Source organism: Mya arenaria, chromosome 10 (assembly GCF_026914265.1).
Source record: "Mya arenaria isolate MELC-2E11 chromosome 10, ASM2691426v1".
Classification (NCBI taxonomy): Eukaryota; Metazoa; Mollusca; class Bivalvia; order Myida; family Myidae; genus Mya; species Mya arenaria.
Genome location: NC_069131.1, coordinates 67716904 through 67788992, shown reverse-complemented (window position 1 = coordinate 67788992; position 72089 = coordinate 67716904). Strand labels below are relative to the sequence as shown.

At 33.7% G+C, this 72089-nt stretch overlaps 4 protein-coding genes across 4 annotated transcripts in view; 2 read left to right on the top strand and 2 right to left on the bottom strand.

The window, feature by feature from the left end:
* Positions 1 to 33294: 33294 nt before the first annotated feature.
* On the bottom strand, positions 33295 to 42644 carry LOC128204498 (uncharacterized). Its single transcript, XM_052905912.1, has 4 exons — positions 42298 to 42644; positions 41458 to 41585; positions 39880 to 40032; positions 33295 to 38238 (listed from the first exon to the last, which is right to left on the bottom strand). Exons 1-4 carry the CDS (start codon positions 42432 to 42434, stop codon positions 37976 to 37978), a joined length of 681 nt encoding a protein of 226 aa, XP_052761872.1. The 5' UTR covers positions 42435 to 42644; the 3' UTR covers positions 33295 to 37975.
* Positions 42645 to 42766: 122 nt separating this feature from the next.
* Positions 42767 to 47098, top strand: LOC128206172 (uncharacterized). Its single transcript, XM_052908476.1, has 3 exons — positions 42767 to 43058; positions 43825 to 43977; positions 45084 to 47098. Exons 1-3 carry the CDS (start codon positions 42812 to 42814, stop codon positions 45269 to 45271), a joined length of 588 nt encoding a protein of 195 aa, XP_052764436.1. The 5' UTR covers positions 42767 to 42811; the 3' UTR covers positions 45272 to 47098.
* Positions 47099 to 48669: 1571 nt separating this feature from the next.
* Positions 48670 to 57776, bottom strand: LOC128206171 (uncharacterized). The gene is made up of 6 exons (XM_052908475.1): positions 57569 to 57776; positions 53545 to 53612; positions 53091 to 53270; positions 51303 to 51515; positions 50296 to 50388; positions 48670 to 49784 (listed from the first exon to the last, which is right to left on the bottom strand). The coding sequence occupies exons 1-6, from the start codon at positions 57669 to 57671 to the stop codon at positions 49596 to 49598; spliced, it is 846 nt and encodes a 281-aa protein (XP_052764435.1). The 5' UTR covers positions 57672 to 57776; the 3' UTR covers positions 48670 to 49595.
* An 8875-nt stretch (positions 57777 to 66651) lies between these two features.
* The window catches only part of LOC128206655 (uncharacterized), a 14304-nt gene continuing 8866 nt past the window's right edge, over positions 66652 to 72089 (top strand). The window contains exon 1 of the mRNA XM_052909258.1: positions 66652 to 67779. Within this exon, the coding sequence (XP_052765218.1) occupies positions 67639 to 67779 (141 nt within the window). The 5' untranslated portion in view covers positions 66652 to 67638. The remainder of the gene's footprint in view (positions 67780 to 72089) is intronic.

Here is a 72089-nt window from a genome sequence, read left to right as displayed (position 1 = left end):
GTCCTATGTAGTATTATATCACGTTTAGATGCCTGAGGGTCCCATGTTATGCTAGTATTAATGTAAAACAATATACATTATAAATCCATAAAACGATATTAAGAAAAACCAAAAATGAACTTAAATGTCAACACATATGATCTGCCAATGGTTTTAAAGAAGTGTTTTGAAATATGAACATTTAAATACATATAATAAAGTGTAATGGCAAAAAGCTCCTACAGATCCTAATTCTTTAAAATGACCACAATATTTAATCCACATGAAACATTCAACACACTATATGAGCACTATTTGTATTTTAACAAAGCTTTAAGTAAATTTCCACGACAAGTTCAAATGTAATCATAAAATAATCTTTTAATCATTTCCAATATTTTATAAATGATCTCGCAATGGTGAAACTTGAATATTTTTAAATTATACCAAAGACACAATATTAGAGAAGTATGCTCTTATAAACCAAACAGGAATGTATGTTCAAGATCGTATTTCAAAAATACTGAAACAACAGTCTCCCAAATTAAAAATATTGTTTCTTTTAACATGTTCATAAATGTAATTCACTCTTTTGGTCTTGAACATGATCAACTAATCCTGACAATTAATTTCTCATATTTTGATTGGAATTCATGTTTTCACGCCGACATCAACATCTATCTATATCAAACTTGTACACTAAAACGGGACTTGAACCTCTTAAAGACAGATGGCGGAAACATAAACTAACATTATTTTACAAGAATTTTCTTTTATATTTACATACGTATCTTTCAACACTTATTTCATCCAGAGTTGGAGATACATACAGTCTTACAAACGCCATTAACCTTCGGAATATTGCATGCTAATTTACAATTACTTTCGACTTATGTTTTTGCGATCATCTGTATCTTATTGGAATGTCAGATGATGTTCATTCTTCTCCATCGTTGATTTCTCTCAAGCAGAACCTAAACAAGAATAGAACTACGGTACCGATGTATATAATGATGATGCTTGCAAATCTAGTGTTGCTCACGAAAATGCCAAATGTGGAGAAATTGAAAGATATATATCATTTCTTCTTCACCTTTACACTTTATCATGCTTAAAGAAATAATCGTATTGACCAGTTATCCAATATCAGGCCATTGTGCCTCCAAATTATACAGATTGGATCAAAGGAAGCCGTTGTTCAGCCAAGCAGAATGATATTCCAACATGTTTAGCTCTATATTCGACAAACTAAACGTTTCTGATCTCCTACATAAATAAGAACAAACCTAAATCCACCGTTGACCTGATCTGTCTACATCCCCACGGTCACCGTTTTCCCTTTCTCGTCCTTGTTATTATTTATATATCATCGCGTACACCACTTTACCATTTTTTGGCCTCATATACCCCATCTTATTTTTCATATCTCATTTTGATAATATTCGATTAGACATAAAATTATTTACACCATTAAAAGCAGCTTTACGGAATGACAGGAGCAAGTCATAGTTTAAGTTTTTTATCGTTCTTCTCTATTCTGTTTTTTTTGTTGTGTGCATATATCATTGTCATGACCTACTGTACAACCAATAAGGCACGTGCCAGTGTCAGAACTACACTGCATGTTCCTACAGTTGCTTTTGCATCTAATGCAACTTCCATTTTCATCTGGATAAAATCCGTCGTTAAATTTTAGACACTTCCCACTAATCTGGCTACACTTAGAACATTTAACATTTAACGTTGTACATGTTAGATAACATTCCATGCTATAAAATCCATCTTCACATCCATCTGTACATTGTGGGCTTGTAAAGCATAAACCACCTTTACAGTTTGGAGGACACTCACAACATGCTGGCACGCTACTCGTTACAAAGTATGTATTGTTTAGACATTCGTTGCAACCATTGCCATGACAATACTTCGTATGGCATTTACATTGATAATCAGGACTTGTCCATGGTTTATAACAAGAAGTGCATTTATCACTGTTTCCACTACAGTAACAGTTCGGAGGACAACTGCATGTAGGTCCAGTGTTCTCATTAACACATGAAAGGCAAATTGATTCATTGGACTGATCACATGTCGCGCAACGCAAATCACAAACGGTCGTACAATTGTTACCCGAATATCCATCAACACATGATGTGCATTTCCCATCATATCGCGAACATGTCATTCCTTTGCAATTATCCGAGCAGTGCAAAGCACATGACTGTCCGTAAATGCCTGCACTGCATTGATCACATTAACTACCTGTAAAATTAGGTAAACAAGCACAGAAACCGTTGCTTCTGTCACACGTCGAGGTTAAACAACCCATACTACAAATATGCTGACAATCGGTTCCGTATTGTCCTTCTCTACACGTTTCACAGTTTGCATCATTAAAGTTTTCTTTGCAGGTACATGAACCATCTTGTATGCAAACTTCACCCTTGCAACATACAGAACAAGTCAAGTTGCAGTATGTCCCATAATAGTTGTCAATGCATTGATCGCATGTTCCGTCATTCGTGCAATTTCCATTACTACATCCGCTAGGGCATTGTTTGCAGTCGGCTCCATAGTAACCAGTAGTACATGCGGTGCAAAATGTTCCAGTAAACCCTTGCTTGCAAGTTTCGCATTTATTTCCTTCAAAGTATGCTGTACACGGACTACAATTCCCATCATCATCACATTTTCCACCATCACAGCCGACAGAACAGCTATTATTACACATACTGTTTGTATAATAAAATGTAGGTCTGCAGGTGTGACATGGTTTGCGTCACTGAAAGGGATTTGTTTGCGAAGTAAATTTAACAATTAAAAATAAGTTACTTTGGTCCAATAACGTTGTATAGGAATAACTTTATATACATGTCACCAAATATTAAGTGTTTAATAACCTTATTCTTACCTGTCATACATGATCGTGCGACGAAAAGTAGACCAAATATCCCAAATATCATCTTGGCAGTGTTTTCTGTTTTGCAACTTTCAAAACGAACACTACTGAAAGTTAATTATTAATATAACTAAAACACTTTCGATTTTGATTATTTGTAGTACGTTTACTCATGCAGGATAATCCACTATTTATCCGCACTCAAGAAGCATCATTTATATGTATGTGTATACCGTTTTAATATATATTTAAGAAAATAAAAGAAATCGTCCTTTTAATTTGATTATTGTTTTCATGATGAAAAATAAGTTTGTAGTAGATTAACATTAATCGAATATGAACTAACTTTAAATGAATTAAAAAAAATTAAATTTGTTTTATTTCCCAACAAATAGGATCTTTTATCAGTCAACCTCACACGACTTCCACCTCACTCCCAATCAAGACAATCTTCAGTCACGGCTGTAATATCATATTTCTCAAACAGGAAGACATATCACAACCATTGTATGTCTACCCACCTTACACTATCAAGACGCTTTCAATGTGTTGAATAAGGCTTGTTATATGATATGACAGTTTTAACATTTTCAAAAGCGTATTTTGAGTGTTGGTATTTACGTTGATTTTAAATGTGCCTTTTTATGCATCATAGGGAAAATAATATACCTGAAATAAGTTGCTACTATATTTAATACTTAATAAATAAGAAGAGTTATATGTTATAATAGATTTATTAGTAATTTGTATGTACAGTCAATACCTATGTAATTTTATAATACGTCGATTTTAATATGAAATAATAAAACTATCCGCTTCAAATAATCGGTGATAATTTATTTTCCTTCAAGCTTTACTGTAAAAATAATGTCGTTTATATCTTTTTCCTATGGATATTTGGACAAGTTGACTAATAAGAACAAATACTAGTTACGAACATTTGCAAAGCAAATGAACTGATGAAAAACATATAAGTTCGGCCAATACGTATATTTAGTTGTAGACGAACATGCTAGAATAGTTTTGTCAATGTGTGAAGTATCGAAAAACACTGATTGTTGTTATACTTTATAAAATAACTAAAAGGCTGCGTAGCATAAATATTGACAATAAACTTTACTTAGTGTAATCTCAAATAATTTCGCTAGACTTAATAATTGCATATCATAAGGACTTGCATTGTAAACCATTTTCCTAATTTGTACAACATTCAATTGCCTACAACGAACATACACATATCACTAATTGTTTTAAGGTTTGTCCTAAAGTTTTATTTGGTTCTATTAACACACGGCCACCTTATTGTTATGCATTTCATGCAAAACAATAAAAGTAATTCAGTTCCTAGACGAGTATTGCTTTTGTATGATTGATCAATCCTGGTTTTTATAAAAAATCAAATCAACTATCATTGTACATGATTAAACAAAAAGGATTTTTCGATAAACATTATTCTAATTTACAACTACATTGATTGTTATAATGGTGAGTACTATAATGACAAATGACGTCGCTGACACGAATGGTTTTGAAGCCTTATTTTCAACGTATTTGTAGGATTATTCAAGATAATGTTTTGCAAATTTACAAATTAAATATACATACAGTGATTATGAATAAAAACATATTTCAGCTTCCTTGTATTGGAGTATTAGAGATCATTGTTTCGGGCTATAACAAGTAGAGCTGAACAATGCGAAGGATTAAAATATACTCTTGAATTAGAACATTTTAATGTGTTATCAATAATTTACAATTAATATTGATTGTCGCGTTAATGTTTAAATAAGTCACTATATGAGTGAATACATGTTTGCTCAATCGTATTCATAAGTAATAACGTATATTTTAGAATTGTATGTTCAAGTATTGCGTTGATTCGGTGAATGAAATAAGTTGATCCGTGCATTAATAGTGAAGTTCGAATGTATAGCTTCACTCTGAAAAAACACGACACTGCTTGAACAATAGTGAACGACATTCCGAAATTCCGCGATTACGTTTTATACCGGTAAAAACAAAACAAAATAAAACAAATAAAGGATGTAAGTGCAGTATTTGGTCAGTAGTTTGGTGCTTTCATGCAGCACGCGATATTGCATATTTCATGTAAAGCACTAACGCGGTTCATGGAATTACGAAAATGAACCTGAACGTTTATGCAACAAGAACAAAAAAATCTTAACTCTCATATGTCATTTCATTTACTTTTTAAAGTAGGCGTTGAAATGTATGTCAAAATCAACCTCGAAAAGTTCACTTTAAATAAGATTATGATCAACCTGCACGGTTCAAAAATCATCCTCTACTTTACTCTGACCTGTTTAGGAATTCAAATAGTATATGATTTGAGCATTTCAGCCAATGTAAATATTAAAAACAAAATGCACCCTGCCTTGAACGTGCATACATCTTATTAAATTCATTATTAGATCGATTGTTTTTTTTCTTCAAACTTTCATTACTTCTACTAGAATTTAATTTCAAAAAGGGATCCTCTTGTGATCATCTCTATTAATTGATGCCTTAGAATTTTAGGAAATTATTTAGATAGTTTTCTTAAATATGTATAAAGGTGAAAAATGTAATAGTGTTTTTTTATTTCTTCAACCTTCATATTTGTTAACACACAAAAGAATGAAACTTTGGTTTTAAGATAGTTTTATTTTACGACTAAAAACGAATTTGATTTTTATTGAACGCCATCCTGGACTATACTTGGGATTTTCCTGCTCGATCCATAGTTGCCGAAGATCGAATTAATACTTATTTCTCTATCACCGTTACGTCCAATGACATCCGACCTACCTTTACAGCTTCATTTAAATGTCAATTGTGTTGCTTTTTTGACCCAGCATTCGATTAAATGCAGATTCATGACATACCCGTCAAATTATTATATGCTGTAATAAGTGCCTCATACTTAGCTTCTAGCATTGTTCTAGTAAGTTTCTATGTGTTGGAAATGTTTTTAGAAAATCCTCGAAACTTTAACGGTAAGTTTAAGCAAATCGTTTATTTTATATTTTCAAATAAATGATGCAAAAGTATTCATTCAATAATGAAGAGATGCATTATGGTAACTTTTCTGCAAACAACATGCCAATTCATTCAGAGTTTTACTCACGAACCTTGTTTTCAGTCATTTTGGACATTGAAAACAACTGTTCCATTCAATGACTGAGTTTGAACCAAGGGCAAACTTAAATTCGTACTCAGATAAAGTATTCGTATTCTTGAAGGAAAAATGGCGCTTATATATTCTGAATAGCATAATACGTTTAAAACCTTTCAAACTCGCTTAAACATTCCTGATGTTAATATCTTATCGCTACTGAATAAAATATAAGCAATGCTATGTTTGTCAAAGAGGGTAATGGGCTTATTCACAATAAACGATAAATTATTCAAGTATTAATAAAAAAACATTGACATTCCTGAAAAAGGACATAAACACATAAACTTGCCTCTGAACTAAGAACTTTTTGGAACGCAATTTCATGAAAATAGTTTGCTATACGTGTACGAAATTTATCGTTGAAAATGGGCATTAGTTTATTCATTGTGAGTGTTTACATACAACTTATACAACTGTGTGTTGGTACTATAGAACAAAGCTTTAAAGTAAATGAAGCCGGTCGGATAGGATTTAATGGCAAAATTAATATCCCGATTCCAACAGTTTGGATAAAAGATGTAAGTTTTGTCGGCTGCGTGGGTGCATGTAAACTTCGCTTATCTTGCACGGCCGTGAACTACCACAGAAACTACAACCTATGCGAACTGGACCTAGAGCCTAGTCCTGATGTTGTTTCGACCATAGAAAGCGCTGTATCATACTGGATAAAACCTACGCAAGAGGTATTGGGCTTTATTGTTTTAAACGTGTTTAAACCCTAACGGTAACTTCACGAGAACGTTGGGTCTTTTTAAGAAATAAAAGTCCCTGCTCGTTCTTATAAGGAGTCAGTTATGTAAAGAAGGGTCAATGTTCGTGTATGTTTACATTATAATATGACTTTAAAAACATGCACTAGCTCTCTGTGTTGATGAAATGAGAAAAGCTGATGTTGAAAGTGTTTAAAAATCACCCTGTTATGGCTCCTTAAAAATTAAAATGCTGTCTTTGCGATTCAGTTCCTAATGGATGTTTCGAATATTATAAATCAATGTTTTGGGATATTTTTTATCATGTCAATATCAAATTTTGTCAAAGTACGTATTATATGTTCATGCCAAAAAGTGAAATATATTAAATTAATATGGTTAAGTACCGCGACCAATGGTCAATTTCTCGACCACACACTGAAAGCGTTATGATGCAAGAGTGCCAGTGTTTTCAATATCTATTAGTCATCGTTTGGATGAGCTTAAGCTTCTCTTGCTCTCGTCATCAACCAGAAGGTGTATTCGAACTACCACTTTAGTCATGGTCTGTAAGTTTTCTGTTTGATGTGTATAAGGCCGGATGTATCTGGATATATTATTTATCAAATTGACGGAAGTCCAAACAAAGAATGATTTCTCGAATGAGTTATGTCGTTTTTGGCTAATGAGTGTATTAGTTTGTATAAAATGAGACCATTGCACGGTCAATTTGGCCCAGTTACCATTTCCGGCTGGTCCAAATCCGCGTATATGTTATCATCAACTTTTGTTTGAATCGTATAAAAGCGGCATGGAACTTGATTCATATCACTTGAATGTAAGTATGACACGACTTGTCGTGTTTTGGGTATTAACTCATGTCAAGTAATGCTCTTAATATATTCCAAAATGCGTACTCACTTCTAAGTAAAAAAATGAACGTTTATAAATTGTATGCTTCTAGTTATTGTTGAAACAAAATACCTTAATGAATATACATATAGAAAGTAGGTTGAAAGGAACAAGGTTAAGTTTGTCACTAGGTCGAAATGTTAACAGGACCAAAATTATCCTAATTTAAAAACATCTGGGTTTCTCGTGCAATGTTTTGCGAAATCTCGATTGCGAAGTTGTGAGTCAAATAGTTTAAAGCACTTTTTATTGATTTTACGTTAGAAATGAACCTGGAACGTTACTCTCCAAATCATTTCATTTTGTCGTTAAAGTATAAACAGTAGATTGTTGTTATTTGATAAGACCACAAAATGTTCACATGTTGAAATGCTACTACAAACAATAATCTTCCTCGTTGTAATGGTGTACTTAGTTTTATTTAGTTCAAAAATATCATTATCTTTGATATGCAAAATAAGTAAAAAATAACAAACTTATTTTTGACTTATGAAGACATGTTTTTGTCTTGTAGGACGCTGTAGTGTGCGGCACACAATCGTGTGGCCATGGCTATGTATGCAATATTCAGGAGAACATGTGTGAAGTTAAAGGTAAGCTAATGGACAACAACAGCAAGAAAATAGAGTTCAATTAAAGATTATAGATAAATTAATATTACGTTTTGAAATAAAATGGCAGTAATTTTGGAAATAAAGTACAATAATTTGTATATGTCACACTTAATATTTCCGCTTTATAAATTTAGTTCATGATCTATTAAGTTTTCTTGTAAATTAAGGTTCTAATTAACTTCTATTAAATATGATTGTTTTTTTATTTCATCGAGTTTATAAAGGCATCTAATTACAGTACAAGGGGCTTTACTCGAGTTAGAAAGTGCATCTTTTTAAAACTCCAAACACGGTATTAATGCTTCCATATGCTTAAAGATTAATTCTTATGTACGTTTGTAAGGATTCAAGGATTTGAAAAATTGTCAAATGCAATAAAAATGATATGTTCCTGCAAAACAATTTGCGCTGGGTTTTTTGGAAAAAAAACACACACTAAAAAACATACAATTAATTTTCAGAATGCCCCCCTTTATCAGTTTCCAATACCACATTGGTCGTCGGCAACATAAATGCTGTCAAAGGCACGGTAAACATGCGGTGTTATGAAGGATTTGTGGCACCAGGACTGGAAGCCATTGATTTAACATGTGGAACGGACGGACTTTGGACTCCAGGCCTTATTTGCACGCCAGGTATTTTTAATCACGCATATTGTTTAACTCAAAACTTATTGCTGCTTTATATAAATCACAACAAGGGATTTGGTCTTACAGTCATCGTTTTTGAATTGTCAAATGTTTCGTTCACCCATATAAAGTATTCTGTAAAAGTGTCTTCAAACTCAGAACGTGTAAATCTTTTGTCAAACAAGACACTACACTCTTTGCGTATACTTAAAACAACAATACTTATCGCATCAGCCTCCAGATATGTGATTATACCGGAAGGATCGAGCGGTGACGTCACATGTCCCACTGACCTGAAGATATCTGTGTACTATGCCTACTACGGAAACGACGAAACTGGAACCAACCAAAACTGCATTGCAGCCAACTCCTCCACAGAGATAAAGAATGCTTGCCACAATAAACAGGTGTATAAGTTAATGAATTTGTACGTTCTATTTGCCACTAATGTGAACGCCTGACACACCATATTGTCAGAGGTTGTGCATTGCAAAAAAACATTTTATTCTTACTTTATTTTTTCAAACTGATTTTAAAAATAAAGGCCATTTGGAAAATGGTTGTGAGTGCGGGCATTTAAAATTATTAATAATATGTTTTCCGGTTATTTTTTTGTAAAGGCTGCGCAAGGTTTAGGAACTGAATAGTGCAAAAGTGTATGCAGTTTTTAAAGATCTTAGTAATGGCAACCATGTCCGCCAAATTTAAGAAATAATACACAACAAGGACGGTCAAATGACAGTATAATGACAGGCCAGTCAGACATAAAACATGTTTGGATTGGAGCGTAATATACCGGATTGTTATTAAAATACAGTGATATATTGACCGATCGATTTGGAGTATATAAATAATATAAATACCTCAAAGAAAGGAATAGGAACATAATCCAATTCGAAATTAAATAACTTAGACTATTTAATGTTTGGCTCACTCAAATTATCGCCCACGAAAGTTCGCAATTTAGCATATATAGGTCCTAGGGTAGTTATGTTTTCGCTCGGCAAGTTATATAGAGGAAAGAGCACGCTCTGCATATGAGGATGAACGCTTAATTTTGCATTATGATGAAAACTATACATTTTAACTAACGTTCGCAAGTTTAAGAAGTTGGAATATTTATGCATATGTTGATATATTGATACAACCTTATTTTACTTCTTTTATTAATAATATCTTCTTTTTCTTTCAACAGCAATGCTCCTTGATGGCAGACAATGCCGTGTATGGTGATCCTTGCAGTGGAAAGGCCAAACATATTGAAATGAAATTCTACTGTGTTTGGGCATAAATGTTACTCGGGTCCCTTGAATAAAGCATACTACGGTTTGTTTCAACCAGGTGAGGAGAGCTACTACCATTATTTGCTATGGCTTTTAAGCTTATCCTATGTAAGCTTCAAATTGATCGGTGTGTCTTGAAAAAGGATCGTTCTTAGTTGGTTGACTTGTAAACTTGTCCCTGAAGTTTTCCATTGTTTTATAGGTGTAAGGCCCAACACGTTTCTTTCCTGCATGCTGTATGACTTGCTTGCAAGTTATTGCATACAATGTACTGACTTTCGTTCAGGAAAATAGAACAATAGTATATAATTAAATACAAAGAAGATAAGTGTTTGTTTCAATGTAAGAGTATTGAATTAATGAAATCGCAAAACATCGTCTTAACAAGAACTCTAAGAATTTTTATGATACATAATATGATTTATACGATATAAGCCTCCCAGATCCCTAGTATCATGTTATTTCAGATATTTACCACGTACCTTTTTTATTAAGATATTTATCATTTGTATTTTTTAAAACGTTTTTCTTCTATGTTATATTTTGTTTTGTCTATAGTGTTTCAAGTCAAACTCAAAGTCAAGTCAACACATTTATTCACTCAAATTCATGCACAACATGAAAAATTGAGGTAATTGATAAAGACAATACAATTCAGAGACTCAAATTGAGTATTCAAAGACATAACAAACAGTGTTTCCCATGTAATATGCCATGTGGCATTGTGACCATATTAATTATTTCTTATGTCTATCATGCTTTGTAAAGAAACTGTTATTAACATTATACGACAATAAACAATAATATCTGTTTGTCGTAATATTTTTCACCGAGATAGCAACAAAAGCTATATTTCACGAGTCACGTAACGAAACTATTAAAAAAGGGATATTAAATGTCAACATATTGTTGTTATTCAGAAAAATGCGCAAAATTGTATGCGAACGTAACCTAATTTCTGAAATGACGTCGTTGAAATTGTTGCTCAGCCCTGTACGCGGTGGCGTTTGAATTGGAATTAAGAGCAGGATTCTATTTCAAAACAGTTAAACTTATTTCATTCTTTGGTGACTGTCAAAGCTTAACATAATGCATTGTCCTTAATAGGCTATAGTTTGCATAAGTGCTTAGTCTTATGTTGCACACTTGTTCACAGCCCCTTAAAATACCAGACTTAAATAAGCGCGTCATGATATCTAGGCAAAATATTGCTTATTTGGTCTAAGGGTAAACTTTGACCGTACCGTCAATTTTAAAATGGTTCCAGATTTTGTCCAGTATCCACCTTTGCGCTGTTCTGTTGACATTCGACGCCTCGTATTCAAAAAACAAGTTGTGTGCTTTTTTCGACAAGAACATAAAGTGCTTTATTTTTAAACGGACAGGGTTTTAGTGTATTGAAGCTGTAACACATATCTTTTTCGACTAGTTTTATGAGATGCATTTAAAGTAGCATTGTCTTCCTTGATTTTTACCATAAAAAGTGTTGGAGTAAAACTTATTTATTATTATTTACTTTAAAACGTTATTCTACAAATAAAATCTGCGTTGCAAACACACATCGTCGTATTGTTCAGGTAAATTCCTGTTTTGCCGGATAATATAGAATAGACACGCACGTCGCAGTCCACAATATGGGACTATAACGCAACAAATTTTAAACAACGGAAGAGCTACAAAATATAATAGAAATTTGCCTACCAATTTTACAAAAATCATCTAAAGTCTACACCGGATCAAATCAAAATGGCACTCCCAGAAATCCAACAGGATGTAGAGCGTGCAAAACCGCCCTCAAAAGCCTGCTGTGAGGTAAGGCCAAATGAACGTAATAACAAATGATCATCCGACACGGTACGATCCCTTGACAACAACCAAAGTGCGGAACATATCTCAATTATCTTAATTATGCGAACTCATAAATGAAAATATCTCTATAATAATACTGAGTATCATTCACCCTATTTTCTTCTTTATATAATAATAATAATTGATATACATTTGTACACTTATCTTATTACCTATTAAACAATATATTGGGAGCAGCATTTGCTTTCAATCATGTTTCATTGATATCTCTATTGAATATACAAGGGCTCCTTTTGGCAGTAAGGCATAAAAGAAAACTAATGTGTTTCAAGCAATGTGACTGCGCTAACTGCATCATTTCCAGTCCTGTTCTGCTAACTGTATTTATGACGTTATTTATGTCATTGTAATGTTGACGAGATATTCGTGAGACTTCGCTTATAATGATAACGGCAAAAACATATGTACTCTCTAAACATTCAAAATTGGACTCCTGGCTTAACACTAATTTATAAATATGCAAAGATGTAAGCGAAGGTAAAAAAATATTTTTGTTGGAACTCTTTTTATCTTTCCCCTTTAACAAAATAAGAATTTTTCAGAATTGCAAAATATTTGGATCTACTTATCTGAGGTGTGAGAAAATTATAAGAAACGATAGAAAGAAGGCAACGGTGTATATATAATGACATGTTTTAATGAAGTATCAAAACATACAATGTTAGCATTTTGCCGATACAATACTTATGTGAAAAGCTACAGAAACAAGCTCAGTAGCCCCAGTTTAGTGGCACACAGTAAATGCCAAAGACATAGAACACAAAAACAAAAAAAACACAAACAAGAAACATGAAACAATAGCACAAAACTCCACAAACAACATAGGCATACATGCTATATAAAAAACTAGGTATGTTTGTCAAGAAGTTTAAGTACCGCCTTGGAACGGTCAGTAAAATGTAAATTTGCTACTTGTTTCTGTAGTTTTTTTTCATAAGTATTTAAACCAGTTTACGTGCACACACCTCACTCTTATCCGAACAATCCTGAATATAGAAAAAAACGTAAAATGTAAATCTCTTCAAAGTATGCATTAACTTTAGGAAACTTAATGATAAAACAAATAACAATAAACTTATAGGTAAACCCCAAATACTTCAATGATTAGAGATCCCAACTCAAACAAACCCAGCTATTTATTCCAAAAGGTCACAACATTTAATTCTCATAGCGCGACTCATCACTGTAGCAACACTTGAACTGGATTTATTGAGCACGAGATTGAATTGGATACTGATATATTGTGTGAACTCTTAAATGAGATTTGACTCGATATGATTAATGTCAATCATTCAGAATGAGTAATGCTAAGGTTCTTATGTAATACCGGGGCCAGGGGCAGGGATACTAACAATCTCAGGTCTGCGTTAAGACTGCAAAACTGTCTTCAATTCATTGTAACTTTCCTAGTTCAGTATTGATGATGAAAGTTGCTTCATTCTTCGAAATGGTAGCATTATTCACTTTCATTTTGTAATGGAATAAAAAGTTCTTTTTAATTTAATTAATGCGCTTTTTAGAGTCTGAGTCTAGACTTGGACTTGAGAATGTTCGTAACCATGGCCCAAAGGCCCTAAAACACCATCCTCTTGCGTCCGAGTTTCAGACTCAGGGTCTATATTCAGTATCGTCTTCAAATTGAGGTTTTACATTAGGTTAACATATTTTTGATGAAAATACTTTGCTGATCCGTACTTATTTTACATCAGCACAAAGATTAACAGTTTCAAGACGTACTTGTAAAACTCATACTCAAAATTAATATGAAGAACTACAGAAACAAGTCCAGAAGTCAAACACTTAAACAGAAACCCCGTTTAATTGCACATAGTGAACGCCATGACACAAAACAGAAAAACTAACTATTTAAACCGTTAATGAATGTCGGCCTAGTCAGATTTTTTTTCCTGTGTAAAAGCGGAGGCAGATTGCATTTTCTTGACTTTCCTAGGATATTCAAGAAAACATGAGTCTACACCAAAATCAGTGTCCATCTGTATCTGTTTTGTACAATAGATTGTGTTAATTACATATCATATAAATAACATCTAAAACATCAGTTTGCAAGTACGTTTTATTAGTTTCAAAGATATTCTCCATCTTGTACAACAATTCAATCTTTCTGAAATACACTTCTAACGTGTCATTTATCACGAAATAAAAGCAAGGCAATACTACACTATTCCATGTTATATTGGTAAATGTCGTAAAGTTGACAAGGGATTTGAAGCCTTAGTCATTCGCTTCTCTTTAACGTTCAAGGCTGGCGATTCATATTGCCCCACTGTAAAAAATAAAAATGCAAAAACATTGTGAAGTCAATGCACGTTCAAAATAAAATGTTGAGCAAATACCGTCGTGCAAAATTCATGCAAACATCTTCTAATACTTCTATACGTATGAACAAAATGGCGTAAAACCACTTTTCAATTGTATTTAAATCGAGTGTCGAAAATGAAATTGATTTTTTTAATCTTAACTAGCCAAGAAAAGTACTTCCAGTCAAACTTTTTGTCTCAAAACTAGCTCATCTTAGCCATGAATAATGGATACAAAAAATCGATCGTATGATACGAGCATTGATCAGGTGAGACCTTAGGGCCGTACGATCAATTAAACAAATGTTTGTGCCGCAATATTAAGTAAAGTTTCACGTGATCGACACAATATAAAAAAATCAATCATATAAAACAACACAATAAAATATATTATACGATATGATATGGACAGTTTACAGAAAAAAAAAATATTATCATAAATTTTAACACAGAATTTTTAACGAATAATTATGCCATCTAGCATTTGAGTGAACTAAGTTAATAATATTTATGTCTGGTTTTGATGTTTATACAACTTCAAATGTTCGTAGAAGAAAAACAAATATTTGTAAATTATTTTGACAAAATGTATAAAGGTATACTCTGAAAAATCGAATGAAGCAATTTATAAATAAAATATTTTTAATAAATTATAATTATTCTAATAAATTATGTAAAGGAACTCATAAGAGCGATTATTGATAGAGAGTGTATATACATGTACATGTATGAAGTAAGTAAATATTATTTCAACCAAAACAAACTGCATTTATTACAAATTTTGTGCGGACTTTAAAACAACATAAGTCGTATTAAAGTAAAAAATAATCAACATCTAGAACATCTAAATTATTGCATACTTTTATTGTTCTTTTCATATACATGTATATAAAGAAAAGTCGGAAGAAACGCAATATTCTTACCAATCAAAGGTCTCATGCATTTGCGTTGGCGACCACAGCCGTTACTGCAGCACTTCTTACTTCCGGGACAAGAGAAATCTCCGGTGCACTCGTACATAAGGAGACATACTCCCACAGTGAGTCGTCTGAGTGGACACCGACCAGGTTTTCCACCACCTGTTGACATTGTGTTACAAAAGCAATTAAGCATGAGCTACCGGCTGGAGAAATATGTCAGTCTTATGGTCATACATAAATGGCTTTATTCGGTCTGTTACTATTTATCTTGTAGTACTTTAAACTACATTGTTCTTCAATCAAATTAAGATAAAACTTATATAATGAATCTAACTAGCTATACCATTGCTTTATTAAATCAAGACTTATATTGAACAACACCCCTGGGCACTTTAGTGAAAACTCGTCAGAAAAAAAATAAAGTAAAACATATAACTCTTTTTACACACTGTAAAACTAAAACAAACAAAATGCAGTAAAAACAAATTGATAAAAATGGGTACTTAGTTAACTGAAAATGTCATTTTTTTATTTACCTTTTGATAGACAGACTTTTATGCGAAAAGGTAATTGTCTTAAGACTGTTCTCATTTAAGTTCATTCTAAGACATCCTGAACGTTTCAAGACATTCAATTCATTTTGGAGATGCAGTATTTCTTATAGTAATCATTTAAAGACGGCATTTACCAATGAAGAGTTTTATTTACTTGGAGGGCATATTGGGCAACATTGTCCCGGGTAGACCACTGGCTGCGCCCCGCCAGGACATGGTTGCCTAGCACACGTTCTCCGGTTGCAGCCTGGTACACCTGCAGGAAACGAGAAACAACATTAGTTGATATTATACTTATTTATTTATCACGATCGTGAAGACGCCATAAATAGCTAAAACCGCAGCAATCTTTATATTAAAATGATAAACAAAGAAATCAATCATCCAATTTCAAACACCTGAGTTGGTGACGTAGATAGAGGTTTCAGAGAAGACCGTTTAATATCTTTTAAATACGTATAAACATATAAATGAAGTAAATTGCATGGCAAATGACGCATTTACAAATAGTGTTAATTTGCACGTACGTTTAAGTTTAAAACCGTGCGTCAATGATCTTAGCCGAAAATGCGCGTTTTTGTTTGACATTTGTACAATTTTGATTAAAAAGCAGTTTTCATAAAACCGCGACAAGAATGTAATCATCGGCAATGTAATAGGTTTCATTATCAATGCGATTGATAAAAACGACAGTAGTAGTGCAAAGAGTGGTGATGGTAGGTCTAATAACGGCGACAGGCTAGTGGGAGGGGTAACAGCGGCGGCAGGTGTGTGAATAACGCCTAGTGTAATGTACCTAAGAGAGTTTTCTGATTCAAACAAATATAGTCTGCATGTTTTAATTGCAATAAAATTGCTTTGTATATGGCATGTGACGAGTATAGTATTAGCATGAGCTTTATCATAGTCAACGGTTTAATTTTGAATGAACAATAAATCGACCGTGAACGATCCAAGAGCTACTTTACAACTTCTGATCATAGGCGAAATTGTTTTAAATTTGATAACCTCTTTGTGTTAACCATTAAAACTTAGCTATTTTAATTTCATCTACTTAATTGTTAGCTATTTAAATGAAAGCTTTTCAATCCATTAGTTAGGTAGACGTGAGCTATTTTAATATGAGGTATTTTAACGTACAATATTTAAATGTTAGCTATTCAAATATGAGCTATTAAAACGTTATCAATTTAAATGGTTGCAACAATCAAATCTTACCTCCATCCATAGTATTAAGAAATCGTTGGCAATTAACTCCTAGCACTGTTAGAACAGTAACAAGGAAAACAACCCTCATTTTTTTTTTTTTTTTTTTTCAAATAAACAAGTATACTTTTTAGGGGAACAGTGAAAATACACTGCATGATATTGTTGCTGTTGCCTTTTTATAATCAAACCATAAAAATGCATGGCTTAACCGAAATTGATGATATCATTAATTAAGTAATAAATGTGTCAATCATGCAACCTACGTTAACAAACGTATTTTGATGGATATGATGTCACAACCTTTAGTTCAACAAAACAAGCTCTGCAATCCATTATTAAATGTTTGCATAATTATACCAGCGTTAGAAGTTAATGTGACAATATCTCAACCACATGTGCGGTTGTCATGTTTCCTTTCATGGTGTTTGTTTTTAAGACATAAATTAAGTTAACATTACATTTTAAACACGATAAACTTTAACAATTCGGAGAAGATTACCCCTTATTCATTAGAAAATGGTCGCCTTGCAAAATGTGTTTTTTTCTAAATAATTTCATGTACATGTTTTGTGATAGCTAAAATGATATACGAAACAGATAGGTGTACAGATGGGGTTATATAAAGGTATTTCGATAAGTGGTCTGTTTATAGCTTTTGTTTTTGTGTATGTGGTGTTTATACGTTTGTATCGGCTACCGGGCTTGTCCCTGTAGTTTTCATCATATTTTTGAGTACAAGTATAGTGTATATACGATTGTGCTATTCACGTGGTATGTAAAGCGACCGTAATTCAGCGTACAATCCACAGCAGAGTAGAACACCATTTAATAGTAAAAGCATTGCTTGATCTTCAAATGTTACCTCTTTGAATTCCAAGAGCATGGGAAGATGTTCGGAAATCAATATATTCATGTCCAGATATAGAAAGCTTAAACATAACATTTTACGTGTACATGTATTTCTAATTTCGTTTTTCATTGTTTATTGTCTTGTTTCAGTGTTCGATGACCTAGATTCATTAAAAAAACTATTTTTTTCCTTGTGCTATTTGTAGGAATGTAATTATCAGGCTTTGTTTAGAATGTTCTGAAATTCATCTATTCAATAAAAAGAAGTTTTAAAAGAAGTAGGTTTATTCGGTAAAAAGACATGAACATTACATGGCACGTCATAATGCAGACAAATTATAACATATCATTATCAATGCATAGACAATAGAAACCATGAAATGCACACACAATACCAAGGATGACACAAAAAAGAGAAAAATGATTTTCACTTATTTGCATTGTGGTCCTTGAAAAATTGGTGGCAGTAACCATGGAATAGTCATGTAGTTTAGCAAAATTGTTAAGTACAAGGATAATAAATCTAGACAAGTTATAATCTTATATCACAGATAATTAATTGCATAAATTATATCACAGAACTCATTAACATTATTACTCTGCATTCATAGCCTATTACACTGCATTCATGGCCTATGTATTGTAACAGAAGACTTGAGATCATAGTGTATGGAATAAAAAAATGCCATTCAAAATGGCAATACTGTAAAGCAATATTAATATCACAATAAAAAATGATAAGATATAAGGAAATACGTGTGAATAAGAACCTACATGCTAATAAAAATGAAAATTATTATGATAGCTAAAAATAAAAATTTATTCTATTAATATCACAATGAGATATGATAAGATATAAAGAAATACGTATGAATAAGAACCCTACATGCTAATAAAAATGAAATTATTATGATAGCTAAATATAAAAATTTAAAATGATCTTTAAGACTGTAATAGGTACTGTTTGATGGCAGACTTGAAATGGTTAGGTTTTGAAATATTCCTTATATTTTGAGGAAGACTATTCCACAAATTTATGCCATTATTTGTGAATGTCTTTGCCCCAAAACTGCCAACCTTAGGCTTGGAGAAACGACCAGTGTTAACAAAGGTAAAACTATCCGCAAAATGATCAGACACTGGCTGAGCTACCTTATTAGACCTTGTACAGCAACCGTGCACATCACTTAGCGGTTTAAAATGTTCACCAAGATACTCAGGGGCAAGGCCATTCTTTATCTTATGGACATGACAAAGCATAATTTGCTCTACCCTTTTTGACACGGGTAGCCAACCTAAACTTAGAAATTGCTCTTGACCAACATGAGACATGTTATCCATCTTTAAAACAAACCTGATCATCTTATTTTGGGTAGTCTGGAGTTTATTTTTAAGTGACTGGGTAAGACCTGGATACCAAAAGGAACAAGCATAGTCATAGTGGCACTGTATAAGGGACATAACCAAGAGTTTTCTAGTGTGCATATTTAAGAATTTACTTTTTCTGTATAAGAACTTCAACCTGGAGTTTGCCTTACTAATAACTGACTTGGCTATAGACTCACCAGCCAGACTCTGATCTATTTTAGCACCAAGGTACTTGACAAAACTTGATGGAGTAATTGGCACCCCATTACAAGACACATTAAGCTGGGGATTAGACTTAAGTTTGGGCTTTGAACCAAACAATACTGATTCTGTCTTACCAAGGTGTAGGGACAGTTTGTTGTCCACTAGCCACTCACTAATTAGTTCCAGGTCACTTGAAAGAATGGATTGAATTTCTGATATGCTTTTACCAGCTACTAAGATGCCCGTATCATCAGCATAGAGTAATATTTTATTGTTAACCACAGCGGCCATATCATTAACATAAATTAGAAATAGAAGAGGGCCAAGGATGGAACCCTGAGGGACACCACATGTGACAGAGGCCTCGGAGGACAATGTGCCAGATACGCCGACAATCTGATGGCGATCTGAGAGATAGGATTGAAACCATCTAACAGCGTCAGCATGGAGACCTATAGCCTCAAGTTTCATCAGTAAAATACCATGATTGACCGTATCGAAGGCCTTCTGAAGGTCAAGTAGAACCATTCCAACCATTTTACCTTCATCCATCTTAAAACGAATGTAATCAGATAAATGGGTAAGACATGTGTCTGTGGAGAAGCCACGCCTAAAACCGGATTGGTAGCTGTAGAGAAGTTGTTTATCATTTAAATAACCTTCTACCTGATCATATATAACCCTTTCAAATATCTTTGAAACAATACTTAAAACTGAAACAGGCCTGTAGTTCCCAACCTCAGTCTTGTCACTTTTCTTATAAAGGGGAATAACCCTGGCAGACTTGAGGTCATCAGGTACAGACCCCTGGATAATGGACAAGTTCACAACATGAGTGAGGGGACAAGATATGATAGAAGCACTATCCCTAACAAACCTAGCAGGAATGCCATCTAAACCTGTAGCCTTATTTGCACTCAGTTTATCTAAATGTTTTAAAACTTTATTTTAAGACATAATAGCAAATGAGAAGCTATTATGAGTAACACCTTTATCAATATAATATTTGCTAACAAAACTTTTACCATACTTATTCAAGCTTATTGGAAGTTTTTCAACAAGTTTAGAAGCGACTGTAGAATAAAATAAGTTAAACGTTTCAGCAACTGTAAGCTTATTAAAAGAAATCTGTCCATCAATTTTAAGACCTATGCTACTTGATGAAGAGTTACATTTCTTGGAAGGAAGACCTAATTGTTTAAGTGTGCTCCAGAGAGATTTAGACTGGTTTTTGTACTGTTCAAGTTTTTTGGCCTTATGAATGAGAAACTGAGTTTTATTACGCAATTCCTTAAAAACATTAAAATTATCTTCAGTTCTATTTTTCTTAAAAACATAAAAAGCTTTGTCTCTAGCTTCAATACTATGTAAAATGCCAGGGGATATCCAAGGCTGTGTGCGTTGCTTACATCTAACTTCCTTAACATGTGCAATACCATCAAGAACAGATATAAAAATAGATTTAAAATTTGTCCAGGCTTCTAACACATTGTCACTGAGTAGAACACTACTCCAGTCTGTAGATAAAATACATTGTTCAAAATTTTCCTTACTGTAGTTTTTTAAGGATCTGATGTGAACATTGTTATGTTTACCAATAGATATAGTAGTTTTAGAGTAAAAAGAATTCTAATAGAATTTAAGATAATGTTTTGGGATCGTTTTAGTATGTTCTGGAAGATTCTGGTCTTGAATAAAGGTAAAAGTAACGTTTCTATGGAAGTAAAGGATCAGTTGATGCATGGTGTTGTTTATTGTTTGTTGATTGTTTCTCTTCTTCTGTTGCGTTCGATTGTCTTACAGAATATACTATGTATTATACATATCTATAGACATCACTGTTATATTCCTTGGGATGGGTGTGAAATGTATATATAAAGACATGATGCTTTGGTAACGTGTTTACTTTGTGAAGTCCGATTAACAAGTGCTATTAAAGAGTACAAGATCAGTATATAATAAACACTAGATGCAATATTGTTTATGATTACAGGGAGGTAATGCAATTTAACTGATTGTCTATTGTAGTGTTTGAGTAGTGTATATAATACAACAATCACTAGCGCAGTAATGTTTCTTGTACAGACCATAGCTTTCTAGATCATGCAAACAGGCAATATAGAGAACAAACGTAAACCAACACCTCTCTCTACCTATTGACAAATTGCGTTACAAACAAATGGCTGATAGGTCAGGGCTTTGTTAAGGTAAACAAGCTTGTAAATGTTAGCGTTGTAAAAGTTTAAATCTTTACTGTCGATACACTTGTGGTCTGCAGTATTACCAAGAAGATTGGAAAATTTCGATTTAACTCGTGTCATTTTAATATTTTAGCATATCATATCATATCTCGCATTTGAAACTAACGACAAGTTGCTAATCAAGTTTCAGCTTAATAACATTGTTCTGAACAGTTGGCCCCTTGTATTAGAACGAATAGCTTAGCTCTTCAAAACATACTAGTCGAACACCCTACTTTTAAGATACAAACTAATACGAACGTTATCTACCAATGTACTATTTAACGGATATCGAGCTGTTCGGGGTGCATCAGTAAGGGGTTCCCTCAATTTTTTAGTATATTGTTCATCGATGATTCATTTTGACATATGTTTTAAAATAAGTTTAGGTGATAAAATGTAATTACGTTTGCACTCAAAAAGATATGTAAACACAATGAATGCTAAGTAAATACAATTTAAATACTTTTAATTATAGTTTTATAGTTAGACAATTATTAATAACATGGAGATATACTTGTACAGCTGAAACAAAGTCAATACATCATCAGTAAACACATGTCATGGTTAAATAGAAAGTCAACGATTCTTGCCTTGAGCCCATCGCCATAGCCGTATGTTTCCACGTTAGCACACTCAATGGTGACCATCAAGTGAGAGTTCAAGGTATCGTTGCATTAGGAGACTCCTCTGTGGAACGTCTTTACCCGCTTCTACGTCAAGAAGCCGTCTTCACAGTCTGCAGTATACTCCGGGATCAGAAAGCCGACGGTAGCGTTGACAACAAGGCCCTCCTTTCCCACATTGAACGGACCAACACGTTTTAAACGTGGTCGGGAGTATAAGATAGGTTCATCCAAACTCGAGCGTAGGTTTTTTTGCGAAAACCAGTTTTACCTAGGGATCGAGGGGTCTTACATGAACGGCCTGGGTAGATGCTTTTTGCTCACCTCAGTTAATGATCAAAATATAGTAAAAATATATCTTGTCGCTAAAACTATTTTGTGCGAGTAAAAATAGTAGTTCATTCGAGTACATGTTTTTATATTTTTTTTGTGAGCAATTAAACTTATATCAGTAATTCAACACAGTAAAAAGGATTGGTGTAGCAATGAAGTCCATTCTCGTACTCCAGAGCGATGATGTTATGCTTATAAATTTATTATTATCAAACCTTTGAGGATTGAAAGTCAAATAGAAAATAATACTCAAACAAAATACCATAGTAACAGGCTATGTTAATTAATTTACTGATGTGAGAATAAACAAATGAAATAATAAGATATAATACTAATAAAATAGGTCTAAGGGCGCAGTAATGATTGTGGAAAACGAGTTTACAAAATCAATGAACCATTTTGATGGTTATAATAATAATGCGGTACAAAGTAAGTTCTTATATCATGAAAAGGATAACATTCTATTAGGTAGTGGTATTCATCGCCAATGACTTTTTATCACAAAGAGTTTTAAGTGTTAAGGTTTTGTACACTATTTAAATGTCTTCCCTATGGGTAAAGTGGGGTTTGTAGGTCTTAGCATACAAAGTATTTTACAAAGACTACACGGAATTATATCTAGGTATTTTATCAAAAGTGAATATTCGTTCGATTTCTTAAACGATCATTATTCATTATATGCAGAACTTATGGAAGTTTGCGAGTCATTTGCTATTACGCGAATTATGAAAAAGAAAAAAAAGAACGTGAATTTGCTTTCTTTTATGTACTGGCGGGCTGCTCACGTTTATTATTATGTTACAAGATATGATTTTCGATTTGGCACGGACATATTAACCAGGACATATGAACCAGTTTATAGGTCCGTGGAATTTGCAACCAACTTTTGTCCAGATACATCGGAAGTGTTATCTGCTTCTTGCTTATCCTCATGTTCCTTTGTATTCTATGTTCCTTAATGCTACTGGCGGCGCGAGAAAAATAAGTTTATGTTATGTATCTAAAATTTATCAGGTTTTACCAGTTATTTTTGTCAAGCTATTTTTAGCGTCGCGAAAGTATTTACTAGACTACTCAACGTACAGGCATGATACGGAATCAGAAAACGACAGTATGGTAATTTTCCAATACGGCGTGCTGTATTTTCACTGTTGGATATGGAAAAGGAAATTGCATTGAAAGGCATTTAATAAACCTCAATATTATTGGTTGTTAAAAACATGTGTATCTAAAAAAATTCTGAAAACGAGGGTTAATTCACTATATACATACAAATAACGTAGCACTTATTCCGACATTGCTAAATTGTCTATATGCATTGCCTATCAACGTAATGTATTTAATTTTAATGTCAATAGACTGTATGACGTAAGACAAACGTGACCAAGAGGTCACAAAGTCGTCATCATAACAAAGAACACTTTATCGTCGAGAGAAAAAAGCTGACATGTGTACAAATTGATGTTATTACCAAAAAAAAATTTTTTTTTTTTAATTTCTGACACAATAATACAATGAAATCGACAAGGACCATCGCAGTAGCCGAAATTACATGAACCCAGTTTAGAAGCACAATGCAAATAAGGGCCGAAGCCAAAATGGACAAGAGTCTAAAACGACTAAACATTGCATACACAAATGAAAACTCCACAAACAGACCATACACCGATAAATAATGGAATTACCGACTTGAAACGGCCAGTGAAACACCAATTTAGTGGAGCACGAATCTTCTGCCGGCCTTGGTTGAGCAAAAAGCTTTAATGACTTATTATTTTAATGACTTAACTCGCGTATCTTGCGATTTTGTTCTTTAATTATGTGTGTACTTTTATAGGGATCTAAAAGAATTCATTAGTCTAGTGCGGTTATACAATTTATGAACATGAAACATCCTACCAAAAATATGGATAGTATGTTTCATATTTTGCAAGTGTTGCATTTTCATTGACAGTCAGTATAATGTGTACAATCTAAATGGTTATGATGGGCTAGCTTGTATCGTTTGCTTCGCCCTATAAAACCTGTTTTACTATTACTTAGCCTTATGATTTAAAATTAAGTAGTTGATGTCTAATTGGGAGTGGTCATGAAGAATTTAACGAAAGTGTTCTTCGATTTAAAGGGACCCTCGTTAGATGAAATGATACATACAAATATTCAAATTGTAAGTTTTGGGAAAGTAAATATTCATCGACCAGATGTTAATAATACCATTTCTAATAAGATATGTATTGTGATCAGTGAAAAAAAATTCTAAAGCGAAAGTACTTACGTGAAAAAATATGTATATATAGGCTATTTTATTCATGGCGAAGATTCCAATAACAACCTGCGCTCAGGGAATGTTAAGCTCGGGATTAAAACATATCCCTGTTTCATAAATGTCCCACTTTCGCGCTAATCTAAACAGTCAACAAGACTAATTTTGATGCAAAACATCAAAGACGTCGCAAATGGAAGGAAGCAGATGCATTAAATCTTGATAACAAGTTTAAAGTACGTGGATAAATGCATTATTCAGTTATTGAACGAAATTGGATTTTCAGCTTAAGATCACCATGGCCTTGACCTTTGACCAACTGACATAACAATATTTATTAACAGTAAATTATTTTTACTGGCTGTTCCAATGCGGTACCTGACAATCCTTGATAAACGCACCTAGTTTTTATATAGTTTATATGCACTGTGTTGTTTGTGGAGTTTTGTGCTGTTGTTCCGTGTTTCTTGTTTGTGATTTTTAGATTTTGTGTTCTATGTCTTTGGCTTTTACCTGTTTACCCTGTGCCATTAAACGGGGTTTATGTTTAAACCTTTGGCTACTGAGCATATTCCTGTAGCTTTTCATATAAATAATCGAATTGGAAAAATGCGCAACATCTGCAAAAGATGCATGTGTCGTAAGCGAAGTGATACATCAGTTAGTAAGTTTCAATGCGTTGTATACAACGATGTTAATTTTATGTAATTTTTTGACAGTTTTTTTTTTACTTGCAACTGTATCATTTTGAGTCTAGCCCCTTTAGGGGTTTTATAGTTGAGGAATATATATATGGAACCTGTATTATCTATGTGACGTTTAGAAGGCTCATTCATCATTTGCACAATAAAATAACTCACAATAATTTCCGTCACCAGGAATATAAAACAAATGATGGCACTCACATCCACAATTACAATCGAGTCAACAAAAAGAACAGCATACGAAACTTACCTACACAGTCAAAGAGTGGCATTATTTGTTTTATAACTGGTGATTTTTTTCAAGACTACAGTATTTTTCATTAACAAAATTTAAATAATTCAAGTACTAATATTTACGTATAAAACATGGTTTTATACGTAAATTAAAATTTGGTGTTTCTGTTATCTATCCAGTATGACTTTGCATGGTTTTGGCCTCATTATCAAATGTGTTCCACATTTCGCCAAACTAGTGTTTAAACAAAATGGCAGGGCTTGGTGTTTTACGTTTATCCTTAATTATTTGCATAGCTTCGACCAATATTGGTGAGTTCTTAAATCATCTAATGAATTAATCAACTGCTAAAAAATAAGTGTCAAAATAATGTAAAATACTTATATGTAGAGGCATTAAGGAAATCAGATATTCCAATTGTATTGTAGAACGTCAGAAAAGCATTATAAAGACATTCTTATAGACCTCTTTATTCAATTAGTGCAAAACACGTACATGTATTCATAATTTGTTTTATAACTGATTGAATAACACACAATATAAATTGAACATTAATGTGTATACAGGTTATTGCTTCTAAGACTGCTACAACTACTTTTGTTGCTACTGTCACCATTACTAATAATAAAACTAATATAATACTAATATGTGTTAGCATGATTTTAAAATGTACTGTTTGCTTATCTGAAATCATCTCTAATTGGATCTTTGGTTTGACGTACAGTAAGTCTTACGATATCTAACCTTCATTGTATTAAAGCCTCTATAGAGATTTGTCCAGATGGATGGGTGAGGTTTCAGGGATCCTGCTACTTCCTTCATCATGACCCTAAACCATTCACAGAGGCTGAGGTAATGTACGAGGTGTAAAATTCGGTTGTGCGGTATACTAATGAGTGCCGTCCGGACAATATCAGGATGCAGTAAATAACTTGTCGTTTTCTCCAGGTCACAGGATCTAAATTTTGGCCTCTGTTTAAAAAACAACAACATGTCTATCTCTAGCTACAATGCCGGTTTTGTCCCTTACTAAATACATAGAGGATATTTGTTTATTTCAGTGTAAGATCGTATTATATTTCACGACATGTCATAGAAAAACATGTTTTCACGAGTGAAGAAGCCACGAGTAAAAATATTATTTTTTTATGATCACGATCTTACACTGAAATAAACAAATTTTCTGTTTCTTTTATGCTTATTTTCGGAGTTTTATCAGTTTTTTTTTTAAATTTATTTCTTAATTACCCCCTTATTTGAAAAGGGTGTTATAAAGCCGCTACCCGTGGGGCGCCCCTCGCGCAAAATTATAGCTATCAACTTTTTTATTTCCGGTTTGTTGAGAAATAGTTCCCTGCTTTTCATTCTTATTGTTTATTATTCGCTCGTTTTTTAGTGCAAAGCTTTTATGATCAGTAATCAATGAAGTTTTATAAGTGCACATATGTTCCAAAAAATAACGAAAACACTTTAGTTGTAAGTGTGGCATGAATACATAACCAAATTACTACGCCGCCATTTAATGAATGACAATTTAGAAGGTCAAATGTGTTAGCAAAACAAATGCGGATACTCATTCATAATAAATGAATATTCAGTCATTTTACTGTCAGAGACCAGTCTGTTTCGCTTGAAAACAGGTTAGTTTTCCAGGTAGAGAGTGAATGCCACGCAAGTTTGTTGACAAATTTTGAGGCGTGAGTGGGGTAAAAAATATCGGATTATCTGTAAATTGTTGTGTGAATTTTCCGGGAAGCTCGTTTCACGTATTACAACGGCTACAGTTAAAAAATCATTTGAACGATGATATAAAGTTATGTTTGTGTTCGAACACTTGTTTTCGTCTGTAATTTGTTTGGTATGAAAGCAAATGTTCGAACGTTCAGCTTCAAGATCAAGAAAATGTTTGAAAAACGGGATAACCGGTAATAAACGGTGAGTTGTTAATTTCCAAATATATATTTATTTAAATTTATAAAACATTTCTTTAAATTTTAAACATTTTTTTGCAAACATTTACTGGTTCAAGGTGAAGTGTTCTGTTTTGATCAAGGTAAGTAGCTACAAAGGAATTTAAAAGTAGTTCTGAAAGTTGATATTTTCACTCCTTATTTTGCAGTGAAAATATCACTGTTGTTACTTCACTGTTAAAACCTCATATTTCATTGGAAAGCATGAAAGAAATACATAAAGTTGCATTGAAGAATATGTAACTAAACACATTAATATAGTTTATTTTTTTATTTCTAGCACTATTGCATCCAGCATGGCAGCCATCTTGTCCATATTGACAACATCTTCGAAAACAAGTTCTTGAAAGACAGATTGACTCACCAAAGTAGGTATTCTGTTTCTAGTTGTTGGTGACTTACTGAATTTATTAGTTGATATGAATTACTTATTTCGAACCACACACGTATCAAAATAGTTTAACCGATACAAGAAAGGATGACCACCTTGGAAAGGTCAGTGAATCCCGAGCTCACTTGAACAGGGTATTGGTCATTCGGAACACCTCGGCCATGTTCCATCGAAAACAACCACGGATGTATATGGACGGTTTACAATGTCAGAACTCTTTACATTTAACAACGCTGAAAGCAGATCTCGTAGTAATTTCAATTTACCAGTTGATCTTAATTCTTCGGAATCTTGATTACATATACGCAATAAAACACTTCACTAAATCAATTTAAACTTAGTTATAATAATACACGTTAAAAGATTACAATTAATTAAAACTATTACATAAAGTTAACGTTATACTTCACCTGATTTACCTCGTAGACTGGTTACCATGCATATTCTCTTTTCTCCAATTGTTAGATTTTTACCAAAAAGTAACGTATGGTTCCAGTCTAGATGTACCGCCATAAATCCGAGGCTTTTTTGATGGAACATGGCCGTGGTGTTCCGAATGTGTATTTGTCAAATTGTTGACTACTTGGTTAGCCCCCTTGTATGGTTTATTGTAAGTTTAATTTTGCACGTATTGATTTAATCATGAAATCGTAAACCGGCGTAAATCGTCAGTAAGTTTTTATTTGGTTTTCACTCACCGTCTAAAAGCAATTACCTGACGGTATGTTTATATACTTTGCCCTGTAGTGTTGCTTTACATGTATGGTTGTTTGGCGTTGATTCATGTGACATAAACACGGTCTAAGTTAAATATAAGGAATAATGTTTTATTTCCTGTATATTCTACTGTCTTTATTCATGTTTTATGTATATCTAATATATTAAAATTCTGAATAAGTGAAACTTACAGGTACTTTTAGTAATGTTCAATAAAGTTTTGATGTTTATTAATTGAAGTCCATTTGGTAGATATCTGACGTCACCGTAGCAATGTCGTGTGTTGTTCTTTTAGGTCCCCATACGAGTTGGTGGATAGGTCTCAGTGATGAAGAGATAGAAGGGATTTTTAAATGGACGGACACGGATGAGATACTGGACAGCGGGGCATATACAGGTCTTATCCGCAAAAGTTTAAAAATTGCATATTAAGAAATGCTGTTATACTCATATGAAAGAATTCCTTACCGGTTCTTAGACTTTAAACATGCGTCGACCCCATTTAAGTCTTATTTTACTAAGGTGTATTGCACTAAACCAGCTGTGAAGATCACACCTATTGTATTTTTAATTAAATCTCTTACAACCAAGGAATGAATAACGAAACAAACTGGTCATATACGCTTTTCGTTATAGTAGAATTAATGCACTTTCCGTAAAAACAGTAAATAAAAATTGTCTTGCATCTCTGGTTAAATATTTTATAGAGTTTAACTTCTCGAGAAACAGATAAATAAAGTTGTTGTTTTTTAAAACACATTCAGCCCCACCACACCCCCACACCCCAACAACACTCTCACAAAAGGAAAACAATACACATCAGTAAGGTTTTTAATACTTCACAAGTGTATTCCTTTTCAATATAGACTGGTATCCAGGACAACCAAACGACTATTTGCACTCTGAAGATTGTGCACAACTTTACGGACCAATGGAGTTTGCATGGAACGACGAAAATTGCAATCACCTATATGCAATCATATGTGAAAAAAGGTGTGTGTTTTTACTATTACTCTTTTTCGCAAGACCCAACTCACCTGCTTGACCTATACCTCCAGCACCGCAAAACGCACATTGCCCAAACAGTGTTGGAGATGTGCATCTAGCAGGTATGACTAGCAAAACTTTAAATGAAATCATAGTAGCTGCAGATTTTCCATTCTGTTCAAATGTTTGGAAACTAAAAAACAAGATGAATCATTTACAAATTCCTGCCTGTCCATTAGTGTGCCAATATGTTTTTTTTTGCTAAGAAGCATAGAAAACAATAAAATGAGATGCGTTCCAAATAGTTCAGATGCATGCATGTTTTCCTAGTTGTATATTATATATGTTCGTATCGTTTCGTAATAATTTGAATCGTTTTTTTCTTTTTAGACCTAAAGAAATCGAAAATTGCAATAGTGGATCGAGCGGTATTGTTGGGTAAAAAAGAACTGTACTGGAAGTACTTGGATCGCGTATTTTAACGTATTCGAAGAATATTTAATAAATAAGTGCAAAATTGTGCTTGTGTTTTCATATACCAATTGAGTATACCTATGTAAATTAATCATCAACATAACTGTATTTCATGTAAAACCAGTGGTATAATTGACATCACAAGCCATGTGGATGTAAGAAATGTTTTGAACCATATTGTAAGGGAATCGTTCAATAAGTAAGATATGATTAGGTGAATATCATTATTGTTGTTAATTTCGCCTACTTTTACCGTTCCGATTATGGAGTTAATGTATAAACTAAAACGAAGAAAACACTCTCAACCATGGTACAACCAGCAACATTTTTGTGTAAAATATATTTTACTGTATGCTCGAAACTGCCCATTTATAACTACAAAATGCAGTGGAGGTGTTCGGCTTTTAGTGTTTCCCTTATACTCGTTCGGGTTGTTTATAGCTCACTTGGTGAAGTCCACCATAATTTCTTAATAATCCGATGGAATTGGGCGGAGATTAATATTAAGGCGCTCGCAATTTATCTTGACACTATTCAATGCCCCGTCAAAATTAGATTGAAATGTACAGGTGCATTGGGTAAGTGGTAACAACGGTACTTGGTACCTTTATTATTATTTATATTATTGTATATTTGTTTTTCGCCATCTCTGAGTCTGATATTGCAACCACCCCTTGTGCCTACGATGGATTATTATGGCAGGCATTTTTCCTTCGTCAACAATTGCTTCAAGCATCATCTCCTCCTAATCCCTAAGTATTATCAGCCAAACTTTACAGAAAGTCCGTTCCCATTTAGTATTGTCTATTGGTCCCCTTCCAAATTCGTTCAAAGTTTGCACCTAAGATCAGCAGGGGCTCCACATCAGAAATGGCTTGTTTTTCATTGGCTCTTTCAACAAAATGCTATGAACTGTATTTCTTGTTGAAGCTACTATATTGAAGTTTGATAAATATATACAGTTTCGTGAATACATGTGAATAGCTAAATTGCGTTCTAAGGTGGCTTTCTGGTCGATATCTGATATTTGAAGCTACAATATTGACGGTTATGGGCTATTTTTACAGTTTTGCACTTGTCTGGCATTCATCTGTTGACATATTTCCTACAATGTTAAGCTCAGCAATGTAATTTGGATCCTGATTACGATTAGACAAACATATGTCATTATTGTTATTGTATGGCCTAATCCAAGTCCTAATGACCGTCGTTCTCAGTTCTAATGCTGAAGCTTTAAAATTTAGACGATTGTATCGTCTTGCAAACAAACTTAGAAGATGTCCATGGATTACCTTGACCGTAACCTGTAGACCTACTGTCTATTTTTTGACGGTTCAGCTTAGAAATTTGGAAAAAGAAAAAGTCCAAAAGTGTTATTAAGCGACCTTCGCCATGACATAAAATCATCTACTTTCATATTGTTTAAGCTTAGGCATTAAATAGTGGACCAATATTGCAATCATCCTTCTTGTACTGATATTCAATATTGCTATTAGTTGGATCTAAGAAAGATGTAGCTAATCAGATTACTTGTTATTTATAAATGACAAAAAGAATGAATGGCCATAAGATTGATTTAAGCCGCATATTAAATACAACCCCGGGGTTGACCTAAACCTGGATCTTTTACGTCTTTTTTAATCTTCATCAATTCAAACCAATATTATTATTGTCCTTTTTGGTCAAAACGTTTCCCCTTAGTTCTGCATAAAAATAATGATCGTCAAAATATCCCACGAACATTCACTCTTATTTTCCTCAATAAAGTGAATTATTCAACTTCTGACTTGTTTCGCTAGAGTAGCCTCCCTTGACTTCAATACACAAAAGTACGTCACATATTCATACGCGCAACCTACTTCATATTAGGACATTTGACATAAAGCGGTAAATTTAAATCAATTTGAAGAAAAATAAAAAGGAATAAATAGTCAGGTATGTAATAAATGGAATGTTACGATCAGACGCTTTTCTGGAGACCTGTATCAAGTCTCGTTCGGTGTGAAAACACGTATCCGTCTCGATCTGAGGTATCGACGGATACGTTGTAACACACCGAACTCGACGTCACCAAGAAGAGTCCTATCATAATATCCCCTATTATTCTGTGGAACAGGTTTGTAAAAAAGGCAAAATCAGGTTTGCTGTGCCTACAGCCTTTCAGCGCTTTCAGTGTTCTAATTTAGGTATGGCAAAGGTTAACTTTTTGCACGCCGCCAACGAAGCCGAAATGGACGCCAATGCTTTAAAAATACTTCGATTGTTTTCTTCGAATAACAGACAAACTAAAAGTATCCTCAAAGCAGGATGCATGATTTTAGCCCCACGAAATGTAATTGCAGAACTTTTAGGACAAAAAATGAAATTGGTGAAAATACTCAGGTTAGCGATATGTGTGTAATCAAGCAAGATCATACAATATTTATCGTAGAGTTTTGGCCATTGTGACTGCTCCTCACTTCTCGTATATTCCACACGATATCTCGAAGCCCTATCGCAAAAAGGACTTAACTCAAAATATATACAGAAATGACGCCAGTATTGCACTGAGCCCTAAATCACCAGCTTCGTTTATGTGATCTATTGGTAAAATATCATTCAAATATTAATATATATATATACAGAACGAACGCACTTTGCCGGTGAGAATTTTCACATTCATGACATTAATAAATAAGGTGTAAAGCAATATCCAAGATAGTTTTGGCTCGAGCCTCCTAGGGAACCCTCCTAGGGAACGTTGTGTTAGACTATCAAAAAGACAACAATACTTGTTTCTACAGCGGACTCGAGGTTGATTAACATCATCATTTAACTGTCAATCGAATGAATTAGTATTAACCTACAGTTGGTTTTGGGGAGTTATAAAAAGCAGCACAATTTACAAAAAACCAGTTTTATTATAAATGTTAATTAATAATAGCATTACAAAAACACATGTTCTTTTCATAACTTGTACATGCTTTATGTGATAAAAAAAATTTTGAACAATAAAATATTTAGAAACTATGTATAAGTATATGAACATTTATATAATTACACACTTTAATTCACAATGAAAATGCACCACAAACTGCTAAACAGTGTTACCTTGAAACCATGATTATTTTTATCCCATTATCACTTTTATTACAGGTGCCGTTTTTTAACTATATCTATTAACTTCTATCTAAATATTTATTCAAGGAAATAATAAACGTTTTTAATTTACATATACAATATGTAACCATTTTTATTTGGTTATACACATACACATAATGCTACAACACTCAAAAGACCATAATTGCGTAATACAAAGAATATAAATTGAAGCTAGGTGTGAATTGAGGGTACCAATTGTTTTGTAATTAGTTTATTACAAGTATAATTACCTAAAATGTAAACATTAAAACATACTTTAAATGAAAATCTAAGCAAGAGTGCAGTGAAGCAAATGACCACACTCTTCTGTTTCTCTTCAGTCGAAAAAGGGGCATAATTTGACAAAGTCTAAGCCACAGTTGTGGGCCTTACTACTCATGTACATACTCCTACTTGTAACATTTGTACTAAGTCTAGTGAGAATATCTTTCAACTTTTTAAGTTTTAGCCCAGGTCCATGTGTTTGCACTACTGTGTAAATGACCCCAGGGCTTGGACAATTATACTCTTCCTTTTTTCTATGAAAAATAAAGACGACCTTAAAATACCATTGACTTAAGAATTTATATAGCAGCTATGCCTTATTTTTTGTTACAGTGACATTTGTTTTCAAAAAGGTTTTTAACATGTACCAAATTAAACAATTTTCAAAATGCTACAAACATTGTTCTGTACAGGTTTCATAAGAAAATAACCAATAGATGACATCAGTTTCACATACTCTAAGGTCAACACTCTTAAAGATTCTAAGTGACAAATATAAATTGGTATTATTTGAAGAACTATTTTCATGTGAAGAGAAAGAACAGGCCACCTCATCACCGGACTTATCACTGCGTACAGGATCATACGATTGAGAATTTCAGTAAATGATTGTATCAAGATTACTTACTGAACTGAAAGCGTTATTTTCACATTCAAACTAGCTGTGTCTTATGTGACCAGCAAAAAAAATGTTTTGAAATAAGTAATACAAGTTCGAAAAATCAAACGCTACGTGATTGATGATAGGAGGGTTGAATGTTGTTATTAAAAAAAAATATATAAGGCCAATTTATGATAAGGCTAGGATTATTTGGTTTTTAAAAAATGGCATATTTGCATTTCCAAGTTTTATGTTCATACTACAGAAAAGTATACATCAGCAATATGGAAAACTCGACTAAGGCTTTAATGAAATTTGGCCATTTCATTTACTTATAATATATGTATAATATTAATCAGCAACATCCAGAAAAAACGTTCAAATGAATACCAATAATTAGTGTAGTTTCCATGGCATCAACCATTAACATTTTTATTACATGAAAATTGTTCCTCAGGTAATCTATAAAAAATTGTATGACTCCTTGAGTTTACTCTTCATTGATGTTTCAGCCTAATGGCCATTTTCAAAATATCAACACATAAATTCTGGTAACATTACAGACCTAGCATGACAAATGTACTATTTATATATAGAATGACTTTAAACAGGAAATAACATCATAGTATACAAGTTAGCCAAAACAACACATGACATTAACATTCAAGTCACTGCGACTATGTAAGTCATAGATAAGTGATGAATAGAATTATACAAAGATAAGGCCATACCAAATTGATTCTTTGTATCACTTCCAGGTTTCCATTTCAAAACCTACCTATCTGGCAGGAAAAAAACTCACAATTTAGTGCCAAGAACAAATCTAATACTCTCTTCTCAACAGAATAGCCTTGATAGCAATGTTCACCAATGAAAATCATAAGAAAGCACCTAAAGCCAATTGCATAAATTTTCTTTGGTTTGGTTAAAGTAAGCCAAAACCTTTAATGATTGGTCAATATTTATCTAATACATACTGATGACCAATCAAATTGCTTAAATGGGCAAACTAGCCGAAAAATAACCTATGGATAACTTATATAAATCTATTTTTATACAATTGTGTAATTGCAGGTAAATACTTTTAGGAAATTATTGTTTGTGATAAATGCCTTGACTCAAATCATTGTAATTTGAATTATGAAGCTGAAGCCAATCATATTTCTTTTTTTAAGAGTTTGGTAAGCTTTTGGATAATTTGTAAACATTGAACCAATTAAGCATGGCCTTATATCTTAATATACAAAATAACTGATGGCGGTGCATTATATGCTAAATCTATTTATGCCCTGTAAAATGTAATATATATATATATGAAGAAACAATAACAAAGGCCATTCAGACATTTAAGTTTAAGCAGTAATTGGATTGATATACATAAATTTACAACAATATTAAAAACAAAACATAAAGCTCTTAAAATAAGGAAATGAACTGGTAAAATCTTTAATGAGCATGAAACTTTATTTGTACCATGATGGAGACATTTTTTTTTATAAACTATTTTTATTTTTTTTGAAACTCCAATATTGGAATGGTAACACATAGAATGGGCGTAACGCCATAAATTTCAAACTATTTACTTATACTGCATGTTGTTTACTTCAGCGTTGTCCTTGAAAAAAATTGGTACCAAACAGTAACATCACCCGAAACATTCTTGATTGAAATAATACACCCTCGCTGAAGAACTCTTTTATAATCTCAATAACTTGGGTTGTGGGTGCCGTATTACATATGCCTAAATATATGCAAGATTGATTATAAGATGCAATCTCTGCTAAAACACACAGAAACATTATATGTCATTATAATTCTACTCCAATATGCCAAATAATAAAAAAACACAAGATATGTATGCAAAAAGCCTTAACAACAATTAAACAACAGATGCTCTACATCAAAAAAAAAATAACGTACAATATATTCATGAAATCATTATGATCAAGCAGTTTAAAAAAATCTTTTGTATGATCTCCACCAGAGAAAATTGGGTGAAGGCATTTATAAAGAGTGGACAAATTGAATGCACAGCTATGAAATATAAAAAAAAACTATAATTGTCAAATTGGGTTCCCAGTGATTTAAAATCAGTAAAATAAATCATAACAGAAATTTCATAAGTGTAAACAGGCATTTGATATATATATATATATATATATATATATATATATATATATATATATAGCGGCTCTTGTACTGTCTCCCTATAGAGCTAGTTTTTATAACAATGCGGTTTAAAATGTCCGCCTGCGGAGCTACTTAGCAAGTGGTCATGGGTTGGATCCCTCGGAATTTGTGCAGTTTGTACTGCATTTGGCACCCAATGTGGGATTGCTTTGTCTATGATTTCTCATCTTATGGGCCCAGTGTAGGCGGTCAATGTGGCTCATAAAAATGGATTTAGAAATAAGCATTTTTTTAAAAAGACTTAATATTGTTCCATTAACAAGGCTGTAACCTTTTTCTCCAAATATAGACATAGAATTATGCACATCTATTAAATATGAAAAAAAATATAATGGTCAAATAGGGCTTCATCATCATAGCTAATCTAGATACTAATGGTTTTAGTATGGGGGCTCCACCCCCCAAAAAATCATTCAAGTTCACTTTTTATGTCAATTATTGGAGAAAAACAAATGATAAAAATTCTGACTTGAATTGTTAAAATCTTCTTGGGCATGTCAAAAGTTTGCACCCCAACCCCCATGCATACATTTTAAACCATATCAATTAGGTTTCAGATGAAAGGGGCGCATGTCAAAAGTTTGCGCCCTATAAGTAGTGTGCCATAACTTAGGGGCCCAAAATTTTGACATGCCCAAGAAGATTTAAACAATGCAAATCCGAAATGGTACATTTGAGCATGTTTTTTACTTTTCCATAAACTCTAACAATTTCTGGATCAGCCCCTGCGATTTGAAATCTAACCACCTAGCCTTGATTTGATATTCACTTAACCCATTTTTAACCAATGAAAAATATGTACAAACCTTGGACAAACATATGTACATGGATTTGGATTAGAAGGAAATCATATGTATGAGATTTGGCTACATGGGAGTTGATCGTCGGGTCATTGTTCTGTTATATCTGTTACAAGTTGATTGGTTTGTTATTGTATACAGCTTGAAAATCTGCTTTTCTACCAATGATATTCATATTAAAATATTTTTCTGAGCATAGTTGTAACTATTTATTTTAAATATTCAGATTTCCTAATTTGTCAAAAGTAGTCGGTGCTTTTGCCCCCCTCCCCCTGCATTTCAGGAACAGGGCCGGGGTCTTTCTAATTGGAAAAAAAGGCGTCATTCTGACTCAATTTGAGAAGTACAATTTTACATATAGAATAAACACAATTGTTTAAAAATATAGACTGTAAAGATAAAAAGAATGTAATTGAGTATGTTTCTTAAAGAATACTCTAACACTTCCACACAAAAGCAATTTGTGGTCCATTTTTTCTATAACATAAACAGGTATGTTTGATATTGGAATCGGGGCGGAATATCTGCCCAAAATTGCATGGTCACAAAAAACACTGATAGTCCCTCACCGATAGTATCTATTGGCACTTTCATGATGTCTATAACTTCTCATCTCATGGGCCCTGTATGCAGTTGATGTGGATCCCCCTTTACGTATCATAATGTAGTACACACAGTAACACATGCAAGAGAATAAAGCAGCGATGCCACCCATCACAGCCAGATAGAACGACCATGAGAGATGTCGAAATCGGGGCTGCTTCAGCCAAGACCTGTCCGTGCCAGCGTGTGAGCCGAAATATATACTGCTTACAGCGATCAGCACACCTACAAATTTGTATAAAGACATCAGTATATGAGCAGAATTTCTTGACCCACTATTAAGCAAGGGAGATCAGAGTGATTTTATTTTTTCAGTCATAAAAGGGGCATTTAAATTTTGACATTTACTAATTATGCTGTTACAGTGTGCATAATGTCTTTGGCAACATGAATGCCAAATTCTATTAGAATATCTAGAATGGTTTCAGAGTTATGGCAATGGTAAAAGCTTTTGCATGAGAATGACAATGATGATGCTATGCCGACAATGATGATGCTATGCCGACAATGATGATGCTATGCCTACAATGATGATGCTATGCTGACAATGATGATGCTATGCCGACAATGATGATGCTATGCCGACAATGATGATGCTATGCCGACAATGATGATGCTATGCCTACAATGATGATGCTATGCTGACAATGATGATGCTATGTCTACAATGATGATGCTATGCCTACAATGATGATGCAATGCCGACAATGATGATGCTATGCTGATAATGATGATGCTATGCCGACAATGATGATGCTATGCCGACAATGATGATGCTATGCCGACAATGATGAGGCTATGCTGACAATGATGAAGCTATGCCGAAAATGATGATGCTATGCAGACAGTGATGATGCTATGCCGACAATGATGATGCTTTGCTGACAATGATGATGCTATGCTGACAATGATGATGCTTTGCTGACAATGATGATGCTATGCCGACAATGAGGCCTGTGAGGCATTGATCACAATACCTTAACCTTTTTCTTACAAAAAAAGCAGACGAGATAAAATTAGAGCTAAAAATACTTTCTGTTCACTATTGTAGATGAGTTCACTCAGAATGCATGATATAAATCATTATGAAAGAAATATCAAGCATTGGAACAAAATTTACTTACTACTTCTATTTTATTATTATGTATATTTTATAACCTTATATAGAGAAACCTAATATAAAGGATGCGCTTCATTCGGAACTCCTCGGCCATTTTTATCGAAAACAACCTCTGATGTATATATGGACGGTTTACAATGACTTTAATAACTTTAACTACACTGCATTAGTAGATCACGTAGCAATTTCAATTTAGCAGTTAAACTTTATTACTTTACTCTTAGGAATGTTTGCAATAATACACTTAACTGGCAATCAATCAATTAAAACTTAGATCTACAAATACAAGCTAATTTAATAATATAATTCAAAATTTTATGAACTACTCTCACTGATCAATGTACCAGAATACATCTGAGGTTGGTTTCAATAAAAATGGCCAAGGAGTTCCCAATGGGATGCTAGCACTTAAACTGGTCAACTTTCGAAAATTTTAAGTGAAAATATAAGTCAAAGAAAAGTATTTCCAATTTCATCGACTTTTGTACAGCATAAAACACTTGTTAATAGGCTTTTATCAAATCAAATGTTGTAATTGCACTTTGGTGACAACATTGATTTGATTAATGTTTCTATAGTTACAATATCCACTAGTGTTCTACAGTATATTATGTCTACTACTTGGCTGAGCCAAAATTTTGCTTTATCAGCTGCTAAAAATCAATAAAAGCTGACTGTGATTTACCAAAATGCATGTATGGTAGCAATCTAAATCTTTTTAAACAAAGTTTATGTATGTCTCGTACCTATAATAAGATTGGAAGACAGGAGGTAAAGAGCTGCATATTTCTGCTGGGTGGAGGGCATACACTTGATGAGAACGAGGAGACCAACCAAGTTGTTGAGCATGGTCAGAATCACGCTGATTGTCATCAACGCCTGGCTGGCCGCAAACCAACCTGGTAGAAAAAGAACAGTAGGTTTTTGATCAAGCCATTCTGGCAGATAAAGTATAATAGATTGTCCAGCAATGTCAAAATCACATGGACTGTCATTAACGCCTGGCTGGCCACAAACCAAATTCTGAAAAGAAAAAATGATATATGAATTATCATCGTCACAACTGCTTGATGGTCATCAATGCCTCTGGACTGATAGAAACCAAACTTGCAAGAGAGGAATGGGAGAAACACTTGTGAATGAATATAAACATAATACAAACATAATAGCGATCATATCTTATTGATGATGTATAAATTGAAAACAGTAATAATGTATGTCTTCACAATGCAATGTTATTCCAATTTGGCTTATTTAAACATTATATTATTAAAAGGTTGGGGAAGAAAGCTGGCATGCATGTATCTACAATTTATGTTTCGCACAATGTACTTTACCCTTAAAGATGGTTATTAACAGCTGATTATTATTTTTCTAGAATTTAGAAAATAAAATCTGAATAAACACTGAAATTCGAAAAAAAATGGTGTCTCAAAGGCAAAGCTTTTTCTTATTTAAGCCAATCTTTCTTTGTTTTATTAATATCAAATTTCCAAAGAGGGTGTGCTTCTCCACATAATAACTTATATATATCCACATATAATTATATATAACCCCAATGGATTTTTGATTTTATAGAAAGTTGAAATATCGTCGACAAATCATGTTTAATAGTTGAATTGTGTTCCATGACGTGTTAAGCAGTCCATAAAAAGTTGTATTTTCTTTATTTTCAGGGTCAAGACTGATTTTACCCAACTGAGGCCACAGGCAACTAGTATTAAAAGTAAGCCAGGGGCAGCTGTTGGGATCTGCATCATATATTCAAGTCTCTGTGTGCTTCTCTGACTAATCTTGAGATACATGTATTTACCCATGAATTATCCCATAAGCATTCCATTCAAATGAGAACATTGCCTCATAATGTTTTTATATCATTATCATGTTATAATAAATTAATATTTATAAAAAAATATATAAAATAATCAATGCTTAAGTCTTATAGGTTTTGAAGCTTTTTTGGTCTTAATTTAAAATAATCTTTTTTATCTTCTTTGTTTAAAAAATCTTCATTTTCTTGCCCATTTATGAAAAATCCCTTAGATTTTTTACAAAATTGATGAGATATGTTTCCTTAAAAAAAAAGTATTTCCCCGAGTACAATGACTGGAGCCTAAAATTTAACAGTAGCACGAGTCTATGGACATTCAAACATTTCTTTACAATTATAAATTATTCTATTAATATATACTGAATCTTGTATTCAATAATATGACGCTTTACTTTATTAAACACACAAACAGGCATTTTCCGATTCTGGTACGACTTTGTAGTGATATGATTTGTCTTGTAATCATTACTATAAGACCTCATTTACAACTTACTTGTAATGATGTACTGCCTGATGGCATCATATTCCCGTGCAAAGATCCACCAGCATCCATTGTAAACACGTCCAAGCCCATCTCTGTAATCTGAATAGCTGGAAAAACATATCTCCCACAACCCCAATCTGAAATTATAAAATTATTAATGTTGTATTCATTTTATCATATTAAATATTCAACTTAAAATCTCATGAAACTTATGCAAAAAAAAAGAACAAATAGTTTTGATTTCATTTTCAATAAATATAGGTCAGGTAGGTTCACACCTGGGCAGCGTATGTGAGCGTGCATTGTTATGCCACACCCATATGGCAACGCCCCTCCTCTTAAAAATAACTGAAATAGGAGAATTATTCCCCCTGGCGGGAATAGTCTGTGAACTGTTATTTGTACTTTATCTTTTTTTAAAAACAATATTATGCATAAAGCATATGTGAGCATAAAAATGCCCAAGTAGGTAGGCTGGGATTAAAAAAGGCGAAGGTTATATACACATGTACATGTACAAAAAAATGTACAGTATATTAGTAAAATACTAAAAACTGTGAACTCTGCACATGTCTTTCACGTTCAAGAAACAAACAAAACTTAAACCAAAAGCAATAAAAAATAGTCAGAAAAAAAATGCTGGCAATAAAGAAATTATATTAGATACCGGTGCAAAACATGACTCATTAGTGAACAGGACAATTTAGCACACATATGTATGTGAGTGCCCATTTTTTTTTATAAAGATGATGATTTTCTCATTTAAATAAGTAAATAAGTTAACGCAATAACACAATATTCACACAGCATCTGACTGAGACTGTACATATATATAGTAAAAGAACCCACCTTTCCAAGCCTGTAGTTTGAACATGTCCTTGGTCTGGTTCAATCCAATATGGGGTGGCAAACGCCAATATTATAAGGAGACTTCCTACCAGACCAGTTAAAAATCCAAAAATTGACCAACAGCTGGCAAAGCCCATAGTGTTTTTTTTTTAATTTACAAAAAAACAACAGCCACGAAAATACCTGTCAAACTCTAATGAAACGGTCCATTATTTTACCTAGGAAGGTTAATTTTTTTCCCCGATTTAGTTTTCACGTACAAAAAACAACTTTAATACTTTTGTCGTCAGTGGTTAAACAATATATAATGATGAATCTGATAGTCATCATTTTATCTTTTACAAACCGTTATTGATATCTCCGATAGTGTTTCACCTTCGAATGACCCATCTTAATAAATGGACCATTCCACATTGTTGACAGCAATCGGCACGCCTTGGATTTTACCGTTCATTCCCTTATGAAATACCTTTGATGACCTAATTACAGGTGTGAGTCGGACAAATTTTCAAAGATGGAGAAGGGGACTTATGCCATGTTTTGCTTGTGTTTCGCTATTTTTTGTTTGTTGATCGCCTTCGCAAGTCCGTACTGGGTGGAAAGCTTTGAGAAGTCCGACAACAAATTTGTGAAATGTGGCTTGTGGGAATTCTGTTTCAATGATTATTCGTTTTGGAAAGATTACAACGGAAAGCGGTTTTTGGGGTGCTGGTACATTTTCTCGGATCAGTATAGACCACTTTGGGAATGGCTGTCTCCTCGTAAGATATAAGTCTTTAAACTCAGTTTCGTATTTTACTTTAACTTACATTAAACATGTATTATCAGTGACACCATGTGAACACCTGTAATTTACCTGTGTTTGAAAATACCGGAAATGAGCATGTCAGAAAGTGTACTTGTTATCAATGTTGACTCATAGTCTCATACTGAGGAACATGTCCTTTAATTTCTAAATTCAAGAACTTAGTTGAGAAAATCAAATCATTGTTTAATTTACATTATGTAATCTCAGTCCATATAAACAGCCGCAATAATAATGACTGCCAAAATGTAAAATAAAGTTCCCTTAATGCTCATTATTGTGGCTAACTGTCACCTGTACTTACGGACAACTGTGTGCCATACCCTAATGCATCGACAATGCAGAATGTAAGAACTAGCAGTCATTACTAAGCGCAGTCGTAGCATCAATAATGAGCGATCAGGGATACTTTTTTTGTTATTTTGACATTTCTTATGTATCCCTGTAACGAGTCTGCCATAGTAAAAAAAAAACGTCAAAAGACTCTTTGACGGCCATTTAGGTGGACTAAGAGCAGTCATTGATGCTAGGGTTCTGGGCAGTCATGGGTTCATGTCCAGCAGCTGGCATACATTAATTCCAAAATTTATTTTTAAGTTATTGACACTGCTGGTAGTCGAAGCCACTTGTTCAACTCTTCTTGCTCAGTGGATCTATCAATCAACAAAGTCAGCGTATAAAAATACCTTATCATGACATTTTTTGTTTATTTCCACTTCCAGCATGGTTCATCGGATGCCAAGTTATGATCAGTGTAACCCTGTTGTTCCAAGTGGTCTCGTGTGTGGTGGCCACTCTGGCCTACTGGCGGTGTCTGCCCATGTACCTGAAGGAAATCATCTATATGGGGACAGCATTAGTGGCTTTGCTCTGTAGTAAGTAGTAATTTGCCCATAAAAGGCAACAAAGAAAAATAAATATTTTTAATCTGTGTAAGTGTCATATGTAGAATTGAAATGACACAAAACCATCCTCAAATATATATATTTACAACTGTTAAACCATAACACAGCTAAATTTGATATAGTGTTTGGTCCAAACAGTGTAATAAAGATTTTGGATTTTATGGATAGTGTAAGTGACCCGGTTTTGTCCAAAACCATTATTTTTTTGTCGGTGTTTAATTTCAATCAATTCATTTAACACCAGAGCCAAATTCCTGCGAACCATAATTATGGACTGATTTACTTTTAAGTAACATGTATGATAACTAACAAATGCACTTGTATTTGGGTCCAGTTTACCTTTTCCTTAAACAGTAGGTTACAAACTATCAAGGGAAGTTGTAATTTAATTTAAGTGTCCTATAAATTTTCAATTCACATTTGGCTTTACATTTTGGTAAAATGAAATGATCAGAGGAGACCAAGCAGTTTAAATGAGTCAGACTCAGATTTCTTGCCACCAATAAATGTTAGAATTGATTTAATTTATGTGTACTCAGATATGGTCTCAAAATTATATGATATAACATTTTTGCTGAAGCTTAAATTTATTTAAAAAAAACACTTATGTCTTGGAAAACATTTTTTTTTTGCATTCTCTCAGTGAAAACATGAGTCTAGAACTAGATTTGTACATAAGCTTTTATAAGGACAGACTGGTAAAACCTGAAGATTGATCTTTTCACTGATTTTAGTAGGTCATTTTTGTCTTACCTGTCTGTTTGATGAAGGCGTAGCCTTAGTGTCATCAGCATTGCCGTTGTGCAAAAACCTTAACCTTGGCTAAAACTTAAAAACAGTTCACAAGATATTCTAACAGACTTTTTACACATTTTAACAGAGACAATACATGACTAATATGGCAGATAACTGTATAAATATAACATATAAATATAGAGTTGTGCCCCTTTTTTAATAAAACCCCCCAGAAAGATTAGCTATGGTGTTCCCTCCACGGCATTCTTGTTATCAAATCCATTGAATGCTAAAGGCAATAAATTCTGTAAGAATATATGATTGTAATTTTTATATTTCAGCTGTGTTGATCTTTATCACCTTGATACTTATGGGGATTAAGAAGGAAGACCGAGGCTGGATGCCGCGGCCCGACCAGAACTACTTGTCATGGTCCTATGGACTCGCGTGTATTTCCGGATGGTTTATGCTGTTTGCTGCCGGGGCTTTTGCGAAAGCAGCTAGTGATGATACTAAAGAAAGATACTGATTCATTGTTTACAAACTAAATACATACTGAGGGCTCAGTGAACGATGGACAACACATGATACATGTATATAAAAAGAAGTTACAATGGTCTTGTATTGCGTCATCCATTCAGGTTCTTAGGTCACCTTCTTTGTATATATTGGACCTGCATGCTTTTTCACCACACTTTGTAAATAGACAGTGTATGTAATACAGTGTAGATATGCTATTCACCCATGCTATACTTCATTTCTAGTTTAATGTTAGGTAAACTTCACATACATTTTGGTAAAACATAGCAATAACAATCTCTCTCCGCATATTTGTAAACAATATCATTAGAATTCAAACAATAATTGCTTAAGTGGGTATATTTGATGTCCAGCAAGTCATACCTTTATTTCTTAATTTGTTATAATTTCAAAGAAGTTTATTTTCCATCTAAATCATAATAGGAAAGCATGGTATTTTCCTGTTGATTTCATAAAAGAACATTTTTTAATCACTCATCATTTTCTGTATTTCAACTGAAAACACGTTGGATGTTAACATTTAAATGGAAAGCAAAATTTATTAAAAGTTTAGTGTATTATAATGTTGCTTTTCTTACTGGATATCATCACAGTATTCACTCTTCTTATAAGTGGAAATTAATACAATATACTGTTGATATTTCTTCCGCAACTATATTTTAGCAAAGTATTGAAGTCACATGTCAATGCTTTCATTTTGTCATAGAAAATTATAATATGTTGCAATCTGGGCTTAAAGATTTTTTGATACATTTTACATTTTTTGAAACACTCTGTTACCATATCAATAAATTATTAAGACGCTGATCATGGATCGGGAAAGTTACTTTGAAAACCAAGAACATTTTGTGTACATATTAAGCCTTCCCTCTTAGCCAGTAGCTATATATATGCAGTAGTTATAGATACTTTGTGAATTCATTTAACTGTATGTTTTTCTGAAGCACCACAGTTTATTCATTCATATATGATGTATAAATCTATAGTTATGATATGTATTGAAATGTTGATCTATGATAATAATGGCTGTCTTTATTCATTTCTCACAGAATAAAACTTCTTGTGATGTATGCACATGTTTGCCAACGTATTAAAGATGACATACAGTTTTACACTGAAATATATGTTTTCATAATGAAATTGCCTATCAGCCTAGAAAAACAACATCCATAATTGATTTGATATGTAGTTTAACAACTTAGCAGACATAATATCATAATTTGATTTATAGCATGCTGAACATATGTTACAATGTAAGACATTAAGAACATATACGGTAAAATCTTAATGATGGAGAAATTCTCACTAACTTCACAGACTCCTTAATCATTAAGATTTTACCTTCAAATTATGTTTCAACATAAATGTTAGCCAATTAAATGAACTATTTTAATTCTGGGGCTGTATAACATAAATTACATTTATATCTTGGATTTAACATATTAAAAATTAGAATTCATGAGTGATATACATTTTGGACTGATCTTCAAATAATTTCAATGAATTATGAACCAGACATTAGAAATAAGTTTGAGAATTAAAATGAATACTTAGTACATTATACTGCTCCAGGATTTTAAAGGGTAGCTAAATGAAGTTGGCTCTTGATATTTGATTTAAATCTGAACTGAAATTGTTTTGTTAGTGATGGTCACTAAGTGTTTTATGCCATGCTTGGTGTATCATTGTGATTCATTGTACATATATATATATACATCATTCTTTTTCCATACAAAACTATTCATGTTCCTTTTTTACGCATTGTAAATGTAATCAAATATTCATGTCCATATATTTTAATAAACCATTTTTCTTACACTTTGTTTGTCCAAATGATAAAAATTAATATTTTTTAACAAATAAGGATATATTGGATTATGTTATCTACATTTCAGGTCAATAAATCACCAGAAAGCCTTCAATGAGTATGATGCTTAACCATAAGATTTGTAGTTCTAAAACTCAACAGAATTATATGACATTATAATTTTGTTACCTGCCTGCTAATAACTGGTTACAATCTAAGATATTTAGAATATAAAGGTAATTAAACTTTTATTGACTTAAAGAATGGCTAATTATAACTGACTAGTCAATTCCTAATCATTAAGACTTTACCTAATATGTATCATTCACTTCTATCTTGGTGTGCCTTTCAACTGATGCAACATATCATCAACTTGATATACATCCACAAACTTGTTTTGACCTTGACCTTGAATGCTGTTTCCAGTCTTGCATCATCATATATTGTGAGATAACTGAACGCAGTATTGGTTTTAATGCATTTCACAGTAGTTTGGTGGGAATGAACTTCTGCTTTGGTGTTATATGACCTTTACATTTTAATAACATTTCAACTAAAACATTCATTCTTTTCTTCAAATTTGTCAAAGGGTTCACTCCTACCAATGATTCAGCATAAAGTAACTATGGACTACTGCAGTTTAGTAATGTCAGAAAATCAGATATTTATGCATTTTAAGAAGTTCTTAAAATAATGCTGCTATAAGTCACTTTCAGCAACATTGGTGCGTTGGTAGTTATGCATGCAGGCAAATGCTATGCACATTAAGTTGGTAATTGCTTGTATGATCATTGCCAATGCTGATCAGTTGTCTTTTAGTCAATCGAGGGAAAACTCGACAATAATTAAGGCCAGTCAACTCCACTATGTGTAAGGCCAGTCAACTCGACAATTAATAAGACCATCAAATCTGCAGACACCTCCACTATAATTAAGGCCAGTTAACTTTACAATTGTCAAGGCCAGTCAACACCGCTGTAATTAAGGCCAATCAACTTGATAAGGTATGGCCAAGGTAATAACAGACCTTGCAACACATGTTCATTTTAATATTGGTACTATGTGTGCACTATGTTTTATGTGTAATTATACATTTTGGGTTATGGCTAAGATAAAGAGTTTTGCGAAACTACAGACTAGGGTGCCTTGCCAGGTCAATGGATATTGATACACATGAGTAAACTGTCACCGTCACTGGCAACAAGTGGTCTTGAATTTCATTTGAATTATACATGTAATCTTCAACATTTGTTTTCATTATGTCCAAGCTAAAGTTTTCGCAGGAGAAAGCTGCAGCGCCCCAAACACCACAACTTATATCAGAATACTATGAGAGTTTTATCCTCACACAACAAAGGACTTCGCAGAGGAAATATTAAGAATGCTGACTTCACACATTTAGTCTTGCGTAATACTCAATCTCAAACATCTACTACTGGTAGTTAATGTGAACCAGCATGCACATTTTCATGATCAATGCATGATGCACTCTTTAAACAGACTTTAAACTCTTGAATCAGATGTGGCCATTACAATATTTGGACCTATATGATTACAATATGTAATACAATAAAGAAAACTATCACAATACTGTTTATTTATTTTTGGATCAAGTTGATCAGCATTTTATGGCAAGTTTGGTGTACCTATATTTATACTATCATACAATAACATTTGAAAAATTGAAATAAAATGCACAGTGTTTGATATAAAACAAGTGAAAACCAAAAATCATTTACAAATAATAATGCACTGCTACACACGGTACATGTCAGATTCCACCCATTTCATTGGTCAAAAGGCTGTCACATGACACATCATAGAAAGTGATAGGGGCATATTCATTAACAATATCACAAACCAACAAGTGACTCAGGACAAGATGTCATTTCTGTTTTACTCTTTGATAAAAAAAAAAGACCAGAGGTAGAATTTACATTGGTTATGTCATTTCTGAGGTTTTGGGTGTACTGAATAAATATGATTTCAAAAAAGTTTCTTGACAGATCATTCCAACATGCATATATTAACAAAGCACACACTGGGCCGCAATGTCCATGAATATCACTTTTTATGGTCCATAAAACAGGTCATATACCTCATCATCTGTAAATAACTCTATACTTTATTATGCAAAAAGTAACACACTAACACACATTAATTTATTAACACCTTACACATTCGCCTGATATTTATTAACACTTAACATTTACCAGATTAACACCTTAAAATAAAAAATTTACCTGACAGTTATTGATCAGATTTGTATTTGCGAGATCTTAGCACTGTAAATGCTTCACTGTTAAAAATAATAGAACAATGTTCAGGTGAACAGATAAAGTAAGATTTTAAACCTTCCATGCACCAACTAATAAATCCTCTATTGTTTAAACACACTTCTAGTTAAAGTTGATCACATTCCTTCATGACTTTTCAGTCGCAGAGTTGAAAACTGTAAAACTTGGACAAAACAGAACTAAACACAGATATGCGATATGACCTTCATTTAACTGTTAATATCTCCTAGTTCCTGTGCACGTAACGTTGCAGCTTCAACAGCGTCTATAAGCGTGGCTCGGAAGCCAGCTCTTTCCAGTTTGTGTAGCGCCGCGATAGTTGTGCCCCCCGGAGAGCAGACCTCATCCTTCAACTGTCCTGGGTGTTTACCCGTTTCCAGAACCATTTTTGCCGCTCCCTGAAGATTGTGAAAAATGAAGATTTTTCATAACTTTTTATACTCGCTGAAGGTAATACATCAAGCACTATTTTTTACGCTCTGACACTTAGGATTGTAAAAAAAAATTCCAAGCAATTTATTTTGATACTCGCTAAAGATTGAGAAACATGAAATAAAAAATGTGACACATTTGATACTTGGTGAATAATGTGAAATATTGTAAGACCTTAACTAATTCACTTAAAAAAAGTATAATTGAAGAACTAAATTGATGTCTGCTGACAATTTGAAATCTTTGCGCAAAATCCAGTATTGAATTCACAATAGACAAGTAAATGTTGAAGTTAAATATCCAAGGACATCCTGACTTCACCATTGAATGAGCTGAGAAGTCACTTTCTCTCTAAAATTTGATCATTGAACCACCCTTAGGATGACAATGACAATATTTCTTTCCTTCTTTTTCCTTCAAATATCAGGTAAGCTAAAAAATCAATCATTATATAATAAGGCCATGTTAATTACATACCAGCATTGTCTGAGCAGCAAGTTTCATGGCCAAGTCTCGAGGTAGTCCCATCTTTACACCGCCATCTGCAAGGGCCTCAATCGCCATATACGTCTGAAATAAGTGATTTTATAAGAGCCATGTATGTCTGAAATAAGAAATTTGGGCCTTATTCCAAATATGCATTTCAAATAGGGTATTTTTTAAGGGATCAATCATCATCTTCGTCTGAAAAAGACATTGTTTAAGGGCCTCAATCACCATATATATGTCTGAACTAAGACAACATTTTAAACTTTAATATTAGGGCCTCAATCTCTATATTTGTCTAAAATAAAAGATTATTTTAGGGCCTTAATCACCATATTCGTCTAAAATTAGACTTTATTTTAAACTTTTCTTTATATTATACAACAATTGTGAAAAAAAACTGTATTAACTTACGCCAAATCTCAACTGGCATATTGTTAGCATGGTGTTGCCTGAGTGTGGGGTTTTAAGATGTTGGTGAAACCAGAGTACTATGAGGAAACCCACTTAAAAGTCTGGCTTGGTGGCCTAGTGTCAAACACATGTATGCCTGGGCTAGGAATCAGACCTGGGGGGCCTTAGTGGGAAGTTAGTGTTCTAACCACTGTCAGAACTAGACAGTTAATATGAGACAAAATACCAGTCATATTGACTTTCAAGTTCGCATAGTGATAAGAACACTAACGTCTTAAACATACACATATGACTACATACACAAGAATGTATAAACAAGAATGGTGACAAGCGAACATCTTGTGTGTAAACTTGAATAGTGGCATAACTTATGCATAATTAAAGAAGGAACTATGGGCCAAAGCCGCCTTGCAAACATGTATGTTTTGTCTCCGTTAACAAGTGTACCAAGTTTCATTCAAATATCTTGGATGTTTTGGGGGTTAAAGCCAAATGCATTTTGACAACACCAAGGCTATCACAATTCCTTAATAATTTTTCAAAAACTGACATGCTTTTCAAATTAGCTTTTGTATTTAGCTTACATATGCAGGTCCACTTCCACTCAGCCCTGTCACAGCGTCAAGCAGTTTCTCTGAGCCAGGTTCTGCAATTCCGATACACTGCAACAGCTCGATAACAAGGTCTGTATCCCCATCCACAACCGCTTGACCAGGGGCGAGCACTGAGGCTGCTGCCAGGACCAGAGCTGGGGTGTTGGGCATCACCCTGATAACTCGGGATCCTTTCGGAAGTAACTGAAATAGGGAGGAGGCGTATAGTACAAAGTTTAATATCTAGTTTAGGAATAGGCATACAAGTTTAAAAATGTTGATGTTTCCCTAAATGCTATTTTGAATAGGTATTACCAGGAAAACCAGGAGCAACCAATGATGCTGCTGGCTTGACTAGCCAAAGGTTGTTGGGCATCACCAGTATAACTAGTGAGCCTGTAAGTAGCTGCAGGAGGCAATGGAAGGGGCGATTTTGTTTATTATATTATTATTACAAGGTAAGATAAACTTTAACATAAACTTGCTGCTTCCTATTAAGCCAAATACAAATAGTTATCACTCGGATCATGTGACGGATCGAGGTTCATCCAGATCATATTACAGAAGCGAAGCATCACTCAAATCACCTTACAGAAGAAAAGTATCACCCAGATCACCTAACAGACAGGAGAAGATTGATTAAGGAATGTATCAAATGCAGGGCTTTTTCTGCCAATTTTGGAGAGAAAAAAAACCTAGACAAATTTGGAAAATTTGTGTACTAAATTTGTCAGTTTTTAGATTTATAAAGTACCTGCAAAAGTGCCGGCTTAAGATTTTTCAAATCATGTAATAATTGTCAAAATGGGGAATAAATTCTCAACAAAGTCATCATTTTGAGCAATTTTGTCAGTGAAATTAGTTTTTTTTTACCATGAATCATGAATGTCACTTAAAAGTGCTGATAAATACATGAATGAATTGTTCCCGCGCTAAAACTCTGCGCCTGCAATATTGGTCACTGTGTAAGTAGAGAAGCCAGGCTTTTCGTGGCAAAGATTTCATCTCATTTGGGATATCTTTCTTAAAATGTCAAATAAAAATACATATTTGGCATTGGGATGGGTCAGACATTCTGACCTGTGAGAATGGCAGGGAAAGGTCTGATATGTGTTCATTAATTTTGTTATTCAGTATTGGAGGAAATGAAAGTGGGCGAAAGATCAAAACATTCATTTGTAAAATAACATTCTAGCAAGCAATTTCTTTCATTTAAAAAGTTTGCATTGAAGAGTGTGGCATATGGTCTTTTCATAGCTCCAATGCCTTATAATAATCAAGTGCTCAGCGCAAGATGAATATACATGTAGCTTCTTCTATTTTTAAATGAAGTTACAGCCTCCTTGCTATAACTGAAGTGAGCCCGTCCTGAGGTAAAATACTGAAGCAATTTTTACTTTCGCTACATTCTCCATACTATCCAGGCCCCAATTTCTCCAATCACCTTTAGTCCCTTATAAGAGCATCAAGTTCAGCTTACTATTTTTGATTTGGTATAAATATAGAAATCTTCCTTTTTAAGGAGTTTCAAGCCTTTTAAAGAAAACAATATTTGAGAAAAATAACATCCTTTTTGTCTTATAAAATCATATTTCGGTAAGAAATTTTGCTAAGTGAAATAAGACACTTTAGTAAGTTATGCTAATTAAAGAGTTTTTGAGAAATTGGGGCCAGCACATTATGAATATAATTTGCTTGATCATAATAAAAATATTACGAATATAAATGGTCAAAACATAAAAAAGCGTAAAAGGATAACTATACCACAGAAGTGAATACCTGTTCGATGGCTGAGATTGGTATTCCTGCTGCAATGGAAACTAAAAGCTTTGTCTTGGAAACATCTGAGGATACCTCTTTCAATATTGGGCTCACAACGTTGGGCTTGACGGCCAGAACGATCAAGTCACTTCGAGTCACGACCTCTCGGTTGCACTCTGTTATTTTCACTCCCAAGTCCTACAATAAGAAAGACTTATTTGTTTAAACTTTAAATTTGTTTCAAAGAGAAATCCTTTAGAAAGAGGCAATACAATTTAAAGTAAGTGTATTTGTGAGAGGCTATTTTACAGAAAACTGGTATTTTCAGTCTGATAGAAATTGGGAAAAGGAGTCAATACATCCATCCCCCACTTCTCCAAACTCCTGTTTACCATGTGTTTTTTTTGTTTGTTTTAAACATCAAACTGTTCCATAGTTACATAATAACAAACAACTTTCATCTATGCCTCACCTTTTTGATGCTGTTTAACATATGTGGGTTCACATCACTTAGCATTATGTTTTCAGCCTTTATGACACCTGAAATATTTTTGACAAAATAATTATTATTACAAATTTAATAACTACTATTATATATATCATAAATTCAGCCCCATTCAGAATGATTCAACATAAAAAAATACATTTCCCCCCTAAAAATGTGAACATAAGATTTCCAATTTCATGTTTTTTTTTTGTTTTTTTTTATTAAATCAATTTTTATTTTCTACTCACCACATGTTAAAGGGGCACTTGTAATATATAGGTTGATACAAACACTTTTTGTTATTATGTCAACTCATTTGACTGCAATGATTAAAACAAAAAAGGTCTTAAGCATACATAAGATTTGAATACAGATAAAAAGGTATCAATTATTAATTAGGCCAGAGTTTTTATATCTTTAGATTTACGGGAGCGCCGTACCTAAATATTGCAAAACCCAAATAAAAATAAAATTCATTTTCGTAGTTTTATTTTTATTTTTTCCGACGAACGTTGCTCCAAGGTTAAGAAAAAAATAAAATTAGTGTTCTATAACCCATATCTCAGAACCAACTGGTGTACCAATTGTCATTCATTATCGGTCTTTTTACTGCACAAACCACGTAAACCAGTCGGAAATACGCGGGGAAACAGAACAGGTACCCGTTACCATAACAACATCCTGTCAAACGTGTAAGTACTTTTTTCTTATAGAATACTGAAAATGATGCAATAATAGCATAGTGTGTGTTTCCGATAAAACAGAAAAAAATCTGAACATAAGACAATGGCAGTCAGTGCAAGAAGTCAAACTTATCCGTTGCTTATTGCCAACGGGCATAGCTGGAATTAGAAGGATATTTTTCAGGACTGATTCTAAAATCAGTTCTAAGACCTGTTTTTTTGAAACATATAACACTTGTAAAATTTGTCTTAATGCTCCCGAATTTTCTTTGGTGAAGTACATAAATGTAGATTTTGACTGTGTATCCGTAAGCCCTGTCAAACTTTGAAGTGAAGAGGAATTTCCATCAGGGCTTCTACTTCTTTTGGTTATATTTTCTATATAAAAACCACATCACGGTAAATTGTCACGGTGCTATTTCGTTAAAGACAGAAAAACACATTTGACCTCCTTATTATACCGTGTCTGAAACTGTGTTCAATGTTTGATTACTTCACAATGGAAAGGATATGCTTATATTGTGGGCAAAAGGTTAGAATTGGCCATTTAAACTTCTTTTTTACACTGACATGTTTCATAAAATCCATGGGTTGATAATATATGCACCTCATATGCATAGATGCATTCGAACAAATATATACAATTAATTTCAATGAGCGTTTGAACTCACAGTGTTGAGGTCAATATTTTCAGTCAATAAAAGGATCTTTTAATTATGCTTTTGAAACTTTATGGTGATCTATCACCCTTTTTTCAGCCTATGAAATAGCTGACACAAGTAAGGTGTGTTTTGTCTTCATGATATAAGAAGATTTAAAAAATAAAAAAAATCGGAGAAAAATCCGTTTTATTTTTATTTATTTCTCCTTTGGGACATTTTATGCATTTTATTTTTATTTTTATTTCCTCCTCCTTACCCAACTTTTTGAAAAATCTCCCGTAAATCTAAAGATAAAAAACTCTGGCCTTAGCTACATGGCCATGAATTCCCCAGTTAAAAAAGCACCTTGGCCATGAATTCCCCAGTTAAAAAAGCACCTTGGCCATGAATTCCCCAGTTAAAAAAGCGCCTTGGCCATGAATTCCCCAGTTAAAAAAGCACCTTGGCCATGAATTCCCCAGTTAAAAAAGCACCTTGGCCATGAATTCCCCAGTTAAAAAAGCACCTTGGCCATGAATTCCCCAGTTAAAAAAGCGCCTTGGCCATGAATTCCCCAGTTAAAAAAGCACCAAAATATTGCTTATATTATTTGAACTGTACAAAAATCATACACTTTTTTGTTTTGATTATTCAAGTCAAGTAAGTGAAACATAATAAATGCATTAAAATCAAAAACATATTATTGTTGCATCTATGAAGTTTTTAACCTGCACTGTGCCCCTTTAACACTGTGTAAGAAAGTTATTCAATCTTCAAAACATCTGACACTTTTCATGTCTGGTAGGATCCTTGGTTAAAATATAAATAATTAGTTTTTGAGTTGACAAGAAAAATGAGTTTTGTAGAACCTGTATCAGATACATTCCATGATTGCACGTAAACCTGTATTGTGTCCTTATGATAAACATTTTCTGCTATGAAAAGTTGTGTTCGGATGTTCAATCATTTCTTTTTGGCCTTGAATGTTTGAAAAAAAGACTGTTAAAATAATTCATATCTATGAATTTTTTTTAATGAAACAGTTGCAACTTAGAACAATTTACTTAACAAATTGTTTATTGTTTTTCTTATTATCTTAACAAATGTGAGAAATCAAGAGGTTGAAAGCCTTCATTTCTTAGGGTTTGAAAAGTCGGTGTTTTAGGGAGGGGATGTCTTAGCCCTTTTATGGATTGAAATGAAAAAGGGGTTGAAAAGTCTTTGATTTCACAAAGGGATTGAAAAGTCTGCAGACTTGGGTACTGGGCCTCTTTGGAAATGAGCCTTTAGACCAGTATTCCATGTTTTCATTGTGTCAGTCTGTCAGGAGTACAAGTCATGGGTTAACAGCTAACATCTTACTGGCATATTGCAATAGCCTAGGAGTCAATGGTTCTATTTGTTGTAAATCTAGAGTAGAAGCAATAACTGTAGTTGCGGCCATGTTTAAACTCTATTAGGCACACTTTAGTCTGAAATTGGTGATATGGTTGTAGTGTAGAATCTCAAAGTAAAAGTGCAAACTTTTTGGACTCAAATAAATACCTCTTAAATTTCGCTTCTCCAAATGTCAAAATTTAGTCACGTGGGGGATGATGTCATATGCCCGCAAGCATTTATAATATTGAGGTTCCGCAGGGATATCTTTAAATACAATTATTACTAGACCTACTTTACAAAGTTTGTGACATATCATCAATCATCTAGCATAATGGGAAAAATTATTTAAAATACATATCAAGTAAATAAACTGCTGATACCATTGACATTGTTTTTGTGTTGTGCAGCATTTGATGCGAAAACAAAGCTAAAAGGAAGCAGATTTGTACTTTCAAAATTTTGCAAATTCGGACAAATGAGTTATAGGCAGAAAACACACATACCAATACTTCTGAGAAGTATAAAATACATACACAGGTTAAACATTTACTGCATGATTGTCATTTAGATTTCTATTTAAATATCTGTATATTGACTTGATGTTTTAGGCTCTGAATGCATGTTTTTGGGACGTCGGTTATGTCCACATTTCTTACAGGAAATTATATAATAACAAATTTCTTTTCTTTTATTCTTTATCTTATCCTTTATTCTTTTTCATGTCGGTCAATATATAGGACCCAACATTGCTCTTTCAAAATTTCATGCATATATATATGTTCAGTAGTCATTCTAAAATGCCGTCCAGGCTTTTTTTAATGATGTCCAGGCTAAACATCATTACAAAAAGAAGCCTGGACGGCATTTTAGAATGACTAATTTGTTGAATAACTCACACAAAATAAAAATAAACAACTCCAAAATTAAGACGGAATAAAGCACCTGCCCAGTAGATTTTCCAGACAATTACAGAAATTTCCAACTGATGTCCTGAAATAGTCCCATGCGGCCAGTCTTTTATACAACCTACATGTGACATCAGTTGGAAATTTCTGTAATTGTACATTGTATGCAGTTTGTGTGTGAAAAAGAAATGAAGTTTTCATTTCCATGAATAGCCCTAATATATATTCTTCTAACAAAAACTGCTATTCTGAATGAAAAACATTTAATTTTTGACAGTATTCGATGTAAAATGCAGCTTAGAAGTCATTGAAAGCAATCAGCTGACCGATCGAAAACGTAAACAAACATGTACACGACTTTCAAGGTAGACACATTGGCAATCAAAATTAACTCCCTTACCTGCGGAAATGAAACCCCTCGCCATGGCTTGTGCCATCCGTCCAGCCCCTATAAATCCCACCGTCATGTTTTCAGAAATTCGTGTTTTTCGTTCTGAAGCCATTGAGTTGATTTCAACTTTCAGCTTTTAAATGAATATTCATACAATTATACGATGTTCGCGAAAATTGATTACTCAATTCCAATTAGAGTTGTCTATCTGCATTGGTTCCCAGCACTACACGTTAAAACATTACAAATCGATTACAATACGGGGTATAAGAGAGCGCGCTTGATTGACAGATACGCCCGCCCATTATCACGCCGGTTCTTCATGTCAGTTTATGATGTAATATATCGTCATATGTCTGGCTGCGATGTAAATCAATAATGTTCAAAGCATGATGATGATATAGTTCAATAAAGTGCACAGACAACAAATGTATGATTCATCTGTTCAGCATGTTATGGGACAAGATCATACAACAACTTATCATGATTCCACGACATTATCATGTTCACATGTATACAAGCAAACCTAAATATCCTCTAGAGTTATTACATGAAAAACCCAAAACGCATTCTTAGAGAGACATATCGGCACCACTAGCGGGTCCAAAGGGACAGGGGAGTGTGCACCCGGAGCCCCCTCCCCCTAAAGTCGTTCAAGTTAACTTTTTTCCATAGTAGTGCACCAGTCAATTGTAACCACGGCCCCTTTAGGTCCGGGGAATAGCGGGGACTTTGACTTTCGGTCCAGCCAATCCTAGTCCATATAAACAGCAGGTAAAATCCGTTCTGCGGGGACAAACTGCTTGTAAACAAGATAACAAGACCAGCGCATTCAATCGACACTGAAGAGCCACTTGGAAGGTAAAAACACGGTTCATTTCCCCCGCTTCCCCCGTTATACCACCGAACCTGGGGGGAGGGGGGGGGGGGTTACAATTGACTGGTGCATAAGAGGAAAACGTGCAAAATGCACCAAAATGCACCATTTCGATCGGAGCGATTTCCTTTCAACACAGACATACTGAAATGTCCATCACCATTCTGGATCTAAATTCATGTATCAATGTTGAAGTGGAAACGGGTGTTTGTTTCACAAACCATCGCTCCGTTACGTTACAGCATGATATCAAACAAAAATGCATGAAACCGGCGGGCTACGCTACTTAGAGTGTATGTTTTCTTTGAAAATAAACTTTCTCAAGTTTTTGAAGAGAAATAATCTTAAAAAGTGTATAATTGAAGTCGTAATGCTCTATTATTATTTGATTCATTAATATATATTTTAAGCAGTAACTTTATGTACGTTGTCTGAAAAAAATGTGTTAGCGAAAGAAATTTGCATATTTTTTAAAAAAAATAATGTTCTGGGCGCGTGAAATATGAAATTATTGAATATATTATGCCGTTTTAATACATCAAGGATGATAGAAAAAATCATGATATATCCATTACATAATGTATGTTACCTAAAATGTGTGTTTTTGTGTAAAAAATATGTAATGTTTGCCATTTTATAGTATCTTTTTGTGAATATTAATATTCAGCCTTAAAAAGGCTGTGATCCAACATGCTCACCAACGAACTGTATTAACCATCGTGTGTGTGTATTAAGTTCTAACGAAAAGCTCTTAAAAGGGTTGATGAATTTCAAAAATTCGTAAAATGCATCATTATGTTACGGAATGAAAAATACATTTCTTTAAATAATCCTAAACACACAACAGTCTGCATGAGGTAATAATATAGCTTTGTTTTATAATATTTCTATTTTGGACTTGTTGGACACTGGTTGGCTAGTGTGAACACTTATATGTTATTTGCCACATTTGTATTGGCAGGGCCCCGCTGGTTTTGAGTGTATTCACTAAAAGATTGTTAATCGATTGGTTTGAACAAAGTAACAGCATTATTGATTTGTTTGGTATTAAACCGGTTCAATAGAAAAGCCATATATTGCTTTGTTGAACAGGGGTGGACACGACCATGTCACAAACTAATAGGATGGCGCTTGATGTGTTTGGCTGAAATCCAATCTGGAGGTGCTGCACACTTGCTGAACATGGAAATGGAATATATAGACATTGCTTTGCATTGTTTGGGTATTATTCCTGTCAAACGAGAGTGTATTCAGGGGCGTAGCTTCCTATAGGCCGTTTAGGCCGCGGCCTACACATTTTTCAGAAAAACCGAAAAAATAAAAATGCCAAATCTGCAATAAAAACTGAAGGCATAGGATGGTGAGGGACTAAAATATGAAATTCCAACAAATGCGCTTTGATATATAGGAAACCTGGTATTTCAAATATATCGTTTTCCATTGCTCTCAAATACATTTTCACGCGACATTAAGTCGCATACCAGTAGTCTGCGCGTTTACGCCGTACATTAAACATTTCCAGTCGGCTTGGTAAAAGTTTGCGGGCGCTTTATTATTTGAGTATTGTAAACGGTCTGGCACCAATATTGCCGAACATAGTCCTACGTTTCCTGATTTCGATAGTCTCACTTTGACTTCAATAGATGAAGATACCGAACAACAACTTCTAGAAGGAACTTGGTAATCATGCCTCCAGCGCCTGTGTCCACCCGAGACACCGAACTATGATGGACACAGTTCAGGACATTGGATTCTTGTTCAATTTTTCAGCAAATCGTCTAGCAGCGTTCCAGGACGAGCTTTCTAGAGAAGTCGCAACGAAAGCGGAAATGAACCGGCACACTAAGGTTCGCTCGTTATGTGAGACACGATGGTTCAGTCGTGCGGACGCTCTCGAATAGTTCCAAAATGCGTTCCCGTAGTGGTCCATGCACTTGAAGACAGAGACGAGAAGGCAGGCCAGTATTAGTCCGCTGTACTGCGCTTTTAATTAATTATCTCACTTGTAGGGGCGCAACACATTGGGTACAACCGTGAACCTGACAAACCTTCTTGAAGGAAGGCAACGATATACTACACGCTGTTGAAGAAACATACGTCATTGTCAAATTGTGCAATGAATGGGGGGGGGGCTGATCCTGATGTGTAGAATGAACTGTACATGAAAGGAACGGATATAAGCTCAGACTTTGACATTCAACCATCAATGCCAAGAAAAGTTGGTCGACAGCAAAACAGAGCAAATCCTGAGGTGCAAACACCATCTGACTTCTTCGAAGACCGATACAGTGCATAACATTTATTGCCTCCAAAACTGGAAATTCTGCAGGACGACATGCTGCCATCAATTTTTGCTGCTAAGGCCCCTGATCGCCACGAAGTTTATCTAGACTACAAGAGACCACGAAGCAGACCAACAAGGACCTGTATCCTAGCATATTTACAATATTCGAAGGTCGTTTAGTTGAATGAAACGAAACAAAAAAAACTTCCTGCGAACGACAATGAAAAGCGACAGGTTGTCATTCTTGGCCCTAATCCACGGCCACAAGAGCCTGATCGTAGATGTTGACCGCGTCATGTGTTTGCGTCGCGAAAATGCCGGAAGCTAGAGTTTTTTAATGATCCCGGAGAGTCAACTGTGCTGTAGAAAGCGATATATATATATATATATATATATATATATATGGAATTGTTTGTGCAAATACACATATGATTAACTTAGATTTTGGCAACAAAATGCATTAATATTGAGTGAAATTTAATTAATAAAATGTTCGATGTTTTACTTCTATGGCCTGTCTTCTTTAGCTAAAATACGTACAAAATAAATTTAAGGTAAAACATAATGATATTATTGATCTCTTTAATGTTTTTACAACAACGAAATATACGTCAAAACGGACCTACAATCACCTAGCTAGGCAAAATTTCCGGGGGGTGGGGAGCATGTCTCCGGGCCTCCTAAAACTTGGCCTACACATATATTTTGTCAAGCTACGCCCCTGGTATTGATCACTTTGTGTACTTGGCACTGAAAGAGCCAACTTTGAAAAAGAGTATGCATTGGATACTGTGTTGTATGGATAGAAACGTTCTATTGTTTTGTACATACTGAATAGGCATAAGTGTTGCGCCTGTGGGGTTAGAATTGAATAGAACCCAATTGTGGTGTATTTGTTATAGAATAGGCTTTGTATTGAATGCCTGGGATTCATTTGGCACTTTGTAATATACCTGAGATTTGTTTTTCTTCTTTATGTAATGTAAATAGTATATTCATTGTTTTTACTGTTATATGCGCAAGGTATATGAAAATAAATCCAACACGCTTATTAAGGCTCTCATGTGTAGATTGACTTTGAGGGCCTCAACTAATTGTATCAGTGATGGATGAAATATACCTTATCTATGCAACTGTCTTATGGCATATTCATTTTAAGCAAAACTTCTTAGGTATTTAATGGCCACTGAATGTGATTACTTGTAACCAGAATGGGTATGACTCAGCCACAATATGGGGCTCTCAGGCATGTCTGACATAGTATGCATGTTAACATGTCCACAGTTTGGAATTTTATTCTCAGCATTAGCAAGGTTTGGGTACAGCTCATACAGTGAAAAATGGGCACTGGCATGGCTTACATGCTTTTCACATATAGTTGTGCTTATTGTTCATTGTGGTTGCCTTGTGCCCCGAAACATTTTTTTTTAATTTTCGATTACTGGGCTTGTCCCTGAAATTCTTATTGTATAATTGACCACAGGGCTACTCTTAGTTCTTTTCATTGTATTATTAGGGTATCTAATACACACATATGTGTTCTGTGTATGCCTGGTGACCCATCTCATTTTGGTATTAATAGAAAATAGTTTTTGGATAGAAAAAGAAAATACAATGTACCAAAAATCTATATCTCAAGGTATTTTTGTTATTTAAGAATTGCAAATTAGGTAAATTGACGCCCGATTTCAGTTGAAATAAAAAGCAAATTAGCAACTGTAGTCACTTTATGTTTTCCACACGTTCAGTTATTCATTTCACATATAAGTAAACAAGTTCACTTTAAGGGTCTTCCACAGTGCAAAAGTGGGTGGGGAAGGCCAAAAAAATGAAATGTTTCAAAAGTACATGTTTTATTTAGTTTTGAGGGGACAATTTTTTTCCGGAGTGAAGACTACACTCTTTGTGATATGTTTTTGGGTAATGGGGAGTTGACCAAAAATTAAGAAAGATTTTTATCAGAATTTGGAACAAAAAACATTTGCAAATTTTCGGAAAAGTCTGTCGACAATATAAACCCATTTTTTGTGTCAAAGTGCCACAGAGTACCCAATGAACAATAGTTTGAAGTTTAAAAACTAAAGAAAGATATTAAATGAAAACATGAACACTTGTGGATTAAATTCATGTCCTGGTTACATAAATGGAAATATCTTTCAAAAAGCCACAGTATATTTTTGATTGGGTAGTGTTGACAAACTTGACACAAAAACATATCCATTTTGTATAAAGACATTTCCGCAAAAAAATCAAATGCTTTTTGACTAAAAATATGATAAAATATTCTTTCGTATAATTTGCTCAACTCATAATTACAGCTACACATGTGGCAACGGATGTATGTATTATGCTTGCTATATATTAAACCTCAAAATTAAATAAAAAACGAAATATTTAAAAAAAATCAGTTTTTTTTGTCCCTCACGACCTTTGCACTGCCGAAACCCAATGACACCAACATACAATATGGTTATTAGTACTGCGTTTTGATCCGGGAGGATGTATTCGACTCGAGTGGATTTTTGTAGGTTCGGATTTCACGAGGCGCAAGCCGAGTGAAATCAAAATCTGCAATAATCCACGAGAGTCGAATACGACATTCCGTATCAAAACGCAGTACTAATGACCCTTTAATATATTCATTACTGGTTAGATCACTTAAAAGCAACATTTTTCATAATAAATGTCATTTTAACGACGCACTATTTTGTTTTATGACGTCATTTTAACATCGCGCAACGATACTTGTTAAAACGTGACGTCACAAGAGTGGAATACGGCCGTATTGCACTGGATCTTAATACGGACTACCGTATTTTGCGATATGTATTGCGTGTGGATTTATGATAGTTATATAATAAAATGCATTATTATTTAGTCAACTATAGTTATCGACTAAGACACCTAAAATTCCCATGGATCTATCATCTGAAAATTGTCTGCAGTAAATGTTAAAAAATATATGGGGAAGTCAAGACTTTGTGAATCCAAAATGGCTGAAGGCAAAAGTTAAAAAAATTCTTTTATAATGGATTTTGAACATCTAGTATAATGCGTTTTACAGAATATTTTAAACTAAGTTCGGCAAAGAGACACATTATTTTAAAAACAACAGGTTGAATTATTTCATTTTTATTGAAATTCGGACAAAAATCATAGACCAGTCAGTTCCATTATATTTGAAAGAGTAATCTTTCTGATGGAGAAAGGACGAAATATTTGAATTCATGCTTCTACAGATACTGGAATGGGTTTAAACAATAGAAACTTATGAATAATGCGAATAAAAGACAGCAGCCATTTGTATATACCTAACAAAGTCTTTGGTTTTGTTAATTTTAGCCAAGATGTTAATTGATCATTCAAATTTGTCCAATAAGTACCATTGAACCAAATGATAACTTATTTAAACTTATCCAGATGTTTAAGCTAATAATGTGGTTAAAGCAATTTTATTTTAAACTAAGTAGATAATAGTGTGAACTGCTTGTTAACATAGTTCAGAACATATTCCACTTGTATTTGCTCCTGTTCATTACTTAATTGTGCTTATACCGTGATTCTAACTTCAAATTATTCTAAACAAAATTTCCCAATACAAAATATGAAATAATTTCAATCATGATAATTAATTTAATACTTTAAAATGGTTTTAAATGTTTTCAACTATATTATGATAGTTTATTGACTCTTTCTCCTTATTTATACGGGTCTAAAATTAGACAAACAATGTTACACTGACAATTTACTTTTTATAAGATGTATGGTGAAAACAAATTTTGTACTGTAAGAAACCATATTTATGTATCTACGTGTTTCACTCGGTCGCCTCTATATGATAGTTGGCATTTGATATTACATCATTTATCTATGAATGTATTGGAATGAGTAAATAAAAACTAGTTTAACTAGTAAAAATACATTTTGCTGACCATTCCAAGGCGGTTCCCAGTAATCCTTGATGCACACACCTAGTTGTATACATTCCATATGTAATGTTTTGTTAGTGAGTGTGTGTGTTGTTGTTCTGTGTTTCTGGCTTTGGCCCTGTACCATTGAACGGCGTTTATGTTTAACCTTTCGATTTCTGGACTTGTTTCTGTAGTTTTTTTTATATAAGTATTGACTTAAAATATACAACAAATAGTTCTTTGTTTAATTTATCCATCGGTCTAAAGTATTGAGACAATACTAAACTATACAAGACATGACACTTGGTGCCATTTTTATATCAATGACATTAATTAATCTTTTTTTTGGAATTTTAAAACAATATTATTAATTGTGGTAAATCATGTTTGGGAGTAAAAGTGCATCTTTAAACAAACAAGGTGGGAAGTAGAAACCAACACGTCGTTTAATAGTAATATTAATAAAAAAATATTTTTGTTTTATATAAGTTGACAGTACTTTTCACCCAAACCCTCTTCTTGTTATTTGTTTCTCGCAGTCAGGGATAGTACTATAATCAGTCATTCTGTCGTACCACAATCATGCATATAATCTGTTTTCAGTGCACCAGCTCCCCCCTTGTACACCATCTTCCTTGTCTAACCTTTCTACCATTCGTTTAGTATTTTCCTTTCCATGCTGTTTATTCTACTCTGTGTGTAAGTGTGTTTTGTCCGAAGGGCACTTTACACATCGATATTCCATTGTCTCACATTGAAAGGGCGTCACATATCTTGGAAGTTAGCAAGACAGAGGGTACAATGGAATATAAAAGAAGCCAGTGTGGAACAACAGAAGTCTATCAAAAGATCAAGCAAAGACTTAAGACAGTTTCTTCTGTACAAAGCTTAAATTATATCATATTCTTGAGACGCACCAATTAAGCGCCTTGGGTAAAGTTTGTGTTCAACAGTGCCTGAGAAAGATCTCACGTATCCTATGACTGGACATAATTCCAACAAAAATGATTGGGCTACGACAGAGAAACAACCATTCAACGAGTTAATTCTGATATATTGGAGATGGATTGGTCACATATTGCGCAGGCAACAATCGATCACGGCAGTATTTGAATGAAATCAACAAGCATAGAAACAAAGATAAAAGGCAGACCGGTGAATCATGGACAAGAATTGGGCATCATTATCGGCAAGATAAAGATGGCATGTGTTGAGGCTTTACTGTTGTGTTTGTATTTGTGTGTGTGGTGTTTATATGTTTGTATTTCTAGTTCATTTTCCTTTAGGCCCTTGCATTGTGCCCCTAAATGGGATTATTTTCGACTCTGAGCTTGTCCCGAAAGTGTTCATTGTGCTATTAAGCAAAGGCCGTAATCCAAGTACATTGGCAAGCTGTTTTGACATAATAGAATGGAAACTACACAGAAATACACAGTAGCGTCTCAAATAACGAAGATATTGTTTCGTTGCACAGGGTTAAGGCCCAATAGACACTTCACGAGAGACATTTAATGTCACAAAGACATTACACGAGAGACATTTAATGTCACAAAGTCATTACACGAGATACAATTAATGTCACAAAGACATTACACCAGATACATTTAATGTCACAAAGACATAACACGAGAGACATTTGATTAATGCCACAAAAACATACTTCGCATAAATCAAACTTGATGTAAGTAATTATACAACTTATGCATTCATCCTACCTTATATAGAAGGCAGGTGGGAAAAAATGCAATTGCATGGATTGAAGTTTTCATTTATTGGTCGAAATGACAATGCAATATTAATAAAACAATGTGAATAGTATAGTGAAAGCGAAAACCATGTGTCAAATAATCAAATAATCAAATATAAGCACAAGGTAATGACACAAAGAACACTAAACAATGGTCATAAACATACAAATACCACAGACAGATCACATGCGTCAAAACTGCTTTATCTATATAAGATTGAATTACCGCCTTGGGATCAGTGAAACACACGTTCATTTGAAAACAAGTTAACTTCTGGGAGGTGTGTGTTTGTGAGTGTGGGGGGCTTAACCAAGTTCATATGCGAATAACACTTGTGGAAAAATACAACACAATATAATTAAGTATACTCCCATCGGAGTGAAAGTCAATGTAAGCTAGTTATTGGGTGAGTTATATACATGTTTTAACCCAAAATGGTTCATGCGTTTTAAAAACCTTATCTCACAAGACGTAACGAAACTCCGATTAGATTTAAATGCAATCTGTACTGTAAGACACTAATTAGAATTATATTAAATATTAATAGAAGGAAAAATGTGTAAGACAAAAGAAGGTTTTTTATGGGTTATTTCGAGAAATTGAGCTTAGCTATCATTGAGTAAACTACTGTGTGTAACTTGAAGGCCGGACATTTTGTAAACAGTTGCTGCGCTGTAAAACATTTAACCCATTATTGCAACTAACGGAGCAAAGCTTTAAATAAACCGTGTGTATCAGACGATGCATTTAACGGGGTAACACCCAACTATTTGCACTTTGCGCAAAAACAAGTAGAACTATTTTTGACTAACATCTATCAAATATTTAAAAAAAAACATTTCAACACACGTTTCTGTGGCGATTTCAAGACTATGCGATGTACATATTTTGTATTTTGATAGGACATGCAAAGTGTTTATGCAGCTTTCAATAGAAAAGGAAGAAAATGGACAATAAAGTAAATGCATGCATATATGTCGAAATTATTCATGACAGTTTAAGAGTTTTCCATGGAGTTTACATTGTATGTGTTCACTGTCTGGATTCCAAATCCTTCCAGTGATAGATATTTCGAAGATGTAAAACAGTGTTTGGCACAGATGTTATATGATGTCTGGCCATTTGAAGGGCATGTAAACGAAGACCCTCTTTAGTTTGAACTTTTAACGATATCGAATACTTGCCTATAGATAATTAATTCACACTACGATATTCAAAGGAGTTTTAAGATACCTGGCTCACCTCATCTCAACTCAACCATGGATGATTATATTGTTGAGAAGAAGGAATACTCCCCAAAGGATTTTTACGAGAAGTTCAGCAAAAAGTTGCCGATAATTGTTATGATTACACAAGGCTACTGCGGGGAAATACAGGGAGATACGTTTGACAGGGGAATGGTAGGTCAACCATACATATACAACTGCTATCAAGTGAGAGCAAACGTTAATTACACAGTGGTGTAAAATAATGTTCATATTAGGGACTCTTTGTAATATTATTTTGTGGTTTTGCTAGACCATTTCACGCTCAACTGACACCAGCTCAATGTTTAGGTTATATTGTACAGGGAATAGTTAAAATGCTCTTTCAAAGGGCAATCAAAGTTTTTATATTCATGTATGTCTCGACCACATTTGATTTAAAAACATTTTATAGAGCTACATAACAAATGGAAAATAAAGAAGATAAATAATTACCCATAACGAGTTGATCTAAGCTTATTGATCATTTGTTGGCAAGAGATATGGAAATCGATTAACAGTTAAATCTAGTTATTTCAATTTTACATTATTGATATTTTTTGGTATTAAGATATCTACTTACATTAGAAAGGCTTTACAAATCATGTTTTAAATGTGTTCGTGTATCTGCTTTCAGTAAAAAAGATTCAAGAACTTTCTGTAGATATAAAACTCTAATGTATACGTCCAGTTGTTAAGAAAAGACGTTTCTGGTGCTATGAGTGTTCATTGTATTAACGTCAAGTTCTATTATAGAAACTTTTTACGTTGGAAGCACAAGGTAGTGTCATATTACCACAGCGAGTATATCATCTCTACCTTTTAGAAAATCATGGGACATTACATCTAATGTCCCTCCTATTTATAAATGTTAATCTGTCGGGTGTTTTTCCATACAGTGTCGACTTACGTCTAGCTGTTAATAGTTTATCTTCACGCATGCCCATTCAGTAATTTGTTTGATTACCCACCACTTACATTCTGATTTTTGCAATTCAGGACGTTTGTTCTGGATAGACTTTTTCGCATTACTATAGCTCGGAAATGACCTTAAACCATTTTGGGATACGCAAATGGAAATTTAATTAATATGTACTCGTACACTTCTCTATAAGCGGATATTTTCGAATAATTTCTACAATATCTTTGGAATCTCTGTATTAGGAATTGGATACTGCTCCTCGCTTACAACCAGCAGCAAAGCCCACTCGCTGTTTTTCAACTTGTCAAGAATCTATTATTTTCATCCGCTCAAACTCGCGTTATATTGTGTCTTTGATGAAAAATGGCTTAAAACCTTTAATATGTAGATTCCGTGAACTATCATTATTCCATAGGTGCTCAAACTCCTGTCACATACACATTTCATTCATCCGAAAAGCGCTGGTCATTTTCTTTTGGCCACTTACAGCGAACGCTTTTACTTCTGGCTTTCATATTCCACCGGAACTTCGCATTTCCCAAGCAACTCCATTCTCTTCTCAGAAAATGACTTCAATATTGCATTTGCATTTTCAATTGATACCTCAGAATCTCTTTGGTATCTCATAGAATAAGCGGCACAATGATTTTCCTTGTGGACAGACCTAAATATGAAGACAGATATATATACCAATTAAGTCGCTCACATTTGAATATGTTCCCTTTCCGAGGTAACGTCTTTGCCGTTCGTTAATCGACATACACCGTTTGGCCAAATGCCCTATGTATTTATAGCACCACGACTCTTTAGCCAGCATTTTTCATGATCATGATCATCGCTCAACGGACAAAAACGTTTCGATTGACTGTTAGCCTGTTTGCTGCCTTTCTGTTCTGTTGTTTCCCCTTTGTGCAAAACTGTAACTTCAGATGCAACGACGACCAACCCTCCTTATGGCTGGAGATAGGCCGTGTTATCTTCAGGCATTTCCATAGCTGTTTCAATACGGCAGCCTTGTCAAATGTCATATGGTCTTCTGACAGACACTAAGCAGTGCCTGAACTCAAAATGCGTTGCCAATTGCTTAAGCACCACTACATTTTTCGAAAAAACCAACGCCTTGGCCATGTTGTGGTCCATGAACGTCTTAACTATACATGTTAAACATTTATCATAGGTCTTAATGTATTGCATAGCAAACAACCAGCTAAAATAAAGGCTTTCATTGGCTTTGGAACACTAAATAGTTCAAATAAACTAAAACTATTGAGCAATATTCATATTGTGATTGAATAACATAATGGGTATATATAAAAGTTCTCGGTGAAACAAATATTCAAACTTCACTTTTTGTTACTGCAAAATGAAATTAACCAGCAGCAATTGTTTAAATTAATGAAGGATTGACTACCTTTAAACTTTAATATGATAGTAAACAGGAACAACTTTGTGATAACTGGCGCATTTTCGTCCCTAATTTGCACAGGATATAGAGCTGTCCGTCATTGGTCCGTCTTCTTTTCAACATTTTCTTTTCAGACATATTGTGGCTTCACATAAATATTATATTTAGATCAACTAATTTAAACATATATTTGGTAACGTTTGATACTTCAACACATTTCTCTGTACTGTTTCTACAGTGGACTTAACGCGCTGTGCCGGACGCTTAAGCTTAAAGAAACTTACTTTATTATAGTTTTAACAATTAATAACAGGATATGGTATCACAAGTAAAGGAAGTGTCGTTTGCATTTACATTTTTGATAGATTATGCAATTGGCTGAATTTTAATGAAGTCTAGCCTGTTTATTACATCCTAAAAGAGTAAATATTTTAAAATATACAAAGCTATGAAAGTGAATATAATTATCTAAGTCTGGAGACCTCGCCCGTGTTGATAATTTCAATAGCGCTTTTAGATATATTGATTATATTCAAAGTTTCGATAATCCGGTATTTACAAATAATATTAAATCGATATACCTTTCACAATAGCAACTTATTAAATCTAACACATCCAATCTGAAAGCATTATATTTAGATCAATAACTCGAAGTAAGGGAAGATATATTGAATATCAATCTTTATGATAAACGTGATGATTTTAATTTTAAAATGATTAATTACCTTTCTTTAGATGGAGATGTTCCTAGTTCACCATTATATGGTGTTTTTATTGCACAGTTGAGGAGATTCGCAAGAATATGTACAGATGTCAAACATTTCTGCTATCGCGGTAAACTTACGACGAAAAAAACGGGTTTCAGATAGTATAAATTAAAGAGAACTTTCTCAACATTTGTTTATGGTCATTAAAATATTATATCAAAGTACAATAGTAGTCTTAAATCGCTGACTGATTAGGGGTGCTCATCCCAATTTTTATGGTGATGTCTAAAGAAAATTCGTAAAAATAAAATGTTTCCAGCATGTAGTTGGGCATATAGACTCAATGAATTGCTAGGACTTTATTCAAACCGTGGATATAAAAACAATTCTTTGAAAATTACTTGCCTTCTAGTTTTTGAAGTTGAATTCCTGAAACAAAATATAAGGTTGCATATTGCATCCTTACATAACTAAACTTTCAGTCCTTTGATTTTATAAATTTTGCAGATTCATGTTATCTTTAAAATCGTCTTAGGCTGGCTCGGAATGTTCCGGCATGTGAGGTCTCTTGTTTGTGATTTTGTTTTGGTTTTGTGTTCTATGTCTTTGTCGTTTACCCTTTGCCATTAAATGGGGTTTACCTTTGGCTACTGAGCTTGTTTCTGTAGTTTTCCACATAAGTACTATTATTATTATTAATATGTATTATTCTTATTCTTTTTCTTATTATTTGATTTGATATAAGTATTAGTATTAGTATTAGAATTGTACCCAACCAACACGTATAAGAGAGAACATACACATAGTTCCAACAAGCACATATTAGAGAGAACATACACATGGATCAGACTAGCACATATTAGAGAGACCATTCCCATGGATCCAACCAGAATATATAAGGGAGACACTAATCATGGATCCAACCAGCACATATTAAAAAGACCATACACATAGATCTGACCAGTCCATATAAGAGAGACCATACACATGGATATATAAGAGAGGCACTACACATGGATCAAACCAGCACATATAAGAGAGACACTACACATGGATCCGACCAGCACATATAAGAGAGACACGACACATGGATCCGACCAGTACATATATGATTGACACTACACATGGATCCAACCAGTACATATTAGAAGGACCATACACATGGATCCGACCAGTACGTATTAGAGAGACCATACACATGGATATATAAGAGATACACTACACATGGATCAAACCAGCACATATAAGAGAGACACGACACATGGATCCGACCAGTACATATAAGAGAGACACTACACATGGATCCGACCAGTACATATTAGAGAGACCATACACATGGATCCGACCAGTACATATTAGAGAGACCATACACATGGATTAACATGGATCCAACCAGAATATATAAGAGAGACACTACACATGGATCAAACCA

Excerpts from the sequence above, each read along its gene's own strand:
- LOC128204498 (XM_052905912.1), bottom strand. The coding sequence starts at position 42,434 with ATGGGCTTTGCCAGCTGTTGGTCAATTTTTGGATTTTTAACTGGTCTG. Across the intron at positions 40,033-41,457 it reads CAGGCAGTACATCATTACAA|GTTGGTTTGCGGCCAGCCAG; the intron begins GTAAGTTGTAAA and ends TTTTTCTACCAG. Across the intron at positions 38,239-39,879 it reads GTCTTCCAATCTTATTATAG|GTGTGCTGATCGCTGTAAGC; the intron begins GTACGAGACATA and ends ACAAATTTGTAG.
- LOC128206171 (XM_052908475.1), bottom strand. The coding sequence starts at position 57,671 with ATGGCTTCAGAACGAAAAACACGAATTTCTGAAAACATGACGGTGGGA. Across the intron at positions 53,271-53,544 it reads TGTTAAACAGCATCAAAAAG|GACTTGGGAGTGAAAATAAC; the intron begins GTGAGGCATAGA and ends TTCTTATTGTAG. Across the intron at positions 49,785-50,295 it reads TTGCTGCTCAGACAATGCTG|GGAGCGGCAAAAATGGTTCT; the intron begins GTATGTAATTAA and ends CACAATCTTCAG.
- LOC128206172 (XM_052908476.1), top strand. The coding sequence starts at position 42,812 with ATGGAGAAGGGGACTTATGCCATGTTTTGCTTGTGTTTCGCTATTTTT. Across the intron at positions 43,059-43,824 it reads TTGGGAATGGCTGTCTCCTC|CATGGTTCATCGGATGCCAA; the intron begins GTAAGATATAAG and ends TTCCACTTCCAG. Across the intron at positions 43,978-45,083 it reads ATTAGTGGCTTTGCTCTGTA|CTGTGTTGATCTTTATCACC; the intron begins GTAAGTAGTAAT and ends TTTATATTTCAG.